The sequence below is a fragment of the Salvelinus namaycush genome, chromosome 24 (genome assembly GCF_016432855.1).
Source record: "Salvelinus namaycush isolate Seneca chromosome 24, SaNama_1.0, whole genome shotgun sequence".
Lineage (NCBI taxonomy): Eukaryota > Metazoa > Chordata > Actinopteri > Salmoniformes > Salmonidae > Salvelinus > Salvelinus namaycush.
Window position 1 is genome coordinate 8,685,478 of NC_052330.1, and position 60,948 is coordinate 8,746,425.

At 41.9% G+C, this 60,948-nt stretch overlaps 3 protein-coding genes across 5 annotated transcripts; 2 read left to right on the forward strand and 1 right to left on the reverse strand.

Moving 5' to 3' along the window:
- Positions 1-16,535: 16,535 nt before the first annotated feature.
- On the forward strand, positions 16,536-17,612 carry LOC120019570 (4-galactosyl-N-acetylglucosaminide 3-alpha-L-fucosyltransferase 9-like). The gene has a single exon (XM_038962875.1). It carries the CDS (start codon positions 16,536-16,538, stop codon positions 17,610-17,612), a length of 1,077 nt encoding a protein of 358 aa, XP_038818803.1.
- A 6,111-nt stretch (positions 17,613-23,723) lies between these two features.
- Positions 23,724-32,483, forward strand: LOC120019660 (E3 UFM1-protein ligase 1-like). 2 transcript variants are annotated; one of them, XM_038963030.1, is made up of 19 exons: positions 23,724-23,977; positions 24,457-24,602; positions 24,797-24,825; positions 24,943-25,040; positions 25,127-25,241; positions 25,415-25,545; positions 25,657-25,715; positions 25,914-26,060; positions 26,171-26,346; positions 26,505-26,684; positions 26,796-26,922; positions 27,101-27,223; positions 28,390-28,510; positions 28,827-28,993; positions 29,107-29,237; positions 29,365-29,445; positions 31,209-31,294; positions 31,424-31,604; positions 31,832-32,483. In XM_038963030.1, exons 1-19 carry the CDS (start codon positions 23,901-23,903, stop codon positions 32,039-32,041), a joined length of 2,385 nt encoding a protein of 794 aa, XP_038818958.1. In that variant the 5' UTR covers positions 23,724-23,900; the 3' UTR covers positions 32,042-32,483. The 2 variants fall into 2 exon arrangements, with proteins under 2 accessions (XP_038818958.1, XP_038818959.1); XM_038963031.1 differs by having other exon boundaries at positions 31,803-31,960.
- A 9,637-nt stretch (positions 32,484-42,120) lies between these two features.
- On the reverse strand, positions 42,121-58,163 carry LOC120019661 (probable G-protein coupled receptor 63). 2 transcript variants are annotated; one of them, XM_038963033.1, is made up of 2 exons: positions 57,665-58,163; positions 42,121-43,867 (listed from the first exon to the last, which is right to left on the reverse strand). In XM_038963033.1, exon 2 carries the CDS (start codon positions 43,736-43,738, stop codon positions 42,476-42,478), a length of 1,263 nt encoding a protein of 420 aa, XP_038818961.1. In that variant the 5' UTR covers positions 43,739-43,867; positions 57,665-58,163; the 3' UTR covers positions 42,121-42,475. The 2 variants fall into 2 exon arrangements, with proteins under 2 accessions (XP_038818961.1, XP_038818962.1); XM_038963034.1 differs by lacking the exon at positions 57,665-58,163 and adding an exon at positions 44,416-44,467.
- Between the last annotated feature and the right edge of the window lie 2,785 nt (positions 58,164-60,948).

A 60,948-nucleotide genomic window follows, 5' to 3' on the forward strand; every position in this document is an offset into this window, starting at 1 on the left:
TCACCCAGGAGAGAAAGAAAGAAAACTGTCTACCCTCCCTCACTGAACGTGTTGGCTTTGCTTAAATAGAGACCGCTGGTGTAGTTGACCATATATCCCCTGAAAGAAGTGCTGGCTGCTGTGTACGTACCCCTCAAACCTCTCCGACTACTGCAGGAGACTTGGACAGCTGAAGAGCTCCCTCTCTCTCAGTATCCATCTCTCTCTCCCCGTCCCCGTTCTGCCCACTGGATAGTCCTCTTACACAATGTTCAGTTGGCTTATGCCTAATTAGTATGATGTGTTTCAATCAAGAGGAATTCACCTTTACAGAGACAAAACTGAAATGTCTGAATTTGAATCATTCCTGAACAAAGCTAAAACTGTGGGACCACCGTGAAAATGAGCTTATTAGGCCTATCATTAGTGGGGCATTTAAATGTTGAGTAAGAGGAATAGCGGATTAAACCCTTCTGCACTGTAATACTTGTTAAGCGAGCTGTTTTTGAAAGTCATATTTAGAGGAGACAGAAATTCATGTTAATCATGTATTCATAACCAGAACATGCAATGATGACCTGCATTCACTCAGACAACAAGGACTTTTGCATTCACTCAGGAAACTCAGACCAAACCTGAAAACATGCAACGAATACCAACATGCATTCAGGCCTGCGTGAATAGCGCCCATATGATGTAACAGCAGTGTTGAATCAAAGAGAGCAACCCAGAGAGACACTACTGTGAAGGTCCTTCTTGTGCTCTCACAGTTGCACCACTCTGCTGTTCTCCTGTCTTTCTCATGTTTAATTTCCCTTCTCTGCTTCACAACGAACAGGCTATTGGATGTTTCTCATCGTTACAAATGGTAGTTTGGACAAGCAGAACTGTTCCTTTCAGCCTTCGTCTATTCTACCTGTTAGAGATCCAAATGTCAAGTGAGCACATTGGCATTGTTCCTTCATCCCTCCGGTTGGGGACAGCATGGAGAGTACACCTGAGACCATTATGCTTAGAGAAGAGTAGTGCTTAATATCTTTACACTCCAGCTAAGAAATACACCGGTATCAATTCAAAAATCCAAAGTGTTGAACTAATAATTGTACAAATGGCCTCATTGCTTTTGCCATATCGGGAAATGAGTGTCAACATCAAGGTAAAACTTTATGGATGACGGTCTTTGACGACAATGACACAATACACATTAAGCACATGTAAATTGTATGCCATGAACTACGAACAGTGACATGTATAATAATCCATGTATAACCTAACTCTTCAGAGACAGCACAAGAAGAGGGATAAACAGTGTACTGAGGCCATTTATAGCAAGCTGTTAAGACTACAATTCTGAACCGCACTGAAAAACATGCCCTATGAACATGCTTCCGGTGTTACACAAGAAAGCACACAAATGAAGACATTTTATAACAACTTTCCCACCGTAACCAAGTGGGGGTGTTAAGTGATCCCAATATCTTTGCATAATTATTTGAGAGCTCCTTCTCTGTGGGAGGTTTTACTGCAATAAATGGTTGCTTGTCCTGAATACCTCATCTTCCTCCTACATTCCACCCCGTACAACAGAGAAGCCATAAGGAAAATGTTCACTCTTTCCCTTTCAAGAAATCGGAAGATCACCAAGAGGGTGTCAACGTCTTTGACAGGTTGTGTGGAATCACCTTTTTCTGCAACTCCTGTCTCAGTCTCAGTCCTAGTGGGTCTGACTGGGCCCTGGTCAACGGACCATAACCCAGTTGACACCTCTGTTGACATGATATGGTATAGCAACAGCTTGGTTGAAACTGCATTGCAGAAGAGTAGAATGTTACTTACTTACTTAGTCTTCTTTGTTCCTTGTGGGACCTAAGGCTGCAATAATCTTCTGCCACTGAAGTCGGTCTTTGGCCACAGCTTGTGCCCTGTCCCATGAGACACTCATCTCCTCCAACTCAGCCATCACTGTCCGTCGCCATGTTTCTTATTTGTGTGTGTATAATGTGGAGTATAATGTGTTACAATTGAATTCCAACCATCGTTACAAGTGTATTACTATTAAAGACAACAAATATTTATCCTAACAAGCGTATTGTGCCTGTGCTGCTGCATCAAAGCTATACACATTTAGAATAATTATTAGTGACAATATCTAAAGTTCAATTGTTTGAAGTAATAGAAGACTGTCTGCAATGTGTTTACTCATGCTGCTAAACGTGATTACATTTCAAAGAGGCAGTCTCCTAATTTCTAAAATTGCTGAGGAAACTTGACCTAATTTGTTGAAAGGGAAGCTAACATAAGAGAAGAGATGGTGCCTTTGAAGTTTAGATTTAGATTGGTGAACTCTTGTCCCTCCTTTGGTGGGGGATGGCTTATCGAACATATGTTTGGTTTATTAAGTATTCAAACTCACAGCTTTAGAAGTGCTCTGATGTATTTTATCATTGACAAACCACTTTGCTGGTCTTGACACACTTGACAGAAGTTTGACACAAAAGATCGCAAAGAAAATTCTTGACAGCATTTTCTGCTCTTTTCTTGTGAAAGTTTGAGCAGCGTGCCGTGTCTTTAAACAGTATCATCTCATTAAGATCAACATACAGCTTCAGGAGTGGTGCAAATGAACAGGTTTATTGTTCCCAGTCTTCCAGACTGTTGGTGGGTCGTTCCACGAAGAGAGTGCATTTTGCGTCTCTCTGATATTTTAAATAGAAATTGTGCACCAATATTGCATTTTATAAGCATGTTATGTTAAAAAGTGCTCTTTAATATATGGAGAATTCAATAAATTAGATTTTTTTATATGAATAAAAACTTGCTGAAATGTATCATTTTGACATTGCCCTCCATCAACCCTGTGTCACTTCTAGGAAGATTTCAACCCACTTAATCCCAAAATGTATCCAAGTTTCACCATCATTGTAAAGCCCTAGTTATTTCACGTGATTAGTGTCTGTCCCTCATTTTAAAAAAGACAACCCTGTTACGTGAACAGAACCGTCATTTTAATACGGTGAAACTACTCCTTCAATTATTTTTCCCCCCCAAAAAGCAGCATAGAACATCTAATAGTCAAATCATAGTGTGACAGTGGGGGGCTGGGTCTACTCTTTTTGGCCCTTTTCTGGTGAAAAACTGAGCAGGTTGAGCAAAACACGTCAACCCTGTTACCCATAGATAGACAGGCTAGAAATGTTTTGGGATTTAACATGTTTTTTATTTTATTTTTTAAAGCTTGCATTCAAATGCCACTGCCTGTTGCACACAACAAGTGTCCATTCCTACTGTCAAGAGGTGAATAATGGCTGAGTTAAGATGAAATCGTCTACACTGTTACGGTCAACTCCGTTACTTTATGTGGCACCTAATAGGCACTTACTATAGTCATGTTTTACCTATTGAGATGGTAAAACGTACACTGACGATCAAAAGTTTGGAGTCACTTAGAAATGTCCTTGTTTTTGAAAGAAAAGCATATTTTTTGTCCATTAAAATAACATCAAATTGATCAGAAACACTGGTAAATTACTATTGTAGCTGGAAACGGCTGATTGTTTATGGAATAACTACATAGGAGTACAGAGGCCCATTATCAGCAACCATCACTCCTGTGTTCCAATGGCACGTTGTGTCAGCTAATCCAAGTTCATCATTTTAAAAGGCTAATTGATCATTAGAAAACCTTTTGCAATTATGTTAGCACAACTGAAAACTGTTCGTCTGATTAAGTTTAATATATATAAACTCGTATTTCAAGACCCATCTTCAAACTCAGTGCCTCTTTGCTTGACATCATGGGAAAATCATATCATACAGCCGTCATACCGCTCAGGAAGGAGACAAGTTCTGTCTCCTAGAGATGAACGTACTTTGGTGTGAAAAGTGCAAATCAATCCCAGAACAGCAGCAAAGGACCTTGTGACGATGCTGGAGGAAACGGGTACAAAAGTATCTATATCCACAGTAAAACGAGTTCTATATCGACACAACCTGAAAGACGGCTCAGCAAGGAAGAAGCCACTGCTCCAAAACCGCCATAAAAAAGACAGACTACGGTTTGCAACTGCACATGGGGACAAAGATCGTACTTTTCAGAGAAATGTTCTCTGGTCTAATGAAACAAAAATCTGACTGTTTGGCCATAATGATCATCGTTACGTTTGGAGGAAAAAGGGGGAGGCTTGCAAGCCGAAGAACACCATCCCAACCGTGAAATACGGGGGTGGCAGTATCATGTTGTGCGGGTGCTTTGCTGCAGGAGGGACTGGTGCACTTCACAAAATAGATAGAGTCATGAGGTAGTAAAATTATATGGATATATTGAAGCAACATCTCAAGACATCAGTCAGGAAGTTAAAGCTTGGTCGCAAATGGGTCTTCCAAATGGACAATGACCCCAAGCATACTTCCAAAGTTGTGGCAAAATGGCTTAAGGACAACAAAGTCAAGGTATTGGAGTGGCCATCACAAAACCCTGACCTCAATCCCATAGAAAATTTGTGGGCAGAACTGAAAAAGTGTGTGCGAGCAAGGAGGCCTACAAACCTGACTCAGTTACACCAGCTCTGTCAGGAAGAATGGGCCAAAATTCACCCAACTTATTGTGGGATATTGTGGAAGGCTACCCTAAGCATTTGACCCAAGTTAAACAATTTGAAGGCAATGCTGCAAAATACTATTTGAGTGTATGTAAACTTCTGACGAACTGGGAATGTGATGAAAGAAATAAAAGCTGAAAGAAATAATTCTCTACTAGTATTCTGACATTTCACATTCTTAAAATGAAGTGGTGATCCCACCAATGTGTCAGAGGCAACACCGTTCAACTGATGACTGGGGTCAGCCTGCAGGCACCTGGCCCGCCACAAGGAGTCGGTAAATTTTTAGTAGGATTAAATGTCAGGAATTGTGAAAAACTGAGTTTAAATGTATTTGGCTCGGGTGTATATAAACTTCCGACTTCAACTGTATTATTTTTTACCCCCTTTTTCGATCTAGTCTCATCTCTGCAACTCCCCAACGTGCTCGGGAGAGGCGAAGGTGGAGTCTTGCATTCTCCGAAACATGACCCGCCTAACCTCTCTACCTAAACAACCACCAGCTTAACCCAGAAGCCAGCCTCACCAATGTGTCGGAGGCAACACCATTCAACTGGTGACTGGGGTCAGCCTGCAGGCACCCGGCCCACCACAAGGAGTCGCTAGAGCACAATGAGCCAATTAAAACCCCACCGGCCAAACCCTCCCCTAACCCGGAAGACGCTGGGACAATTGTGCGCCGTCCTATGAGACTCCCGGCCACGGCTGGTTGTGGCACAGCCCAGGAATGAACCCGGGTCTGTAGTAACGCCTCTAGCACTGCAACACAGTGCCTTAGACCGCTGCGCCACTCGGGAGGCCCTTCACTTCTCAAACGGCACCGAATTGGTGGAACGACCTTGCTATGGTACACTACTGAAGAGCTAGGCTACATTCAGGTGCAGGATGAGCCCAAAAGGAATGTAGTCCAATTCACTACAACCCATAGGTGATCAGTGCCACAAAAGTTCAAACACGTTTGTGAGTCTATTTTTGGAATTCTATTAAATTTGACATTAAAGGCAGAGAAAATGTGATCTCTCACATTTGGTGGAATAGGGTTATACTGTGTGTACTAAATAGAGTATAACGTCCATCTGCTGAATTCCCCAAAACACATCTCCATACATATCACATTGCAGAAGATGGTAGTGTGCCCCCACAAAATAAACAATCCTATTATACTGTGTGAAAGAAAGAAAATGAATTACAAAGACAGAATGGTTTTCCTGTTTTCCTCTAAGGCCAGTCCTATTTTATTCTAAACACACAGTATGAGAGTTTGGTCTTTCACAAAGAAGACATAGCCACCTGCAGCCCCTATCTAAATTGGCCACTTTAGCCTGCACCTTCCACTCGCAATATATACTGACGATTAGATGAAATGCAGGTGAGGTTCACTAGTTGTTTGTGTAATGCACACAGAGCTCCATTCTATGGTGGGAGAAACAACCATGTACTTTGCTTTTGTAAATCTTATACGGTGCCTTCAGAAAGTATTAATACCCCTTGACTTGTTCAACATTTTGTTGGGTTACAGCATGAATTCAAAATGGATTAAAAACATGTTATTAGACATTTCTGCAAATGTATTGAAAATTACATACAGAAATATCTAATTCACATAAGTATTCAAACTTTCCCAGCTGGACAAAAATAACATCTATGTGAGAATGATGTTCATTGACTACAGCTCAGCGTTCAACACCATAGTGGCCAAAAAGCTCATCACTAAACTAAGGACCCTGGGACTAAACACCTCCCTCTGCAACTGGATCCTGGACTTCCTGGCGGGCCACACCCAGGTGGTAAGGGTAGGCAACAAGACATCTGCCACGCTGATCCTCAACACCAGTTCCCCTCAGGGGTGCGTGCTTTGTCCCTCCTGTACTCCCTGTTCACCCATGATTACGTGGCCAAAAACGACTCCAATACCATTATTAGAACTTGTTCTCAACTATCCTACCTGGTTAAATAAAGGTTAAATAAAAAAATAAAGTTTGCTGATGACACAACAGTGGTAGTCCTGATCACCGACAACAATGAGACAGCCTATAGGGAGAAGGTCAAAGACCTGTCAGTGTGGTGCCAGGCCAACAAGCTCTCCCTCAGTGAGCAAGACTAAGGAGACGATCGTGGACTACAGGAAAAGGAGGGCCGAACAGGCCCCCATTTACATCAACGGGGCTGAAGTGTAGCGGGTCGAGAGTTTCAAGTTCCAAGGTGTCCACATCACCAACAAACTATCATGGTCCAAAAACACCAAGACAGTTGTGAAGACAACACCTTTTCCCCCTCAGGAGACTGAAACGATTTGGCAAGGGTCCCCAGATCCTCAAAAAGTTCAAAAGCTGGACCATCAAGAGCATCCTGACTGGTTGCATCACCGCCTGGTATGGCAACTGTTCGGTATCTGACCATAAGGCGCTACAGAGCGTAGTGCGTACAGCCCATCACTGGGGCCAATGCTTCCTGCCATCCAGGACCTATATACCAGGCGGTGTCAGAGGAAGGCTCAAAAAATTGTCAAAAACTCCAGTCACCCAAGTCATAGACTGTTCTCTCTGCTACCGCATGGCAAGCGGTACCAGAGCTCCAAGTCTAGGTCCAAAAGGCTCTTTAACAGCTTCTACCCCCAAGCTGGCACCGATGTATTGTTTCTTACATTGTTAGCCCAGGAAACCTTAAGTGTTATTACATACAGCCGGGAAGAACTATTGGATTTCAGAGAGACGTCAACTTACCAGCACTACGACCAGAAATACGACTTTCCCAAAGTGGATTATTTGTCTGCACCTCCCAGGGCATTTGAACTGATTCCAGAGGCCGGCCCAAAACAACACCATCGGAGGAGAGGGTGCCGTAGCGGTCTTCTAGTGAGACTTCGGATACGCGCACACCACCCACCGCTTCCGAATATATTACTCGCTAATGTCCAGTCCCTAGTTAACAAAGTCGACGAAATTAAGGCAAGAGTTTCTTTCCAAAGAGATATCTGGGATTGTAACATACTCTGTTTCACGGAGACATGGCTAGCTGGGGACATGCTGTCGGAGTCTGTACTGCCAACGGGATTTTCAGTGCATCGTGCCGACAGGAACAAACATCTCTCTGGTAAGAAAAAGGGCGGGGGTGTATGTTTCATGATTAATGACTCATGACTCATGGTGTAATTGTAACAACATACAAGAACTCAAGTCCTTTTGTTCACCTGACCTAGAATACCTCATAATCAAATGCCGACTGGATTATCTCACAAAAGAACTCTTCTCGGTTATCGTCACAGCCGTGTATATCCCCCCACAAGCAGATACCAAAAATGCCATCAGGGAACTTCACTGCGCTATATGCAAACTGGAAACCATATATCCCGAGGCTGCATTTATTGTAGCTGGGGATTTTAACAAAGCTAATCTGAGAACAAAATTCTATCAGCATATTGATTGCAGTACACAAGCGAGTAACACACTCGACCACTGCTATTCTAGCTTCCGCAATGCAAACAACGCCCTCCCCCGCCCTCCTTTTGGCAAATCTGACCATGACTAAAACAGGAAGCACCTGTGCTTAGGTCTATCCAACGCTGGTCTGACCAATCAGATTCCACGCTTCAAGAATGCTTCGATCACGTGGACTGGAATATGTTCCAGGTAGCCTCAGACAATAACATTGACGGATACGCTTACTCGGTGAGCGAGTTTATGAGGAAGTGTATAGGAGATGTACTCACTGTGACTATTAAAACCTTCCCTAACCAGAAACCGTGGATTGATGGCAGCATTCGCGCAAAACTGAAAGCACGTACCATAGCATTTAATCATGCCAAGGTGACTGGAAACACGACCGAATACAAAACAGTGTAGTTATTCCCTCCGTAAGGTAATCAAACAAGCAAAGCGTCAGTATAGAGACAAAGTGGAGTTGCAATTCAACGGCTCAAACACGAGACGTATGTGGCAGGGTCTACAGACAATCACGGATTACAAAAAGAAAACCAGCCCAGGACATCGACGTCTTGCTCCCAGACAAATTAAATAATTTCTTTGCGCGCTTTGAGGACAATTCAGTGCCACCGACATGGCCTGCAACCAAAGACTGTGGGCTCTCCTTCTCCATGGCCAACGTGAGTAAAACATTTAAACGTGTTAACCCTCGCTTGGCTGCTGGCCCAGACGGCATCCCTAGCCGCATCCTCAGAGAATGCGCAGACCAGCTGGCTGGTGTGTTTACGGACATAATCAATCCCTATCCCAGTCTGCTGTCCCCACATACTTCCAGATGGCCACTGTTGTTCCTGTTCCCAAGAAAGCTATGGTAATTGAACTAAATGACTCTCGCCCCGTAGCACTCACTTCTGTCATCATGAAGTGCTTTGAGAGACTAGTCAAGGATCATATAACCTCCACCCTACCTGTTACCCTAGACCCACTCCAATTTGCTTTCCGCCCCAATAGGTCCACAGACAATGCAATCGCCATCACACTGCCCTATCCCATCTGGACAACAGGAATATCTATGTAAGTCTGTTGTTCATTGACTACAGCTCAGCATTCAACACCATAGTACCCTCCAAACTCATCATTAAGCTTGAAAGCCTGGGTCTCAACCCCGCCCTGTGCAACTGGGTCCTGGACTTCCTGACGGGCCGAACTCCAGGTGGTGAAGGTAGGAAACAACATCTCCACTCCGCTGATCCTAAACACTGGGGCCCCACAAGGGTGCACTCTCAGCCCTCTCCTGTACTCCCTGTTCCCCCACGACTGCGTGGCCATGCACGCCTCCAACTCAATCATCAAGTTTGCAGACGACACGACAGTGGTAGGCTTGATTACCAAAAACGACGAGACAGCCTACAGGGAGGAGGTGTCAGGAAAATAACCTCTCACTCAATGTCAGAAAAACAAAAGAGATGATTGTGGACTTCAGGAAACAGCAAAGGGAGCATAATTCCACTTTGACATTATAGGGTATTGTGTGAAGGCCAGTGACCAAAAATCTCAATTTAAGCCATTTTAAATTCAGGTTGTAACAACATGTGGAAAAGGGCACTTTACGTACACTATCAGCACAGTCGGGCCTACATATGAGTACTTAAACGGTAGACTCAAGCCTCATTCACATTACATCTCAGCAGTCTGTTGAGTTGCGCCGGACGTCATTCATTTCAAATGGGGACTGTCCACAACGGAGTGGTATAGCAGCGCTCCTCTTGTGGTTGAAGGCTTTGTTGCGAAACGGATGCCACATACTTTGAATTTTTCCAAACTCTGAATCGTCTTTAGTGCAGTCCAGAGGAGAACAACTGCCCCCTCTCACTGAGGATGTCAAGTCCAAGGCCAACTAGGGTACTGTAGGCAATGTTTTCAGAAAGCAGGATACCCCATTTTAGTCAATGGGAGATTGATGATCTTCTGTTGCCAATACTTGCTTCTATTTAACCAGATGTCCTTGAACCAATTATTTTAAAATCGCACACAGAAGAAGTTATAAAGGAAATGTGCAGCCTGCAGTACCCCGGTTGGCCTTCAACGTGATATACTCAACGAGAGGAGGCAGCACTGAGCTAGCCTGCACATCACTTCCCAGAGCAGCTCAAACTGCACATGCAATGTTCCCAAAAACTCCGCCATGAAGCAAGATCGCAACACGCCAAAACAACAAATCCTGATCTTCAAATGCACCACTGAGACTTCACATAGGAAACAATAGGTTGATGTCATCGGGGGCTTTGTCCATTCTTTTTACAGTCTATGGTGCAGCCAGAGTCCATCAATAGAACAGGAAGTTAGCAAACCACAGAACAATAATAAAATACGTTTTTGGTGATGGCTTTATGGGATAGCTAGTAATTTGTAAACAATTACCCATTCTTATAAGTGAGTACTATTTTAATAGTAATGTTAAATAATACACATTGGCCGTTGGGGCCAATTATATTATGTGACTGTTGCCTGCCGTTTTAGTTTATTGTGATAGTAATGTCGTTTAAAAAAAAAAACATTATTAGGTGGAGGTCACTAGCTTCAGTATCTTCAATCTAGCCTAGCTTTTAGCTAGCTAGCTGCTCTGTAAGCTAGCGTGACTAGCTAGAAAGTTAGAGAAACAAGTTGAGGAAAAAGTAACAAACAAAACATGTTTTATCACCTGAAACAATACGTGTCTCCTGTCTTGAATGAAATGGTTATATTTTGAAATCTCCCAAAATAAATGCAATCTCTGACGAGAGACTAGGCTCTCCTCCAACTTGTCTTGCGTCTGTGAAACCACACACTCTCCGTCCAGTAGCGTGAAGATGACGTACGTCATAATGAAATACGTCACGGTGTACGGGCATCAGCTAAATGTATCACGGTATACAATGGGCTGATCGACATTGCAGCAGTTCGTGCAGGTGACTGCCCACTGACTGATCTACGAAGAACCTTGCATCATAAATAACTACCCATTATTATGTGTAGATCAGTCAGCCAGGCACAATTTGCCCATGATACATTTGGGTTTGATCTTCTCTAAAACGGCCATTGAGATGAGCGAGATGCAATAATTAGCTCCCACATGGTCACACACAGTATCTGCATATGTGCATGATACACTTCAAGCTGTTACAGCGTGGTAGCCAGGGGACCAAAGAGCGGAGAGGTGTAGCCTCGCACTTCAGCACTAAGTTGTTGTGGAAATTGACCCACTATGCTGTTTATGTTCTGCATCTACGGCATATCACTGAGTCAACCTTTAAGAGTTCTTCAAATATTTTTGCAGGCACCAATGGAGTCCATTTTTAAGAGGAAATTTAAAAGAATCCCAGGATGGAGCAGGCTGACACGACACAGCAGGGCCCACAGGTTAATCAGGGAGAGCAGAAAGGCGAGTGAGGGGGGGGGAGAGAGAGGGAGAAGGGGCAAAGAGAGAGAGAGAGAGAGGCTACAAGGACAGGGGCATATTCCTGCGGCTGCTATATAGAGCACTGCATTCCCATTCCACTGAAATCCTCTCAAATGAGAAAGCCATGCTTATCTCTAAGGGGGCTTTTGCAGAAATGAAAACTATCCTTTGGTCCATATCCGTAACCATAACGTAAAATAAGACCACACTACAAAAAGTTAAATCTAAGCACTCCTATTTTATATTGAGTGATAATTCACTTAAAATGTGTGTTTCTTTCTTGTTTTTTTCTTACCAAGCTAAATTATCTAACGTCAGTGGCAGATCTTTTTTAGGTTAAAATAAGCAAAATGACGTAATACGAGTCATTTATCTTATTTCAAGATATTTTTCAAGATATTTTACATTACTATGATGATTAAGGTAAAATATCTTAAAAGATCTTGAAATAAGAAATAGTTTTATTAAGCTTTTTATAGGTTAAAATAAGCAAAATTATTTAAAATTATTTAAATTCATTTAGCTTGGTAAGAAAAAAAAAGAAAATAACTAATTTTAAGTGAATTATCACTTAATATAACATTTAAACTTGCTTAGATTTCACTTTTTGCAGTGCATAATTGGTTCCCAACACAGGGACACTATTACATGGGTAAAACAGATAAGAATGTATGTATGTGAGTCTAAACATACCTGTACTTGCTAGCCCAGACAAATTAGACTTATTATAGTGGCTTCCTGTTCAGATCTTAAACTAACTGCCCTGACAGTGCTGTGATAGTGGTGTGACTGGGTTCATGCTACCTTAAACCAGCTGCAGTCGTCAATGAAAAACCATTAGTTGTCTTTTACTGCCCTCCAGAGTATGTACTTGGAAACTACACATTAATCTAAAATAGGAGTAAAAATACGCTCTTGGTAGAGAGAAGTAATTGTTACACAGAGAGGCTAAGTGCCTGGGGAATGTACTATAAGTCACAGCAATTAATTTCCTTAAGGTCTTTATAGAGGTGGACTTCAAGAGTCTAAAGACTAGGCCACTCAGTGTTTTCTGAACGGTGGATCTGGATACACTAGCAGGATGCACTTGCAGCAAATTCCTTTTGGGTCATATATTCAGACTGGATTGCGTCTACACAAAAAACATTTTCATTCATTTTAACGGGTCTGGAAAAGTAAAAAGGCTTTAAGTGGGTCACAGCTGGGTTTCCCAAACTTAGTCCTGGGACCCCCCCTGGGTGCACATTTTGTATTTTTCCCTAGCACTACACAGCTGATTAAAATAATCAAAGCTTAATAATGAGTGTGTTATTTGAATCATTACTGTAGTGAAACAAAACATGGGGGGGTGGGGCATGACTGAGTTTGGGAAACCCTGGGTCACAGAACTACCTGTTGTCCGCTGATTTCGTCCTTACGCCGTTGAAAATTTGAGACATAACATCCACAGGAAAGCATTATTAAAACGACTACAAAACTAGGGTCTCTGACTATATGTGGCTATCATGATTTGTTTGTTCATCACCAAGGCATGAGCACAAGACAGAAGTACAGAAGTACATACTAACTTTAGTCTTGCATGCATTTACATGGTTTTGCGCATGTGCCAGGTGATAGAAATCTATCTGTTTAATAATTCTTCCCTGTGGATATTTTTTCTCAAATTCCTACCTTCAAAAGGACAGTGGTGTAAAGTACTTAAGTAAAAATACTTTAAAGTACTACTTAAGCAGTTTTTTTGGGGTATCTGTACTTTACTATTTATATTTTTGACTACTTTTACTTCACTACATTCCTAAAGAAAATAATGTACTTTGAACTCCATACATTTTCCCTGACACCCAAAAGTACTCGTTACATTTTGAATGCTTAGCAAGACAGGGTAATGGTCCAATTCCCGCACGTATCAACAGAACATCCCGGGTCATCCCTACTGCCTCTGATCTGGCTGACTCACAAAACACACATGCTTCGTTTGTAAATGATGCCTGGGTGTTGGAGCATGACCCTGGCTATCCTTAAATAAATAAAAAACACAAGAAAATGGTGTGGTCTGGTTTGCTTTATAAGGAATTTGAAATTATTTATATGTTTACTTTTGATACTTAAGTATATTTAAAACCAAATACTTTAAAACTTTTACTCAAGTAGAATTTTACTGGGTGACTTTTACTTGAGTCATTTTCTATTAAGGTATCTTTACTTTTACTCAAGTATGACAATTGGGTACTTTTTACACCACTGCAAAAGGACCAACTACAAAATGACCGGTTGGTTACTTTCTATTAGTTGCCCAATTCATTTTCATAATTATTACAGCTAGCTTGTCATAAATGATTTTGTGTCTATCAAACTGGGAACATCCCACTGGGCACACACTGGTTGAATCAATGCTGTTTCCACATACTTTTTATGAATTTACTTTGAACCAATGTGGAATAGACGTTAAATTGACATATGTGCCCAGTGGGATGTGTTACACAGCAGGTCGTACACAGCTAAACAAAAGAAAAAGGATTGGGCAACTTACCCCATGGATACAGAGGCTCACAAGAAGAGGGGTCCCAGTTGCTGTATGGACCAAGCTGTGCAGGCTGTAGCTTTTCTGTATTCTGAATACAGAATATTCTCTAACAAGAGTTTGAGTTGATTCAAGTCTTGCAGGCATTTGCGGTTTCTCCTGAAGGAACCAGACACCCAAGTTAAAAGTATGCAATGACACACAAGCTGAAATAAATCAACAAGTTTGAATTCACTTCAGTTGAAACATATGAATAGAGCCTCAGAGTAGAGGTGTCATAATACCTTGTGGTCAAACAGGGAAATGGTTCCAATCGTTTTTCCACCATTCATTTTTCCCCATAGGGGATTTTAGAAACACTTAAAATAAGGGCTGTGTTTCCTGTAGGCTTGGAATGCTAATTAACATCAAAGTAGACATTATGCAAGACTACACATCTCTGCAAACTCCTGCACGTCATCTCTAGCATGCACATTTGCTGAAAGAGATTGTTACTTTTGCCTCCATTCGGCAGTCTTGTCCAGATCATGATGGCATTTGTAGTTCTTTATGATAGCCACATTCGCAGCTAATTAGCATTTCATTTGTTGGGGGTAAATACAGGCAACTATATTGATAAAAGTCACCTTGTCCGAGAGAGATTTACACGTCAAAATGTCACACCAGGGAAGCCTACACAAAGCACAGCCCTTATTTTAAGTGGGAAAAATGTATTGTGGAAAAAAACGATTGGAACCATTTCCCTGTTTGACCTCTAGGTTTTATAGGTATTAAGACTTATACTGTGATATTCTATTGGTAAGATTAATTAGGCCTGTGAAGTCATGTCCCTCCATTTCTCCACACTGACTAATTGTTCATTTTAGGCCGGGTGGGTATAATTTGGGGAACGTTCCAACAGGAATCTGTTCCCAAAACGACGTAAATAACAAGGATGTCAACAAACAATGCATACAGCGTAGCATGATCAATTCACCTAGCTAACTAGCTGCCGAATAGGCATCAACTCACCACGTAGCTTATTCTTAATGTTTGACCGTAGGCTACCAGTGTGAGGAGACATTTTTCGGAATAAACGTGGTGACTGAAAAACTCAACAAAATTGGTCACAAAATTGCTCCCTACCTGGTATCTTACTCTGCCGCTATACAACGTTGTATGCGTTGTTTACGACGTTTCTGGAACAGATTCCTGTTGGAACGTTCCACAAATTGTACCCACCCTTTTAGGCCTAGGCTACTCTTGCTAACCTATGACTATGCCATCACTAATCGCTTGAAACATTAAGCCTATGCTTTAGTTAATGTAAGGATCTTGTAATCATATAGTAATTTAGAGAAATGTTCGTCTTTTTATTGTATTTTTGGGGATAACTGCCAACTTTCTATCTACTCACCACCACTGTGGTTTATATAAGGCCTACACGAGCCATGCCAGTCAACATGTTGTTTCTCCTGACCTGGATGAACCAGATAGATACCCAAATTAAAAGCGAATTCACTTCAGTTGATACATTTATTAATGTAAATTAATGAAGAAGGCTAATAATAGGGCTCGGCCTAATTTTCTGCACACAATTGTAGATTACTCATGATGTAGACCAATGACTATGTCATTTCTAATCGCTTCAACATTTTTATGATCAAACGTCAGAGTCCGGTAGCCTAATCAAGTCTTTATTTAGAAATGTTTGTCTGTTTCGACAACCTGGCCCTGTTCTGCTCAACCGCATTGTGATCTGGCTCGTGGGAGTGGCTCAAGTTCACAGCTCACAGGTTTCGCATCTCTGGTTATTTGCTTTCTTCCGTTTCGAGGGTAGGTAGCACCTATTTTCATTGTTTATTATAAACGCTCATGTTTATGCAAGTTGTCTTTATATAGTTTAATGTGTTAATTGTTGGTCATTGATGTTAATTGAGCAATCGCTTTGAAGCCTATTAGCACTGTTCATCGACATTTTGAAAGTATACCTGTTTTAGGTTTGTGCCAGGTGGAGGCAGGTCCTACAGTATGATGTTGATATTGTTATTGGCCATGTTTAGACTATTTTCTAAAGCCAAACTTAACGTCTGCATATAGGTGGAGCTGCATGCCCCCCTCTTTCTACTCACAAGACCACTAGGCTAGGTTACATGGCATTGTTTTATTTTTTCTTTATCTAAAACAGCATTCCCAGCATATACATGTGTACAATAGTGTAAACCTATTAAATGCACCCGTCCTTTCATAGAATGCTGAAGCTACTATATAAATAGAATCTCATTCTATTAGGCTACTGACGGGTGAAACCTTCAGGCTACTTATTTCAGAATCTTAGCCTATGCATTGATTGTGATCTTGCATAAGAAAGCTAAAATATGTAAACCTGTTTCTATGTTGGACATCTGTGATTAAATAGTGTCATGTTTTTTTGTGATCTAAAAGGCTATAAGATAAACAATCCATATCACCTGAGAAAATATATGCACTGAACCAAACCAGTACATTACTCCATTGTTTGTTTCATTATTGAAACAGGTCATCGACGTTGTTTTGAAACAAACTAATTACACTATATATTTTTTTACAGGACAAAAATGGCAGCTGCAACTCTTAACGGCTTACTGCGCCTACTTGTGACTGCAATCATTGCAATAGGCTGTTTTGTGACTGTTTTCCTCATGTATTTTAAACCGTCAAGTAACTGGCTTGCAAAGCCCATTGAATCACCAACACTACCAATTCAGAAGGAAGAAGAAGAAAATAAGGTTCATAATAAGACTATAGTTCTATTATGGATGTGGCCTTTTGGTCAGTCCTATGATCTAGACACATGCAGCACCCTGTTCAATATTGAAGGCTGTTTTTTAACAGCTGACCGAGACCTATACAATAAGTCAAGTGGGGTCATCATTCACCATAGAGACATAAAAAGTGATTTATCAAATCTACCACCATTGCAGCGCCCACCTTTCCAAAAGTGGGTGTGGATGAATCTAGAGTCCCCGTCACATACTTCTAAAAACCCAGGTCTTGGAAATATTTTCAATTTGACTTTGAATTATAGGCAAGATGCAGATATTGAAGTGCCTTATGGGTCAGTTGTATTCAGCCAAGAGGAGGAGGAAGCTTTCGTATTGCCAATTAAAACTAAATTGGTCTGCTGGATTGTGAGTAACTGGAACCCTGACCATGCCAGAGCGAGGTACTTCAATGAATTGCACAAACACATTGAGATACACACCTATGGAAAAGCCTTTGGAGAACACGTCAATGATCAAGACTTCCTGGACACAATATCCAGTTGTAAATTCTATCTTTCGTTTGAGAACTCGATTCACAAAGATTACATCACTGAAAAGCTGTACAACCCACTAGCTGCTGGATCTGTGCCAATTGCTCTTGGGCCACCTAGGCAGAACTATGAGAACTTTGTGCCTGGAGATGCCTTCATTCATGTGGATGATTTCCTCTCTCCCAAAGAGCTGGCTAACCAACTCACACTGTTACATACAAATGAAGAAATGTATCTGCGTTATTTTGACTGGCGCAGACATTTCAATGTCAAGAGGTCACATTTCTGGGCTGAACACACATGTCATGCCTGCGATTACATTAAAAGACACAGGGAATATAAAGTTTGTAATAACCTTGACAGTTGGTTTTGGGGTTGACAGCTCATTTGCTTCTGCAATGTTGTGGTTCAATGTTATGGTATCTCATGAGACATGTACAAAAGCTGAAGAACATACGCACATCCAGGTACTTCCTGCAGGTGCGGAAGTTGTAGGCAAACTCCTGGAAAACAGGAAGGAAAACGCTGTGCACTGTTGCTCATGCTCCTAGGTGATTTTATCACAACGTTTCGACCCTTAGGTCCTCATCAGGCAGGATTCCTTTCTGTATCTCATGAAACATAGCCTGGTCTCTTGTGTGATAAACAGGACACATCCTTTTGTGCACTGCCCTGCTTAACATATTCCAGACGTTTGAGGGGCAGCTGCTCAAAATGACCCCCCCCCCCCCCCCCCCCCGGTGCCCCATTCAACCAGTTAGCAAGTCGTACATTTCAGAGTTTCCTAGTTCCGATTATCACATGAACGCGGCAATAGCCGATATGGTGGTTAGCTAGAGTCGACGACCTCTGTTGCTGCTGCTGACACATGTACAACTCCCGATTTAAAGAAAGGATGAAGTTCGGTCGTAGATGCTTGCCTGGGTACCCAAACTCCTTTCTCCGGCCAAACGCTACGCCACGCCCACGGACATTAGTTTCTTCTCCGCGTTGAGTCTGGATCTGAGTACTTCCCCAACGATTTCTAGAACGCAAATAAATTCTAACTGTTCTGATTGGTCCCAGAAACTGATTGGTTGGGCCAGAACATTTAGAAGCTGCATTTAGAAAATTGGTTATTGGCTTTGTTACTCTGATTGATTAGAAATGATCCAAACGCTGATGACTTTGTTTTGGACAACACCCCATATCACCACAAACGACTTCAATAGAGAGCAATAGTAATGTTGTCTTTTTGTAGGCACTTACTCCGCCATGATTCATTGAACAAAGCCTATGGGAAAATAAGGTCTGTGTTAAACACAGGCTTAGCCTTTTACGGAAGCGGGATAAATCAGAGTCACATAAAAAAAGAAGGCACCTACCATGTCAGATATAGAGTTGAAATATAGTACATTTTGAGTTTGCATCCCAATATTATACTTTATATACATGACAGAAAACTTAAATATAACAAAACCATTTGACATAGAAACACTGAAATCGCTGCGTAAAAAAAAAGTTGATTAATTATGAAAAATATAAATAACATTCCACCCATGAGGACATTACAGGGCCATTTGGTCATTTGACTGCAGGAAAGGTATTCAAGATTATATATGTTTCGTTCTATGAGATAATCACGTGCGTGTCGCCCCCAAGACCACAGCCAATCGCATGCAAGGAATAACGCAGTTAACTTGGCTAGTATTATGAGCAAGCTGGTTAGCTAGGCAATCTTGTTAGCTAGCAAGCTAGCGTGTTATCTAAGCTGCATAACTGATGTGTATAATTATAAGGGACACTTTTGTTTTACCTTTATTTAACTAGGCAAGTCAGTTGATAAAAAATGCTTATTTACAATGACGGCCTACCCCGGCCAAACCCTAACCCGGATGAAGCTGGGCCAGTTATGCGCTGCCCTATGGGACTCCCAATCACAGCCGGTTGTGAAACAGCCTGGATTCGAACCAGGGTGTCTGTAGTGATGCCTCTAGCACTGAGATGCAGTGCCTTAGATCGTTGTGCCTCTCGAGAGCCCCAAAATGTTTTGTGGATAATATTTACATTTGCAGTGGGTGAGCTCCATTCCAGACAGGCTGATCAGATTCAATTTCATCCTCAAACTCATAATAGGGATGCTGCCGTGTATATGCTGTTTCATAGTTAATGCTCCTTGCAGGCAGATTAGTTGTCAACTTTATAGACTGATGCATATAATCCAGAGTGGGTGAGCTCTAGTTTTAGAAGGAAGATCAGATTCAATAGCAGCCTCAGGCTGATGAATCAGGATTCTGCCTTGTGGGCTGTTTCATATGTAAGACTTTTTGTTATGTAGTGATCATGAGATAATTAAATTGTGATATCCCAAATATGTTTTATTTATTCATATGTCCTCTCTGGACTGTCGTATGAAAGCACCAATCGAGCAGCGGAAGAATTCAGTTTATTGTCTCCCTGCTGCTCATCTGTCTTTCTGCCTCTCTCAGCTGCGCGTATCAGCCAACCAAGACAGACCGAATATTGATTATGATCTAAATCAAGTGTTAAAACCTCTTATGGCTGCAAGCCCGAGGTCGGTACACCTATGACAACATCCAGCTCAAAGTGCAGGGCGCGAAATTCAAAAAAATATTTTTTTTAAATATTTAACTTTCACACATTAACAAGTCCAATACAGCATATGAAAGGTACACATCTTGTGAATCAAGCCAACATGTCCGATTTTTAAAATGTTTTACAGGGAAGACAAAATATGTAAATCTATTAGCTAACCACGTTAGCAAAAGACACCACTTTTCTAACTCCATCAGTTTCTTACTCCATCAGGTGCTATCACCAATTCGGCCAAATAAAGATATTGATAGCCACTAACCAAGAAAAAACCTCATCAGATGACAGTCTGATAACATATTTATTGTATAGGATAGGTTTTGTTAGAAAAATGTGCATATTTCAGGTAGAAATCATAGTTTACAATTGCACCCACCATCACAACTCGACTAGAATAAATACACAGAGCAACGTGTATTACCTAATTACTAATCATAAAACATTTCTTAAAAATACACAGCTCACAGCAATGGAAAGACACAGATCTTGTGAATTCAGACAATATTTCAGATGTTCTAAGTGTTTTACAGCGAAAACACAATAAATCGTTATATTAGCATACCACATGTGCAAACGTTACCCGAGCATTGATTCAAGCCAAAGAGAGCGATAACGTAATCATCGCCAAAATATATTAATTTTTTCACTAACCTTCTCAGAATTCTTCCGATGACACTCCTGTAACATCATATTACAACATACATATAGAGTTTGTTCGAAAATGTGCATATTTAGCCACAAAAAACCGTGGTTATACAATGACAATACTAGCAAAACTAGCCTGAAAATGTCGGGCGCCATCTTTAACAGTGATCTTGTCTCATGCATAACTATTCATAAACTTGACTAAAAAAATATAAGTTGGACAGCTATCGAAAGACAAATTAGTTCTTAATGCAATCGCTGAATTACATTTCTAAAATTATCCTTACTGTGCAATACAGGGTTCGCCAAGCGAAGCTATACCAAAAAAAATGGCGTAATATGCGTTTAAAATTTTTCGACAGAACAACGATTTATCATCTTAAATATTTCTTACTATGAGGTGATCTTCCATCAGAATCTTGGGCAATGTATCCTTTCTTGGGTCTAATCTTCTTTTGGTCGAAAGATGTCCACTTGTCCGTCGAAATGCCCACTAACGTTCGACCGGGACCCCGAAACGTGCCCGGCGCTTCAAAGTGCAACACAAAGCAATGCCTCAAAATCGCACTAAACGGATATAAATTGCTATAAAACGGTTTAAATTAACTACCATATGATGTTTTTAACACCTATAACGAGTAAAAACATGACCGGCGATATATTACTGGCTAAACCCAAGCTTGGAAAGAGAGCAGGTCCGACGTCCATCGTGCGTCAGGCGCAGCAGGAAAAGAACGGTACATCCGGTCTTTGGCCTTTTATACAGGCCCTGATTGCGCAATCGACTCCATTCAAATTGTCACCTCTTACTGACATCTAGAGGAAGGCGTGGGCAGTGTTTGTATCCTCATAGCATTTACAGGGACTTTAAAACTGACCTGGGACCAGAGTCCAAGATTTCTGAAATCTCACTCCATATCAGGAAAAGTGCTGTAGAATGAGTTCTGTTCCACTCAGAGACATAATTCAAACGGCTATAGAAACTAGAGAGTGTTTTCTATCCAATAATAACAATAATATGCATATTGTACGAGCAAGAATTGAGTACGAGGCCGTTTGAAATGGGCACCTTAAACAGAGCTACTCAATACTGCCCCTGCAGCCATAAAAAGTTAATCAAATGATAGCTGCAGCTGCTGTAGCAGTACTGTTGATATTTTAAATATGTCGTTTATTCCTACACACACTCACGCATCTCAAGACATGCATGTTTGAATACCGGGCGCGCGCAATCTCCGTGGGCAGTCCGCGGAACAGGCGCAACCTATCGGGCGCGAGCTGCAGGGTAGACCAACATGCGCAACCATAGACTAAAAAGTAGGGTGCAACCAACGGATGGGGTGGGGGTGGCGAACTTGACGACGTGACGTGGTTTCAGAACAACAACGAACAAATATATTATACCACCACCCAAAAAGGCACTTGGCGAGTGGGAGGGCAAAGGGTGCTCAGGCACAGGTAGATCTCTATCTGTGCACGTGCCTGATGTTAAGATAACTGCCAACATGTTTTTCAGCACAATTTCCATCCTTGTAATCTCTTCTGTACACTCTTAGTAAAAATTGTTCCAAAAGGGTTCTTCGGCTGTCCCTGTAGGAGAACCCTTTTTGGTTCCAGGTAGAACCCTTTGTGGAAAGGGTTCCACATGGAACCCAGAAGAGTTATACCTGCAACCAAAAGGGTTCTATCTGGAATCAAAAATAGTTCCTCAAAAGGTTCTCCTATGGGGACAGCTGAAGAACCCTTAAATTGTAGATAGCTTTTTTTCAGTGGTGTAAAGTACTTAAAAGTATTTTTACTTAACTACTACGTAAGTCATTTTTTAAATGTATCTTTACTATTTATATTTTTGACTACTTTTACTTCACTACATTCCTAAAGAAAATGATGTACTTTTTACTCCATACATTTTCCCTGACACCCAAAAGTAATCATAACATTTTAAATGCTTAGCAGGACAGAAAATTGTCCAAATCGCACACTTAACAAGAGAACATCCCTACTGCTTCTGATCTGGCGGACTCACTAAACACATGCTTTGTTTGTAAATTATGTCTGAGAGTTGAAGTGTGACCCTGGCTATCTTTGGAATTTTTAATTATTTTTACTTTTGAAACTTAAGTATATTTTAGCAACTACATTTACTTTTGATACTTAAATATATTTAAAGCCAAATACTATTAGACTTTTACTCAGGTAGTATTTTGCTGGGTGATTTTCACTTTTACTTGAGTCATTTTCTATAAAGGTATCTTTACTTTTACTCAAGTATGAGAATTGAGTACTTTTTCCACCATTTTTTTCTAATAGTGTAGGCTACACCATTGCATAGAAGTAATTCATTTAGTCTTTCAATAAGCCAATTTGTTTCATAGACTGGTTTCCAGTGAGCAATTTACAACAATGGATAATCAAATTTGTAGAAAGCTTTTGTAGAAAGCTTGCATTTGCTGGACTTTCTGACGGGCCGCCCCCAGGTGGTGAAGTTAGGAAACAACATCTCCACCCCGCTGATCCTCATCACTGGGGCCCCACAAGGGTGCGTTCTCAGCCCTCTCCTGTACTCCCTGTTCACCCATGACTGTGTGGCCATTCACGCTTCCAACTCAATCATCAAGTTTGCAGACGACACTACAGTGGTAGGCCTGATTACCAACAACGATGAGACAGCTTACAGGGAGGAGGTGAGGGCCCTCGTAGTGTGGTGTCAGGAAAACAACCTCTCACTCAACGTCAACAAAACAAATAAGATGACCATTTCACATCCGTTACACCGCACGCCATCGCTCATCCATATATTTATATGTACATATTTCTATTCATCCCTTTACATTTGTGTGTATAAGGTAGTTGTGAATTTGTTAGATTACTTGTTAGATATTACTGCATAGTCGGCGCTAGAAGCACAAGCATTTCGCTACACTCGCATTAACATCTGCTAACCATGTGTATGTGACCAATAAAATTTGATTTGATTTCCTGCTCTCAAACAGTTTTTAGGAAATTAGGCTATTTTGATAATAAATGTGTGTGAATCAGTGAAATTCACAAACTAGAATTGTGTTTTTGCGTGACTCTATAATAAGGTGTGTTAGATGTTTTCCCAAAGATGTGTTGTGCAGTTGTCAGATGATGATGACGTTACAGAATTGAATTCCGTGACGTCACGAGCAAGGAAGGAGGAGGTGTGGCGGGAAAAAGGGGTGGAATAAATGGTGGTGTTTTTTGGACTCCCATGCTTTCCGTACTACGTTACCGTTATGTTGACGTGTGGATTTTGTGGCTCACTAGCCTGCTAGCTGTACTTTGTACAACATGGTTTAGCTAGTAGTGGCAATATATCATTAGTCATAGAGCTGAAGTTTACCTCCGTGCAAAGCTGTACTAAAACAGTTATACCTTTGAACAGTTTGAGAAGCCAACAAATACGATGGCAGCTGCCTGGGAAGAAATCAGACGTTTGGCAGCGGATTTTCAGAGAGCACAGTTTGCTGACACAGTGCAGAGGTAATGCCAGCTGGCTAGTGCAAAATAGCTAACTTACCTATAACCACAGTCCTAGCTATTTGGCTAGCTAAATCCATTGTTGACTAGCTAAATCGCTAAGCACAACAATGCGTATTGGTTGCTAACTTATTAACGTGAAGTTAGCAAATTAACTACTTTAGCTAGCTAAGGTAAGGATTAGGAACTAACGTTAGCTATGGTTGGCTGAACCAACTTAGCCAGGACAGCTATACTAGTAGCTAGTTATCTGTGCCCGAAAGGGGGCTTCCTGCAGCAGTTTTTTAGCTGGACTAATCTTATATTACCACAGTTTCCAAACCATAACATAACCTGGGCCTTTGGGAAACTGCTGCTAGAGCAAGCCATTGATACGCTGTATCAGGGGACCCAAATGCCTTTTAAATTGGTAGAATTAGATATAGAACTGATTTATAGGGTCTCTGTGTGTAAATGCCTCTTCTACTGGAAATCCTTCCCAGGTTGTCAGAGAGAAACTGCATTGAAATCGTTGCCAAGCTGGTTGCAGAGAAGAAGTTGGATGTGGTACACACACTTGATGGCAAGGAGTACATCACTCCATCCCAGATCAGTAGGGAGATACGGGATGAACTCTACATCCATGGAGGTCAGTTGGCTCCTAGACCACCTTCTGATTCCAATGCCTCAGTCTTCAAACAAGTGTTGCACTCATTCATCTCAGGTCATGGCTGCATAGATGTTCAAGGTTTATCATACAACTGCATTAATTGACATGGACAAAAATGTATGGAAAATATGGTGATATGTGTTTTTTTAATCTTGTGTTTCTGCTTTCCAAAGGTCGGGTCAACATTGTGGACCTACAAAAGGTGTGCATTACTACTGATTCCTTCTGCTAGTGTGCAGCACTGTAGTTGATGTTTTATTTCACTTACCATATTGTCTAAAGACACTTTTTTTTAATATATATATATTTTTGTATACAGATTATCAATGTTGATTGGGTTCATGTTGAGGCCAGAGCAAATGACATTGCAAGATCTGATAAAAGCGTTCAACTGGTGCTGGGGCAGCTTATCGATGAGTAAGTAATACTTTTTCCACATGATGTATTTTTCATTGTTGTACTGTCAACTACTAGGGTAACAGATTTGTTCTGATTTCTTCTAGAAACTACCTGAATCGTGTGTCTGAGGAGGTGAACGATAAACTACAAGAGGCTGGCTTGGTGAACATCCCAGAACTATGTAAAAACTATGACCTTCCGGGGGATTTCCTGACTGAGGTGAGTAATGAGCCACCTCTATCTTTACCAATACCGTCCTCAAACTATGTGCAATTAATAATGTATCCTTTCAGTAGTGTATCTGTGCTTAGGCTTTCGGCTTGGGCTTTCAGCTTGAGGTGCATTTGTGGACCTGTACATAGCTCTTATCTGTTAACCGCTTTGTATCCTAGGAGCTGTCGAAGCGCCTTGGGAAAGTCATCCAAGGCCAGATGGATGAGTACAACAGGGGAGTCTTATTCACCCCTGCGTTCGTGTCTCGCCACAGAGCTCGCATCCGTGGGCTTTTTAGTGCAGTGACTCGGTAGGTTTCATCCAAATCCTTTCGTCCCTTGCTTTTAAACCAATACTGTCTCCCCCCCCCCCCCCCCTCTCCCTGCTCCTAATAATGAATGAATTGGATCTCCTTGTGTAGGCCAACACCAGTCAGTAACGTGATTGGCGTCTATGGTTTTCAGGAACATCTTCTCTACTGTAAGTAGCTATTCTTTCTGTTGTGTTAAAATTCAAACCAAGCTGTTAGAATATTGTCAGCACTATACGATGTGTATAATGGTTTGTGCTATATATGAACACACAGATCAATCAATGTTTTGAGTAGGCCTAATCAAACATGCACCTATGTCATGCTGTCGTTCAACTAACTTTTCATCTTGGTCCGTTGTTCCCCAGCTGTTTTGGAGGAGCTGGTGAATACTGGCCGTCTGAAAGGCACTGTGGTGGGGGGCCGGCAGGACAAGGCTGTGTACATCCCTGACATCTACTCCAAAACACAGAACACCTGGGTGGACTCCTTCCTCAAGCAGAACGGATACTTAGGTCCTCTAACCTACTAAGATTATTGGTTGCAATATTTCTATTTTGTAATTTCCGTACTGTAGTTTTGCCTAAAATGTGATTTGTACCCTAAAATGTTTCCCGCCACGCAGAGTTTGATGCCTTGATCAGACTTGGCATCCCTGACCCAGTGAGCTACATCAAGAAACGTTTCAAGTCCAGCAAGCTGCTGTTCCTCAGGGCGGCCTGTGTTGGCCAGGCCCTAGTAGAACAGGTGGAGGCCTCCGTGGAGGAGGCTGTCAACTCTGCCACATGGACAGATGTGCAGGTCCATACAAACCTTCCTGTACATCATTTTCTGCCAAAGCACCAATCAATATATTGCAAAATGTCTTACATTTGCTTTAATATCATCTTCACTTTCTTGAGTTACTCAGCCTTTCTCACTTAAAGTATCCGATGTGCTCTCCCATTTTTGACATGTAGCCCATTCTGCCCAGCTGTCTGTCCATGGAGGACGTTGGCATCATAATCAACGAGGCCATGAGAAAGACCAACGTGCAGTCAACTGCCAGGATCCTGGGCGACACTGTGGTGGTCAGCGAGAAGTTCATCAGCAACTGTCTCTCTCTCTTTGATGAGGCCATGCAGCATAAAGCCCTTAAGGTAAAACACACCTGTCATGAAGTTGCCTGATGGGCCAAAACTGGGATTGTCTTTTGATAGGGACATATAGCCGTGTCTCCTCTCCATCAATTCAATGCTGTTCTCTTTCAGGAAGTCAAGAACAACCCTGTTTTCCTGATAACGGAAGACGATATCAAGCAATGCGCTATGATGACAGAAAACACCGCACCTTCCAAAAAGGAAAAAAGGGAGGCGGAGAGGAGGAAAAAGACTACAGGTAGTACAGGCCAGGCCTCTTTGTAATCCCTCTGTAAAATGTCTGTTAGGTTGTCAACTAGACATGGGCTGTAAACTCTTTTCAGCCTAACTATTTCCTGCTGGGTGGTTGAGATTTGATCCCTGTTTAGTCCCCTGTTATTATTTCGTTGGTTGATTGTTCTTGTTTTGCTTCCTAGAGGGTAGTGGCTGTAAAGGAGGTGGTGGAGGATGCAATGCCAGAGAGGTCAGGATACGCAAAACCAAGAAGAAGGGCAGGAGGGACGACGACAGTGACGAGGAGGCGGCAGTCACCCCACAAAGTATTTGTAGTGGCTAAGGTTCCTAGAGTTAAAAAAGGCCACTTCCTTCGATGCCAAATACAGACTTTGTTATTTGCGTTTCCATAGATGATACTTGACGGTTCTTGATTGCAGATATATTTATTATTCACAATGAGAGTGATCAATAGGCAGTGCATTTAATACTTGCCACGAAGCCTCTCTCCACGGTGATCCAAGCTCTGCATTCTGTTGTTCAACAAAGTTCCAATTCGATTCAATGCAGCGCAAACATTTTCAGATTAATGTTCTTGCGTTGTCCATATTTCCACTTCGATACCATCCCTGTATCTAGAAAGTATTTTACTAATGTGATGGCGAAGGTTCCTAGAGTTCAAAAAGCCCACTTAGACGCCAAATACAGACTTGGTTATACTCGTATCCATAGATGATACTAAAGAGTTCTTGATTGCAGTTAAATTATATTTATTATTCACAATGACATTGTCCAGAGTTGCCACACAGATTCCAAGCATGCCTATATTTGTTTCCATTATGGCGTCTGTGACGGCACGGGCAGCGCCTTTTTGAGGCAATCTCCATCTTCGCGATTGGCTGATCCCTCCTGATGGCCCGGTTGGACATGACTCCAATAGGGTCATCAGGAGTCCCACCCAGTTGACTACATGAAAATGGTGGGAGCCCTCAATGGCGCTGCGCATGCTAAAATGGCCTTTTGGCCACTAGTCCTTTATCATTCTCTATGGGGCTGCACACCTGTCCTAATTATTGTTCCTGATGCCTTCTTTCCCCATAACCCATTTTATATGCTTCTCTACAGGTAAGCCCACAATAGGACACTAGGTGTCATAACAATAAGGGAGTTTCCCATGACAAGCATTTCTATTCAATTACAAATCAACCAAATATCTTCTAATACATTTTCTTTCCACATACAAAATGGCTCTAACAGTATGACTACGGTCATTATGTGGCCTCTTCCATACTGAATTCACTATGTAGCACAGTAAAACCTTATTACAATAAATGTACACTATTACGTTGTTTGTTCGGTGAGTCAGTTCTATGTAGCAACACGTTAACGGTTGTGTTTTAAAGAGATGGCTCCCCTGGGTGCCTAAGTCTATTAGCGTAAGACAAAGGTAGCCCCATGAGACCAATTATATTTTATTTTTACTCTTTTGCAGATCGTAACAAACCGACTGAAGTCCCCTTCATGTCCCTGGAGGAAATCGCAGCTGTCCTAGAAGGGCAAGTGTGCGACTGCCCTGAAGAAATCCTCTCCGAGTTGGTAGAACATTTAGTAAGGTAAGGGTTCCAGTCAAAATCACTGTTGAGCACAATGGATTTACCCCCACGCTCAACAGACAAAAGAAACATTGTGCATCAATGGCGGCAGGTAGCCTAGTGGCTAGAGCGTTGGGCCAGTAACCGAAAGGTTGTTAGATCGAATCCCCGAGCTGACAAGGTAAAAATCTGTCCTTCTGCCCCTGAACAAGGCAGTTAACCCACTGTTCCTAGGCCGTCATTGTAAATAAGAATTTGTTCTTAAGTGACATGCCTAGTTAAATAAAAATACATTTTCCAATTGATTTTTAACATGTAAGAGTCTTACTGTCTGCAGGCCTTTGACAAAGACCTACCAGGAGGTTGTTCGGACTGTGTTCATGTCCTCCACTATCTCCACGACCGGGGTGACCAAGAAGAGAAGTGTGAAAGACTTCCAGGAGGAGCTCTCCAACCTGTACAACAACATCAGACTCTTTGAGAAAGGGACCAAGCTCTTCTCTGGTAAACTGCTTTATTTGACCCCCAGAAGTAGAGGTAGTCCTCACCTCCAACACATTAAACATAAAACATATCGTCGCAGAATAAACATCAACTGCGATATTTGACCCCCGCAGAGGAGACTCAGGTCCTCATTGCCAAGCACGTCCTGAAGACAGTGTGCACAGACGTCACCAACATCCTGGTGAATTTCATGGCGGCTGAATTGATGATGTCAGCAGAGAATCCCAGCTCTATCACCAACGAAGTTAGTGCTCTTCTCAGCCTTCTCATTCCGTACCCGTTCATTCCTGTTGGTTTGGGTTGTGTTATTCAGTTAGGCTTTGTGAATGTACTGTACATTCCCATAAATCACTGTGTATCTCTCTGTTTAGGTGAGAGTGAAGATATTAGGAAAATTACCAGAGGAAACCAAAGGACCTCTTATGAAGGTGCACAACAGTCTCAATGGAAAGGTCAGTTACAATTGAAGTCGGAAGTTTATATACACTTAGGTTGGAGTCATTAACTCGTTTTTCAACCACTCCACACATTTCTTGTTAACGAACTATAGTTTTGGCAAGTCGGTTAGGACATCTACTTTGTGCATGACACAAGTCATTTTTCCAACAATTGTTTACAGACATATTATTTCACTTATAATTCACTGTATCACAATTCCAGTGGGTCAGAAGTTTACATACACTAAGTTGACTGTGCCTTTAAACAGCTTGGTAAATTTGAGATAATTATGTCAGGGCTTTAGGAGCTTCTGATGGGCTAATTGGCATCAGTTGAGTCAGTTGGAGGTGTACCTGTGGATGTATTTCAAGGCCTACCTTCAAACTCAGTGTCTCTTTGCTTGACATCATGGGAAAATCAAAAGAAATCAGCCAAGACCTACCTCAGAAAAAAAAATTGTAGACCTCCACAAGTCTGGTTCATCCTTGAGAGCAATTTCCAAACGCCTGAAGGTACCACATTCATCTGTACAAACAATAGTACGCGAGTATAAACACCATGGGACCACGCAGCCGTCATACCACTCAGGAAGGAAACTTGTTCTGTCTCCTAGAGATGAATGTACTTTGGTGCAAAAAGTGCAAATCAATCCCAGAATAACAGCAAAGGACCTTGTGAAGATGCTGGATGAAACGGGTACAAAAGTATCGATATCCACAGTAAAACGAGTCATATATTGACATTACCTGAAAGGCCGCTCAGCAAGGAAGAAGCCACTGCTCCAAAACCGCCATTAAAAAAGCCAGACAATGGTTTGCAACTGCACATGGGGACAAAGATCGTACTTTTTGGAGAAATGTCCTCTGGTCTGATGAAACAAAAATAGAACTGTTTGTCCATAATGACCATTGTTATGTTTGGAGGAGAAAGGGGATGCTTGCAAGCCAAAGAACACCATCCCAACCGTGAAACACGGGGGTGGCAGCATCATGTTGTGGGGGTGCTTTGCTGCAGGAGGGTCTGGTGCACTTCACAAAATAGATATAGAATCATGAGGTTGGAAAATGATGTAGATATATTGAAGCAACATCTCAAGACTTCAGTCAGGAAGTTAAAGCTTGGTCGCAAATGGGTCTTCTAAATGGACAATGACCCCAAGCATACTTCCAAAGTTGTGGCAAAATGGCTTAAGGACAACAAAGTCAAGGTATTGGAGTGGCCATCACAAAGCCCTGACCTCAATCCCATAGAAAATTTGTGGGCAGAACTGAAAAAGTGTGTGTGAGCAAGGAGGCCTACAAACCTGACTCACTTACACCAGCTCTGTCAGGAAGAATGGGCCAAAATTCACCCTACTTATTGTGGGAAGCTTGTGGAAGGCTACCTGAAACGTTTGACCCCAAGTTAAACAATTTGAAGGCAATTCTCCCAAATACTAATTGAGTGAATGTAAACTTCTGACCCACTGGGAATGTGATGAAAGAAATAAAAGCTGAAATAACTCATTCTCTCTGATTTATTGTGACATTTTACATTCTTAAAATGAAGTGGTGATCCTAACTGACCTAAAATTGAATTTTTACTAGGATTAAATGTCAGGAATTGTGAAAAACTGAGTTGAAATGTATTTGGTAAGGTGTACGTAAACTTCTGTATGTTCATTTAATAGTTGGAGGTTTACATTATTATTGCAGATGTTAGTATAAAGCGCTAATGTTTGAGATTGTTCTGATGTATGTCTGGAAATGTTTTCTGACGCTATTGATATTTTCTTCAGACGATTGAAGATTTTTTAACTAATATAGAAACTGCGGTTGAGGTGTGTGGATTCATGCTGAAGAAGGGAGATAAGAAAAGAGAAAGGTAAAACCAGTATCATCCTGCTTTAGACTTTCCTAAAATGAAGTCCAAGCATTTACTCCGTGTCCATTAACATGGACCTGGACTGGAGGTGCCACACATTCTTGGCTGACGTGTGTTCTTGTCCGCTAGACAGGCCCTGTTCCTTCACCGGCAGGCTCTGATAGAGCAGCTGAAGGACACTGAGGACCCAGCCCTGATTCTCCACCTGACCAGCGTGCTGCTCTTCCAGGCCAGCACCCACTGCATGCTGCACGCCCCCGGACGCTGTGTCCCCCAGATCATAGGCACTCTGGTGGGCCGCATCTCTGAGGTACTGCCCCCCTCTCTTCCTTGTTCTCATTTATAATCTAGCTATATTGCTAGTGTTATTACACTAGAAATAGTTAGTGATGTGTCCTTTGCCACCTTATGTTAGGTCTATGAGACACACTTTTATATGGTGGTATTTTGTTCATGCAGCACTCACGTTTGGACCTGTTACAATTGACAGTTTTTCTTCATACTGAAGGTTTTGTATGAGTGTGGTTGTTGTTTCAGGAGCAGCACAGCCTGCTGACAGGCTACCAGGCCCTGGTGGTTAAGCAGTTGGTGAGCCAGAGCCAGGGAAAGAAGCAGGAGCAGGGGAAAGGAGAGAACCCAGAGGCGGGAGATGAGGCAGAGGCCATCCGGAAAGAGCTGGTCTCCCTGACCAGCGAGGTAAAGGATCTGGTTCTCTCTCAGAAGAAGACGTCTGGGACTGAAGAGTGAATAACAACTTTGACTGCTTTGAAGTTGGCAACTGCCGGCTGACTGATTTTTAATAAATCGCCTAGCTACTCAGTATTACACTGACCAAAAAATATAAAACGCAACATGTAAAGTGTTGGTCCCATGTTTCGTGAACTGAAATAAAATATCCCAGAAATGTTCCATAGGCACAAAACACTTATTTAGCTCAAATTTTACTTGTTTGTTTACATCCCTGTTAGTGAGCATTTCTTCTTTGCCAAGATATTCCACCCACCTGAGAAGTGTGGCATATCAAGAAGCTGATTAAACAGCATGATCATTATACATGTGCACTGTGTGTTGGTGACAAAAGGCCACTCAAATATTTTGTCACAAAACACAATGCCACAGATGTCTCAAGTTTAGGGAGCATGCAAGTGGCATGCTGACTGCAGGAATGTCCACCAGAGCTGTTGCCAAAGCATTGAATGTTCATTTCTCTACCATAAGCCACCTCCAACTTAGTTTTAGAGAATATGGTAGTATGTCCAACCGGCCTCAACCGGAGACCACGTGTGGGAGAGCGGTTTGCTGATGTCACCGCTGTGAACAGAGTGCCCCATGGTGGGGTTATGGTATGGGCAGGCATAAGCTATGGACAACGAACACAATTGCATTTTAACGATGGCTATTTGAATGCACAGAGATACCGTGGTGAGATCCTGAGGCCCATTTCCGAGGCACTCATCAGCCGCCATCACCTCATGTTTCAGCATGACAATGCAGAGCCTCATGTCCCAAGGATCTGTACACAATTCCTGGAAGCTGAAAATTTCCAAATTCTTCCATGGCCTGCATACTCACCAGACATGTCACCCATTGAGCATGTTTGGGATGCTCTAGATCAATGTGTATGACCGCATGTTCCAGTTCCTACCAATATCCAGCTACTTCGCACAGCCTTTGGCGAGGAGTGGGACAACATTCCACAGGCCGCAATCAACAGCCTGATCAACTCTATGCGAAGGAGATGTGTCGTACTGTTTTTCTGATCCATGCGCCTAGCTTTTTTGTAAGGTATCTGTATTCCCAGCCTAATGAATTTATTTCAATTGACTGATTTTCTTATGAACTGTAACTCAGTCTTTGAAATTGTTCTATGTTGCGTTTATATTTTTGTTCAGTATATTTGTAGATCAGTCAGTCACAATTTCCCCACAATGCAGATTTGATGTTCTCAGACACGGCCAATGACTGACCAAAAATCTAGGGGGGAAAAATTAATGATGAAATACTGTATGTGGTAGAGTTGTAAATGGTCCTGTTATTGGTGGTAAATTCCATCAGTTTGTTTCTTTTGGGCTTACAGTGCCTTCCAAAAGTATTCAGCCCCTTTGGATTTGTTCACATTTTATTGTCGCAAAGGGGGATTAAAATGGATTTAATGGTAATTTTTTGTCAACAATATACACACAATATTCTGTAATGTCATGTTTTATAGATAATTTAAAATAAAAAATACAAAAAAGTGTATATATCTATATAGTCGTTGCATATGTATTCAGCCCCTTTTTGTTTAGGCAAGCCTAAATTAGTTCAGGAGTAAAATTTGCCTTAACAAATCACATAAGTTACAAAGGGATTGACATAATTTATCCTTCCTCTGTCCCACATAAATACATCTGTAAGGTCCCTCAGTCAGGTATTGAATTTCAAGCACAGATTAAATTACAAAGACCAGGGAGCTTTTCGAAAGCCTCAGAAAAAATGTGATTGGTAGATGGGTGACAATAACAAATCAGACATTGAATATATCTTTAAGCAAGTTAATAATTATGCTGTTGGTGACTTATTTAACCACCCAGGCACAAAGATAGCCATTGGTAATTTTAAAACAGCTACAGAGTTTAATGGCTGTGATGGGAGAGAACTGAGGATGGATCAACAACATTGTAGTGACTCCACAATAATGTACTAAATGACAGAGGGAAAAGCAATCTCCAAAACAATCTTGTATGCAACAAGGCACGAAAGTAATACTGCAAAGCCCTATGTGTGGGGCAAATACAATACACCACTGACTAACTGCCTCATTTTCAAGCATGGTGGTGGCTGTATCAAGTTATGGGTATGCTTGACATCGGCCAATACTGGGGAGTTTTTCAGGATAAAAAGAAATGGGATAGGGCTAAGCACAGGCAAAATCCTGAAACCTTTTTCCGTCTGCTTTACACCAGACACTGGGAGGGGAATTACCGACAACACAAGGCCAAATATATACTGGAGTTGCTTACCAATAAGACGGTGACTGTTTTTAAGTGGCCACAGTTTTGACTTAAATTTGCTTGAAATACTATGGCAAGACTTGAAAATGGCTGTCTAGCCATGATCCCCAACATCTTGACAGAGCTAGAAGAATTGTTTAAGGAGTAATAGGCAAATATTGCACAATCCAGGTGTGCAAAGCGCATGAGAGACTTACCCCAAAAAAGACTCACAGATGTAATTGCTGCCAAAGGTGTTTCTATCATGTATGGTGGACACAGGAAGCTGAATACTTGTGCAACGACTATATTTTATTTGTATTAATCCTTTTAAAATACATATAATTTGGCTTCCACTTTGACAGAGTATTTTGTGTAGATTGTTGACAAAAAAATGACAAATCAATTTCAATCCCACTTTGTAACACAATATGTGAGGGCTCTGAATACTTTTGCAAGGTAATTCTGAGGTGGCAACTATCTTTGTATATTTCACTTAAAAATTCACAGTAGCTAGATATTTATCCTTGGTAGTCTTAAATCACTGTTTCATCCAAGCAACTGCTGTATCTTCAGTATTTTTTCCCTTGGAACAAAAGATGCCTAGAACACTGGCGCCCTCCATTGGCAACACTGGGAACAACTAAACATGAAACTTGTATTATGCTTTTTCCTCATGACATTCTAAAGCACAATATCATAATCATAACCACCGCGAGAGGTGAGTATTGAACTGCGAAATAGACTGGAATTATATAAAGGATTTTCTCTTTAGATTATGACAGAAGTAAATTGGAGGGGGAAAAAATTGCGTCCAATGTCCCATGTCAAGAGTGATAAACTGCTCAGATGAGTGGCTTGGCTAATATTATATTGTCTGGATTGCATGTCAGATGGAGAACAAAATTGCTGCTTTCAAAGGGAATGCTAAAGAGGATATGTAACTGGAAGATAGTAATCAACATTCTGTAGCTTACTGAATGATACATTTAATATAGACTGCTTTAATAGAACAATTTTATTATAAAATGCTTGTTGTGGTTTTAGGAAGGTCCGTGTCTAGACGTAGAGCTGTGATGGTCATGTAATTTTGGATGACGGTTATTGGTCAGCTAAATGACCACGGGCACGTTATAGAAACAAATGCTCCAGACTGCATGTTTTGCAGAAAGGGGGGTGTTGCTTAGGCAACCAAAGACTTGTTTGCTACAACACCTTGTGTCAGCAATGAGCAGGAGTTTCATCACTTTGTAAATAGTCCAATGCTCAGGAGTTCCGTCTTCAGTCAGCTGTTCATTCCACACACAAAAAAAAACGGTTATTTTATTTTCATGACTGTCTTCATCCGTAATCGTCGTTTACGCGATTATGCAGTAATTGTGCCAGGCCGACTAGACGCGTTTCAGTTTCTATCATGCAGTAGTTGTCTGCCCAGTAGTTATTTTAGATGTGTGGAATCAGATCTTCTGTTTTGCAGTGCGTCTGTCTAACACCTGACTGCTACACGTGTGCTTGACTGACTATGGGAACACAGAGAGATGGGGAAAGAGTCTGTCTCTTGGGTGGTTTTCACATACTGTAGACTCGCATCCGCCCGCTAACGATCAGGAGGGACACATGCAACACACACAAGCCTATCCACAGGCACATGTCTTCGATTGCCATGGAAACAACAAGAGCAGAAACCGGAGGAGTTATGTGCATGAAAATAATAAGAGACTGTGAACTGTCTTATTTTTGTTCCAAGGTTTCAGTGGATTTTGTATCTTTAGCCTCTAATGTATTAGTCAAGTCAGTGGGCCACACATCATCTCTCCTCAGAGGCCGTCCATCTCTTTTCAGAGGCTGTCCATCTCCTGTCTACCTCCATCTCTTTTCGGAGGCAAGAACAGGATATTTGATCAAACTGTGATGATTGCTTGTTAACGTCACCTGAATGTTTTCACATGTACACTACCGTTCAAAAGTTTGGGGTCACTTAGAAATGTCCTTGTCTTTGAAAGAAAAGCATATTTTTTGTCCATTGAAATAACATCAAATTGATCAGAAATACAGTGTAGACATTGTTAATGTTGTAAATGACTATTGTAGCTGGAAATGGCAGATTTTTTATGGAATATCTATATAGGCGTACAGAGGCCCATTATCAGCAACTCTCACTCCTGTGTTCCAATGGCACGTTGTGTTAGCTAATCCAAGTTGATCATTTTAAAAGGCTAATTGATCATTAGAAAAGCCTTTTTTGCAATTATGTTAGCACATCTGAAAACGGTTGTGCTGATTAAAGAAGAAATAAAACTGTCCTTCTTTAGACTAGTTGAGTATCTGGAGCATCAGCATTTGTGAGTTCGATTACAGGCTCAAAATGGCCAGAAACAAAGAACTTTCTTCTGAAACTCGTCAGTCTATTCTTGTTCTGAGAAATTAAGGCTATTCCAGGCGAGAAATTGCCAAGAAACTGAAGATCTCGTACTACTCCCTTCACAGAGCAAACTGGCGCTAACCAGAATAGAAAGAGGAGTGGGAGTCCCCGGTGCACAACTGAGCAAGTGAACAAGTACATTAGAGTGTCTAGTTTGAGAAACAGACGCCTCACAAGTCCTCAACTGGCAGCTTCATTAAATAGTACCCGCAAACACCAGTCTCAACATCAACAGTGAAGAGGCGACTCTGGGATGCTGGCCTTCTAGGCAGAGTTCCTCTGTACAGTGTTTGTGTTCTTTTTCCCATCTTAATCTTTTATTTTTATTGGCCAGTCTGAGATATTACTTTTTCTTTGCAACTCTGCCTAAAAGGCCAACATCCCGGAGTCACCTCTTCACTGTTGACGTTGAGACTGGTGTTTTGCGGGTACTATTTAATGAAGCTGCTAGTTGAGGACTTGTGAGGCGTCTCTATCTAACAACTAAAAAAAGACATCACTATGGTATTAGTCCATGGTCATTATGTGAGTACTTTTCAGTATGTGCTGTGGAAATGCCCAGGGGTGTTTGAATTCTGGGGGAAAGTCAACTATGTCATCTCTGTACTTATAGAAAAAGTACTGCCATTAGATACAATAGTTATGTTGCTTTGTGATGACTGATTTGCACTTGTCAGAAAGCCAAAGGAGAGTGTGGTTGGCAGGAACCACAGCTGCTAAGAAAATAATTGTACAAAAGTGTATTCCACCTCATCAGTTACCATTGCAACAATGGCTGCTTACATTTAAGGAAATTGTATTTATGGAGCTCTCCACGGCCAGAATCCACAGGGCCAAGGTGTCCACTCTGGACACATGAAAAAAACGCAGCAGCAGACATTTCTGAACTCTTAGCCAACTCTTAACCTTTACATCCATGAATGTGTATCAATCATTTGTCACTATTTCTGAGGCTATATGATGTATTGTACAACAGATTTACTATGTAATATTAATTTATTTGTTTTTATCTCATGATTTATTTTACTTTATAATCAGATTGCCGGTGGGGATTTATTATATGAATCCTATGAATTGAAATAATAAAAATACTTATTACCTCAGAGCTGACAGGATGACTCAAGGGGTGCATGGGCAATGGGTTGTCTGCTGCTGCTGCTGGCCTGACAACACTGATGCACTTTTCAAGCAAAACCCATTTCCGATAAATATTTTTGATGTATTTGGCTAGTAGAAAGTCTACATAAGCAACTGCAACATCGTAGAATAATCAGGTCATGGCACAGGTCATATACCATTTATTGGACATTTAATTGAATATCATGAGTGCTGTGTACAACAAATGCTATACACAAAAAAATATATATAAATACAACATGGAACAATTTCAATGATTTTACTTAGTTACAGTTTATATAAGGAAATCAGTCAATTGAAGTAAATTCATTAGGCCCTAATCTATGGATTTCACAACTGGGAATACAGATATGCACCTGTTGGTCAAAGATAACTTAAAAAACCTTAGTGTTTGTGACACACACACAAATGCCCCCATTAGGTACTTCCAAGAACCCTATGGGAGGCGGGGTTCATCGAGGAACCTCCTTAGTTCTTGGGGGGTTCTTGCAAGAACTAACTGCCCAACTGAAACGTTTGAATTTGAGAAAACAGCAGGTGCAGGCACTTAACTGAACATTTTAAAGATCTCAGTTTAAGGTATGACCTAAATTCATATTGTTTTGTGATGATGCCATCTATATTTTCATATTTGTGCAAATGGCTTTGTTGTTTTGCACTTTCCCCCTTTTTTAAATTCTTTCTAAAACAAAACATTGACACAATTCAATGGATGTCAAAAGGTTATTCGACGGACCATTAAAGGGTTATAGAGGTTCCCCCACAGTTTCAATTTGAAGAACCCCTGAAAGATCTTCCAGGAACCTTTTTCTTTATAGGCTCTTAACTGTCTTTTTTGCCACTTATGAATGTGTTATTCAATGTGTTTCTATGGGCTATAGTAGTAAAGGCCAAGATTTATATTTTATCAACATTGATATTTATTTGTATTTTTTGGGATACCTAAAGGGCTCCTAAATGTATTTAATCAAATAGCTTAAATATCCATAGTATGACCATCTTAAAACAATTCCATATGTAAGCACATGACTGGGAATACAGATATGGATCAGAAAACCAGTCAGTATCTAGTGACCATCATTTGCCTCATGCAGCGTGACACATCTCCTTCGCATAGAATTGATCAGGCTGTTGATTGTGGCCTGTGAAATGTTGTCCCACTCTTCAAAGGCTGTGCAAAGTTTCTTTTTTTTCAGCTTCCAAGAATTGTGTACAGATCCTTGCGTCATGGATTGCATTATCATGCTGACACATGAGACGATGGTGGCGGATGAATGGTACGACAATGGGCCTCAGGATCTTGTCACCGTATTTCTGTGCATTCAAATAGCCATTGATAAAATGCAATTGTGTTTGTTGTCCATAGCTTATAACTGCCCATACAATAATCCCACTGCCACCATGGGGCACTCTGTTCACAACATTGAGATCAGCAAACCGTTCGCCCACACTATGCCATACATGCTGTCTGCCATCTGCCCGGTACAGTTGAAACCGGGATTCATCTGTGAAGAGCGCACTTCTCCAGCGTGCCAGTGGCCATCAAAGGTGAGCATTTGCCCACTGAAGTCGGTTACGATGATGAACTGCAGTCAAGTCAAGACCCTGGTGAGGACGACGAGCACACAGATGTGCTTCCCTGAGACGGTTTCTGACAGTTTGTGCAGAAATTCTTCGGTTGTGGAAACCCACAGTTTCATCAGTTGTCCGGGTGGCTGGTTTCAGACGATCCCGCAGGTGAAGAAGCCAGATGTGGAGGTCCTTGGTTGGCATAGTTACATTTGGTCTCCGGTTGTGAGGCTCGTTGGATGTACTGCCAAATTCTCTAAAACGACGTTGGAGGTAGCTTATGGTAAATTGAATTCTCTGGCATCAGCTCTGGTGGACAATCCTGCAGTCAGCATGCCAATTGCACACTCCCTCAAAACTCGAGACATCTTTGCCATTGTGTTGTGTGACAAAACTGCACATTTTAGAGTGGCCTTTTATTGTCCCCAGCACCCGGTGCACCTGTGTAATGATCATGCTGTTTAATCAGCTTCTTGATATGCCACACCTGTCAGATGGATGGATTATCTTGGCAAAGAAGAAATGCTCACTAACAGGGATGTATACAAATTTCTGCACAAAATTTGAGAGAAATAAGCTTTTTGTGCATATTAAACATTTTTTGGGATCATTTATTTCAGCTCATGAAACATGGGACCAACACTTTACATGCGTTTATATTTTTGTTCAGTATATAATGCATGTTATATAAACACATGACTTCTCAAGAGGAAGAAGACACCTTTTCCTGAACAATACCAGATCCACCTTCTCTTGAGACACCCCCAAGTTGCTGTTGCTTAGTAATAGTGCTCGGAGCTATGATTAAAGTGAGCTTCAAAGCCCCAAGCACACTCATTAGTCACTGCTGGCAGAATAATGAATTCCAAGGAGGAAGCCGATTAAGAAAACCATCCTTTATATTCTTCAAGCTGAGAAGAATCGCCTTGGTCCAACTGTGTTCTTTTGAATTTATCTTTATCTAAATGGACCTGGCCTGGCTGCAAAAGGCCACAGAGGCAGAAGTCTCTTTGAGGCTAAATGTCCACATTGGAAATCAACCTTTTGACCTTTCAGTCGAGCATCTGTTTTAGATGATGTTGCCTGGGACCTGTCTGCTCACTCTGCCACCTCATTCTCTCGTTCTCTCTCTCTCTCTCTCCAAAATGTTTCTTTAGAGATTACCTTTGATTGTATGTCTTTTAAGTTCACATTAAAATAAATGGCTTTGAAATTCATTTTATCAGGTTAGCTGTTTAGCTATTACTATCCATTCCAGATAAATACATCAGGAGAATTCCACTAAAACCTATCAAACAGAACCATATGCATAAACACTTTCAAACAGTCCAGGCATCAGACATGACTGGCAATAGGCCATGAACATTTCCATATTCAACACTGTTTTATAAGCAGTGTGACAAATGCAACATTGAAGTGTGTGTAGCTAATATCAACAGCCAAGATGGAGGCAGACTTATGGAAATAAGCGTATGGTGAGATCATGTGTTAATACACAGTGGAAATGTTTCACACGAGTGTAGCCACTCAGTGGAGGGGCTGACAGGAAGTCCGGTCCCTGATGAAGGACGCCACTGGGAGATGCAGAGATGTGCTTCATTAACCCTAACCTTTAGAAAAACATTAACTGGTAAACACAGAAAATAGTCTTGCTGCATGTGAAACACACTGAGTGTACAACATATTAAGAACACCTGCTATTTCCATGACAAACTGACCAGGTGAATCCAGGTGAAAGCTATGAACCCTTATTGATGTCACTTGTTAAATCCACTTCAATCAGTGTAGGTGAAGGGGAGGAGACAAGTTAAAGAAGGATTTTTAAGCCTTGAGACATTGTGTATGGTGGGCCATTGAGAGGGTGAATGGGGAAGACAAAAGATGTAAGTGCCTTTGAACCAAGGCATTGGTAATGGCTGGTTTCCATGTGTTTGATGCCATTCAATTCGCTCCGTTCCAGCCATTATTATGAGCCGTCCTCCCCTCAGCAGCCTCCACTGCTTTGAACGGAGTATTGCAGTTTTATTTTATTTTTAATTTAACCTTTTTTTAACTAGTCAAGTCAGTTAAGAACAAATTCTTATTTACAATGACGGCCTAACCCAGACGACGCTAGGCCAATTGTGCGCCGCACTATGCAACTCCCAATCACGGCCGGTTGTAATACAGCCTGGAATCGAACCTGGGTCTGTAGTGACGCCTCTAGCACTGAGATGCAGAGCCTTATATGGTAGAATGGTAGTAGGTGCCAGGCTCAACAGTTTCCCGTGTGTATCAAGAATGGTCCACCATCCGAGGACATCCAGCCAACTTGACACAACTGTGGGAAGCATTGGAGTCAACATGGGCCAGCATCCCTGTGGAATGCTTTCGGCACCTTGTAGAGTCACTGCCCCAACGAAATGAAGCTGTTCTGAGGGCAGATGGGGGTGCAACTCAATGTTTGGTATACTGAGTGTATCCTCACTCATCCACAGTGTAGTACGTCTCTAAAGTGTATGGTACACAAATAGGATTCAAGGCCACGTTGAGACGAACATCTAAACAAATAGATTGCTGCAATTTACATTTGTTTAACCATTTTTCTATAAAGCTCTGAGTGGGTTGCTGAGTCAAACATTTTAGACATTTCTCTGCCTTTATGACATTTGTATAATTGCAGAAAACTTCCATGAAATCTAACATAAGACAAAAAAGTAAACCAGAAGTAAAAAACAAAGACTGTATTAACAAGGTAAGAAATGTCAAAAATGTTTATTAGATTCAAGTACAGTACACTGAAATTGCAAATTTTCACCAGATGTAGCAGCATTATGACTGGTATAGACTAACTAATAGGCACAAAACAATTACATAGAAATATCAATGACAAAATGTAATCTTGGTGGCCTTATGACCATATTCAAAACCACTGAAGCAGTTAATTGACATGCTTTGTAAACAGATTCTACTCAGCTAAAATATACTGTCGAAACCGCAATCACAACTCATTCATTTGACTGGCGAGAACAAATTGGATAAATGGTCAAACAAAACCTACATGGCAGTGAAGTCAGTGTCCTCCAAGTCAGTCCAGTGTTATTAAACCACAGAGCGATGCTCCCCACACACATACACAGCGCTGGGTCGGATACGTCGCTTTGTGTGGCCGGGCAGCTGAGGAAGAAACTTGAAATACTTGGGCATCAGGTCAAGGCAGGCGTCGCGGAACTTCTTGATCCGCCAGTAGTAAATGAGAGGGTTGAGTGCAGACTTGAGATAGCACAACAAAAGGAACCAGGTGCTGACTTCAAAGAAATTGGCCTTGTGGTAGAAGGGGCTGCTGAAGGTGGAAACCAGGCTGTAGGCGGTGAAGGGCGCCCAGCACACGGTGAACACCGAGAAGAGAATGAGGATGGTGGTGAAGGCACGGGTCTTGAAGCTCATGTCTATGTTCATCTCAAAGGGCCTCTGCAGGCTCATGAGCCCCAGCTTGCTGGCCTGACTCAGACAGATGCTGTCCGGGTGGCTGTGGATGCGCACGGCGTTGTGCCGGATGGTGTTCAGGATCCCCATGAAGGTGTACAGCATGACCATGAAGGGGATGAAGAAGAAGACCAGCATGAGGAGCAACACGTAGGCATGGTAACCCGGCTCGCTGGTGTAGCCGAACACACACTGTGGAGCTCTAGAGGGGATCTGGAGAGATGGGTGGCCTATGGCTAGTGGGAAAGATAAACATAAGGAGACAGTCCAAGCGATGACTATGAGCACTTTGGCTCTGTGGGGACTCAATTTGTCCTGTTTCTGGACTATGATCAGGAACCGATCTATGCTTATTATGAGCAGGATGACCATGCCCTCTATGACAAAGAGCCAGAAGAACATGGCCGACACTCGGCAGAAGACATCCCCGAAGATCCAGTGTGTGGTCACCACAGTAACCAGGGCAAAGGGCATGTTCAGGACGGCCAGCATCATGTCTGCGAAGGCCAGGCTGGCCAACAGGATGTTGATGGCGGATCGCATGGCGGCGCGCTGGTAGACCATCAGGACCACCACCACGTTCCCCAGGAAGGCCACCAACAGGATGGAGACCATGGCCGTGCAGAAGAACACCTGGAGGGGCAGGTTGACGCCCTGAACACTCTCCTGGGCCTCAGCTGTTCGCGTAACTGTGTCCAGCTCCAGAGGTGAAAAGGAGGAGCCATATGAGCTGTTTTCCATGGACATGTCTTCTGTGTCAGGCTGGCCGTGGAGGAGGTGGTCAGAGAGGTTCAGCAGCCCTGCCGTGACGAGACAGCAGAGGCTGGCTTTATTGGTCTCCCCTGCCTCCACAGGGGGAACGACAGTGGAGTAAACCATTCTTCCACGGGGGGTGCAGGCTCGGGTTTAGGCATCGTTACTGGAGCTCTTCTCTTGCCAAACATGATGCCTTGGATGCTGTTCTTAGTTCAACTGAAGAAGCCAGCATCTTAGCATGGAGGAGAGATCCTGGGGATACAGAAAGGGAAATGGAGGCAAAACAGAAAGCGGGGACATTAGCAAGAAAACATAAACGTCAAATGCTATGTCTGTTTTTCCTTGATGATAATACCTTAAAATGGGTATTCTTTGTTTTAAAATGTTGCCTTTCTCAAAAGACAATATTGTGTATCAAATGAAATTTTGTCAAACTGAAACGTTTATATACACATTGATCTGCATGTACAATGCCTTCGGAAAGTATTCAGAACCCTTGACTTTTTCCACATTTTGTTACGTTAGCCTTGTTCTAAAATGGATGAAATATAAAATCAATCTCAGCAATCTACACGCAATAAACCATAAGGACCAAGCAAAAACAGTTTTTTTGATTTTTTTCAAATTTATTAAAAATAAAAAACAGATATACCTTATTTACATAAGTATTCAGACCCTTTGCTATGAGACTCAAAATTGAGCTCAGGTGCATCCTGTTTCCATTCCATGTTTCTACAACTTCATTGGAGTCCCCCTGTGGTAAATTCAATTAATTTGACAATATTTGGAAAGGCACACACCTGTCTATATAAGGTCCCACAGTTGACAGTGCACGTCAGAGCAAAAACCAAACCACGAGGTCGAAGGAATTGTCCGTAGAGCTCCGAGACAGGATTGTGTCGAGGCACAGATCTAGGGAAGGGTAAAACAATTCTGCAGCATTAAATGTCCCCGAGAACACAATGGCCACCATCATTCTTAAATAGAAGAAGTTTGGAACCACCAAGACTCTTCCTAGAGCTGGCTGCCCGGCCAAACAGAGCAATCGGGGGAGAAGGGCCTGGGTCAGGGAGGTGACCAAGAACCCGATGGCCACTCTGACAGAGCTCTAGAGTCCCTCTGAGGAGATGAGAGAACCTTACAGAAGTACTACTATCGCTCAGAAGCCAGTAAAAGGCACATGACAGCGCGCTTGGAGTTTGCCAAAAGGCACCTGAGACTCTCAGACCATGAGAAACAAGATTCTCTGGTCTGATGAAACCAAGATTGAACTCTTTGGCGTGAATGCCAAGCGTCACGTCTGGAGGAAACCTGGCACCATCCCTACGGTGAAGCATGGTGGTGGCAGCATCATGCTGTGGGAATGTTTTTCAGCGGCAGGGACTGGGAGACCAGTCAGGATCGAGGCAAAGATGAACGGAGCAAAGTACAGAGAGATCCTTGATGAAAACCTGCTCCCGAGCGCTCAGGACCTCAGACTGGGGTGAAGGTTCACCTTCCAATTGGACAACGACCCTAAGCACACAGCCAAGCCAACGCATGAGTGGCTTCGGGACAAGTCTCTGAACGTCATCATACACAAGAAGACTGAAGGTAGTATGCAGTTGCAGTCTGGCTATGTACGTGTAAGCCCGGTTACTGCACTATTAAAAGCATGCCAACACAACCAGGCTGTATCACATCCGGCCGTGATTGGGAGTCCCATAGGGCGGTGCACCATTGGCCCAGCATCGTCCGGGTTTGTCCGGGGTAGGCGGTCATTGTAAATAAGAATTTGTTCTTAATGGACTTGCCTAGTTAAATAAAGGTTAAATAAAATTTTATTTAAAAAACTGGCTTACCAATGCTCTCTATCGCCAAAATGTCCTAGCAATTTCCTGAATTATTTGATCCGTGCCAGGGAGAGATTTTTAGTCCAAGTCAATGTTTTTCTGGGGACAACTCAAGACTTCAATAAAAAAGGCTTATCACTAATATAAACATTGGATACTGTTATTTTAGACTGACTGGTATCATTTACAATGGCTCCATGGCAAACGTCAAACAGAAAATGTTGGACCCGCTTTTCCTATGTTAGATTAGGACTGGCGGTGTTAAAAGCGGCAGACTATAAGCAGTCTTATCCATGAACGTGATTTTGTCTTAGACTTCCGCAGCACTTTCCAATATGCTCTCTTCTCTCATTTCTAGCTTTAGTCATTCCATGTGGGTTGAACAGACAAAGCGATTACAGGGGATTCAAAGCTTATTAAATAACTGTCAGTAAAAATATAAATTTGTTCTAATTTTTCTGTTCACTGCCGGGAGGATATGATTGTGTGACGGCTGTTGCTAGTCCGAAACCTTGAGGCAAATTCTATCCATTTACCATGCTGCAGAACTATAATTATGTCAAAGTTACCCCATCAGAGCAAAGGAGAGGGTAAAATGTTGTATTAATTAGATAAACAGGCTACCATAATAGAACAGGAACAAGTGTATTATTAGGCAATAATACACTGACTGGGGCATTGTGTGTTCCTCCTCTTACCTTGACAACAGGGTTAGAATACGCACGGCTAGATTATGAATAAAACCAAAAGGATACGTGTGGATGTGTGCAAACAAGCCTGACTGAAATCTATGTCTGCCTCCTGACTTCTCACTGACACGGACTGATCTTAACGCTCTGCCCTCTCCTCTCATTAGGATGCTATGACAGACACTGTTGATAGACAAAGTCGCACCAATTCTGCACTGTGTAGCAGTCTTGTGTTCTAATTTGTACATAATTCCCGAAAATGAAGTATATGGTCAATTTCCTCATTACAGGGTTTTCAGTTATCCAAAAGACAATCCTTCGTGCTAAATGAAAGGCCTACAGTATCTGTTCCCTTTTCATACAGAATGACTCAAAAGTAAATTGGCGGCGATACACAAAGAAGCAGCATTTTAACCTATCACTTTTAAACATGAATTGGGAACATGAACAGTATTCGTACAAGCAGAGTCCCTATTCAGATATTCAGCATAATACAGTCATTTAAAAAATGTGATGGAAGAGAAAGAAAGATATTAGAGGAACATGTTTTCTATTTCAAGTACATATATCCACAGAAACCATAGTAACTGCTAAAAAGGATCTGCCTGGTACCTTGCAAGTCAATGATAACACTGCATGTTGAGTAGTTGTGGAACCTAGCAACAGGGACCTGCATCCAGCTCGAATTTCTATCTGGTCGCTTTTTATCTCTTTCAAAAAGCTTTTGAGCCTTTTAACAACCACTACAAAAATAAACTAGGTATGTGTCCTACTATTTTGAATGTTTTAGTTGATGTATCATATAGTCCGTTTAGCCTTAGATGATCATTTGCCCCGGTAACTAGCCTGCGACTATGGGAGAAAGTTGAAAAAGCAGTCAACAAAGGAAATTGTGTTTCTCTTTTTGAGTGTAGGAACTGTAATTACACATTTGTTACTGAGCTGGATAATATTGTTCAGTTATCAAAAGGTGAAATAAAACATAATAAAGCTGAGTAATTCTCAGAGTAGCAAAGTTACAAATAATAGTAGCAGGGCTACTGACTATTGAAGAAAGCTTGGAGTACAATTTTGCCTAGATGGGGTCTGGGGGTCCTCCCCTAGGAAAATTGTACTGTTTTAAAAGCTAATTTCCTGCAAGTTTACGTTTTTGACATGGCTTAAGACTATGACCAGGGTGAAAAAACACAGGTCAGGTGTATTCAGAATGCTTTGAACATTAATTTAACCCTCAAAATTGAGATTTCTTTTTTTGGTGGGGGTGAAATCTTAGGTGGTTTGACACTTTATTCAGACACTAATGAAATTAGATGGGGAGATAGGCAAATGGGAGAAGCAGTGTGGAGGTTGGAAGCAGGGATCCCTGTTGTCAGGTAGAAAGTGTTGGGGAGTGTTACCACTACACCAATACTCTGCACAGGAAATACTAATATTAATGGTTGATGTCAGTGGGTAACCAAATCATAGACTGCAGTCTCCTTGTCCATAGATTGCTTTCAAGGTAAGGACAAAAACATATAATATTTTGTCATTTGGGTGAACCATCTCTTTAAAATAGGTCCGGAAGAAAATCTTGATTGCTCTCCAGGAGGGTTGACCACCCCTGATCTATGTTTCCCATGTGGCGGTGTTTGAAAATGTTATTTTTTATAACAATTAATTTCTCAAAATCACCCAATCTTCAAGAAAAATCCCAAATGCGTGAGAGTTGGCAGCTCTGCAGTAGTCCTGTTTAACATGGTAAGAGGTGTCGAAATCAGTTACTAGTGATTAAACTAAAACTATAGCCTACAGTCAGCCATTACAGCTGTCAATTTCAAATATTATGTGCCGGCCTATTTAAAGAATATCTCATCACTGGAAATGATTGATTGTGAGGGTATATTATTTCAAAGCCTACACACTACTGGGTTGCAGGCATTGGATCACTTAGTTGGGTTGTTTTCTTTAAAAATAGCATGCTTGGGTTGTTAATACTGGGTTATTGATGTTGGGTTATTGAGATATGACCCAGTGGGTCGGTTAATTCTCCCACCAAATCCAGATGATCTGGCAAGCTCGTGAATGAGAATTGTCGCAGCTGTTTAGCAAGTCTACCAGGCAATCAGGGTTGCCATGTCTGCAATTTTCATGCTAAATTGGGCTACTTTGAAAACAATGTCGCGGTGAAAATGTATTGGTCGCGGGTTGCGGGTTTTTGGGCTACTTCCATGGCAATTTCTTAAAAATATACAGTACCAGTCAACAGTTTGGACACACCTACTCATTCCAGGGGTTTTCTTTATTTTACTATTTTCTACATAGTACAATAATAGTGAAGACATCAAAATGATGAAATAACACATATGGAATCATGTTAGAAACCAAAAAAGTGTTAAACACCCTTTGCCTTGATGACAGCTTTGCACAGTTTTATACAAAAAATATGTTGAAACGATATCACAGGAGTAATTGCAAATCAATTCGTGCCGCTTGTGTAGCCTACCTGTACCTGGCAAACGGATTTAATAAAAAGCCTATAATTTCAGATTATTGTTGTTGTAGCCTTGTGTTATTAAGCAATTATTAATGGCCTTGTTTAGTTAATCAAGTTGGAAGTTATCAATTGTGATCATGGTCACAATCCTATCGCAACTGCCGATCAGCTGTTGTTAGAGTGCATTAGATTGATGGTAACAATCATTCAGATTAGGCTGCAGGTAAAAAAAACACTTGCTGTTGTTGACAAGCATTGGCCTATTCAGTTCATATCCATATTATTCATATTTGATTCAGTGATTGAAATGATGACCCCATCCTCAGTAGCCTATTCCAGCAGGCTATTGGGCAACTCAAGCACTTCCTACCTAGAAATTGCCTCTCTGTTCATGTTGAATAAATTAGTCTGTGTATTTGAACTAAGCAAGCTGCTAAATCGTTCATTTTACATCTTGCCTAGGCTACTGTACGCTATCTGAAATTAGATGTAGACCTATCAGGGGCTAGCCTATAGGTTACCTGCATCTAGCTAACCAAACCATGGCAAAGTTGAATTACAATCATAAAACCATATTTTAGTCAGTAGGCCCAGCCAATGCCTATTGAAATTACAAGTCAATCTTACAAATTTATAACGGTTTGTTGTCTTAACATCTGGCACATAATAACGGCACAATTGCCAGAAAATTGCCTAATATTTGTTTTTTTTTGTTTATATTTGAAATTATATTTACTCTTGCAACATATTCCAATTCCTTTATTAGTCACCTTACCTCGCAATAATGATTATTTAGATGGAAAACCAAATTTTGCTTCTTAAGTCGTTAGAAGTCCAATTGAGATTCCTTCACACGATAACGTAATGGAAAAAGGGTTTATTGGCTAAATGTGGCAACTCCTCTCTTGCTGCGAAAAAACACATTTTGGGCTAGTTTTCAGGCCTTGTGGGCAGGTTTTGAGTAGTCATTGGCTACAAATTTAGCTTGACCTGGCAACCCTGGACAAATGGGAAAGGCGTTGTGCTTGACCAAAAACAGTGAGTAAAAAGCTAGCTAGCAAACATTACTAATTTTCATTCAAGAATAAATTACCTAGCTATACTGACTTGCCTAGTTAAATAAAGGTAAACATTTTTTATTTATTTTTTAACTCCCTTCCTTGACAACAGTTCTGCACTGATCCACGAAGTGCAAAAAGTATGAATTCCCTGACCTCTGTTGAGGCCATATCACCATAAATGCTGCATGGCCAATGCAGAAGTCGGCTTGACCATGCGCCCAGATGCACAATGCACTCCTCTCCAGAATGGGCTCTCTCCTGCCAATTTTTGCACATTCATTGTTTCATAATTTCATTGTGTGAATTGTTTGCATTTGATTGTTAGTGTATATCAATTCCCCATTACATATCACCAGTAGTACATTTACCATTCATTCCTATAATTTCTCATCTACAATGTTTGTTACTTTGATTATGGTAATTTATTTTCATGCATTCAACCTATGCTAGACTTGTGAGAAACACGTTTTGGTATATTTCATTCCATTTACGAGTTTTGTCAATTTAGTCATTGTCTTTTGTTTGGAGAGCTCCTGTCAATGTTGAGTAAGGACACGCACGGATAGAAGTAGGCCTAGAGGCTACCTGGCCTGCGAACAAATGTAGGCATATAAATGTGCCCATTTGGGGATCTGATTAGTATTTCTAAATGATTTAACGCACCAACACTAATGACCTGTGGAGCTTCTCAAAGTAATGTTTTCTTCACCTCAAACAACAAGCAAACAAAGTCTGTTTTTACCTCCATTGAGAATTACGAAAGTTCCTCAATGTATTTGGAAAATATTTCCAGATCTCTCCCTTTCGATTTCCACTCAGCGTTAAAAGGGAAAAATGTAATGCTCTGATCCAGTGGAAACGTCATAAAATAGGCCTACCTGATAACTTATTATCAGTGCTTGACTTGGACTGAAATAGGTTCCGGTAGACATTTTGGGTGCTGGTACTGTTTATATTTAGGTGCAGGAGATACACAATACTTTTGAGCTAATATTATATGAGAGGAACAGGAGCTCAAGCAGTAGAACATTTGAGGTGCCGATACTCAGCTCCGTTGAGCTCCTGCGCAAGTTAAGCACTGCTTCTTATCCCTTGCGCAAATAGCATACAGCTGTGTCTGTCCCGAGCTCACTCGTGAGGGAAACTCTGAGGGCCCAGAATATTTTATACAATGTTGCAAGTTCGCTAGCGAATGCTTCGGGCCTGGACCCAGCATTTTGATTAACCACATGACAATGATGTTGAGATATGAAGATGTTATTATAAATGAATCGAAACTGTTTCAGATTTTTTTTATATGAAAACCATAACTGGCATGCAGATCGGTAGAAATGGTAAGATAAATTGGGATTCAACATGAGAAAGGTTGCCGACTCCTCGTGTAGCCTATTACCGGCAACTTCAGGAGAGTAATGGAAGGATCTATGAAAGCCAGCAGGAGCAAGAGGAGAATAATCTTTAGTTTTTTTTAAAGTCAGGTTAAGTTTTTATATTCTGGTTATCTAGATCTCTGACGCCCTCTTGAGGCATTTGTCTTATTTTATCAAACCGTAAACTTAAAAGCATCAGACAAGCTGTAACATTAGTCGTTAAGGGTAGACCAAGGCGTAGCGTGATTTGGGTTCATCACTTTATCACTTCACTTTATTTAAATGTGAACCAGCGAAAAAAAACAATAAACAATACAACGGACGAAAAGCTTCGTCGTGCAAAATACATGCAACCAAACAAAGACAAGATCCCACAACTGAAGGTGGGAAAAAGGGCTGCCTAAGTATGATCCCCAATCAGAGACAATGATAGACAGCTGCCTCTGATTGGGAACCATACTAGGCCAACAAAGAAAAAGAAAACATAGATATACAAAAACTAGAGTAACCACCCTAGTCACACCCTGACCTAACCAAAATATAGAGAATAAACAGGGATCTCTAAGGTCAGGGCGTGACAGTACACCCCCCCCTTCAGCTCGCCGCTGAAGACTCTGGACTGCAGATCGTCGCTGGAGGCTCTGGGCCATGGATCATCACTGGAGGCTTCGTGCCATGGATTACCACTACAGGCTCCGGGCCATGGATCATCACTGGAGGCTTCGTGCCATGGATCATCACTGGAGGCTCCGGGCCATGGATCATCACTGGAGGCTTCGTGCCATGGATCATCACTGGAGGCTCCGGGCCATGGATCATCACTGGAGGCTTCGTGCCATGGATTATCACTAGAGGCTCCGGGCCATGGATTATCACTGGAGGCTTCGTGCCATGGATCATCACTACAGGCTCCGGGCCATGGATCATCACTGGAGGCTTCGTGCCATGGATCATCACTGGAGGCTTCGTACGTGGAGCCGGAACAGGTCTCACCGGACTGAGGAGACGTACTGGAAGCCTGGTGCAGGGAGTTGCCACAACACGTCCTGGCTGGATACCCACTTTAGCTCGTGAGTGTGGAGAGCTGGCACGGGATGCACTGGGCTATGAAGGCGCACTGGAGGCATAGTGCGTAGAGCCGGCGCAGGATATGCTGGGCCGTGGAGGCACACTGGAGGTCTGGAGCGTAGAGCTGGCACAACGCGTCCTGGCTGAATCCCCCCTGTAGCACGGCAAGTGCGGGGAGCTGGCACAGGCCGCACTGGGTTGTGCTGGCGAACTGGGGACACCGTGCGTAGTGCTGGCGCAGGATATCCTGGACCGAAGAGATGCACCGGAAGCCAGGAGCGCTGAGCCGGCACAATCCGTCCTGGCTGAATGCCCATTCTAGCACGGCAACTGCGGGGAGCTTGCACAGAGCGCACCGGGCTGTGGATGCGCACTGAAGACATGGTGCGCAGAACCGGATAACACGGTGCTTGACCAGTCACTCGCTCCCCACGTTAGACACGGGGAGTTGGCTCAGGTCTGAACCCTGACTACACCAATCCCCCCCCCAAAAAATGTTTGGGGGCTGCCTCTCGTGCTTGCTTTGTTGATTTAACTCCTTGTATCGTCACCGTTCCGCTTTTGCTGCCTCCATCTGATCCTTTGGACGGCAATACTCACCGGCGCTTGTCCAGGGTCCTTCTCCCTCCAGGATTTCCTCTCAGGTCCAGTCCTCCTGACCATGCTGCTTGGTCCGTTGGTGGTGGGATCTTCTGTAACGTTCGTCGTTAAGGGTAGACCAAGGCGCAGCGTGATTTGGGTTCATCATACTTTATTTAAATGTGAACCAGCGAAAAAAACAAAAAACAAAAAACAAGACAACGAACGAAAAGCTTCGTCGTGCAAAATACATGCAACCAAACAAAGACAAGATCCCACAACTGAAGGTGGGAAAAAGAGCTGCCTAAGTATGATCCACAATCAGAGACAACGATAGACAGCTGCCTCTGATTGGGAACCATACGAGGCCAACAAAGAAAAAGAAAACATAGCTATACAAAAACTAGAGTACCCACACTAGTCACACCCTGACCTAACCAAAATATAGAGAATAAACAGGGATCTCTAAGGTCAGGGCGTAACACAAGCTCAATGAATATAAACTCAGGAGAAAAAAACTTTCCTTTTTCAGGACCCTGTCTTTCAAAGATATTTCGTAAAAATCCAAATAACTTCACAGATCTTCATTGTAAAGAGTTTAAACACTGTTTCCCATGCTTGTTCAATGAATCATAAACAATTAATGAACAAGCACCTGTGGAACGGTCGTTAAGACACTAACAGCTTACAGACAGTAGGCAATTAAGGTCACAGTTATGAAAACTTAGGACACTAAAGAGCCCTTTCTACTGACTCTGAAAAACAGCAAAAGAAAGATGCCCAGGGTCCCTGCTCATCTGCGTGAACGTGCCTTAGGCATGCTGCAAGGAGGCATGAGGACTGCAGATGTGGCCAGGGAAATAAATTGCAATGTCCGTACTGTGAGACGCCTAACACAGCGCTACAGGGAGACAGGACGGACAGCTGATTGTCCTCGCAGTGGCAGACCACATGTAACAACACCTGCACAGGATCGGTACATCCGAACATCACACCTGCGGGACAGGTACAGGATGGCAACAACAACTGCCCGAGTTACACCAGGAACGCACAATCCCTCCATCAGTGCTCAGACTGTCCGCAATAGGCTGAGAGAGGCTGGAGGGCTTGTAGGCCTGTTGTAAGGCAGGTCCTCACCAGACATCACCGGCAACAACGTTGCCAATGGGCACAAACCCACCGTCGCTGGACCAGACAGGACTGGCAAAATGTGCTCTTCACTGACGAGTCGCGCTTTTGTCTCACAAGGGTTGATGGTCGGATTCGCGTTCATCGTCGAAGGAACGAGCGTTACACCGAGGCCTGTACTCTGGAGCGGGATCGATTTGGAGGTGGAGGATCCGTCATGGTCTGGGGTGGTGTGTCACAGCATCATCGGACTGAGCTTGTTGTCATTACAGGCAATCTCAACGCTGTGCGTTACAGGGAAGACATCCTCTTCACTCATGTGGTACCCTTCCTGCAGGCTCATCCTGACATGACCCTCCAGCATGACAATGCCACCAGCCATACTGCTCATTCTGTGCATGATTTCCCGCAAGACAGGAATGTCAGTGTTCTGCCATGGCGAAGAGCCCGGATCTCAATCCCATTGAGCACATCTGGGACCTGTTGAATCGGACGGTGAGGGCTAGGGCCATTCCCCCCAGAAATGTCTGGGAACTTGCAGGTGCCTTGGTGGAAGAGTGGGGTAACATCTCACAGCAAGAACTGGCAAATCTGGTGCAGTCCATGAGGAGGAGATGCACTGCAGTACTTAATGCAGCTGGTGGCCACACCAGATACTGACTGTTACTTTTGATTTTGACCCCCCACCCCCCCTTTGTTCAGGGACACATTATTTCATTTCTGTTAGTGACATGTCTGTGGAACTTGTTCAGTTTATGTCCCAGTTGTTGATTCTTGTTATGTTCATACAAATATTTACACATGTTAATTTTGCTGAAAATAAACGCAGTTGACAGTGAGAGGACATTTCTTTTTTGCTGAGTTTAGTTGATTTTAAAAAATGTTGTGAGTGTATACAGTGCATTCGGAAAGTATTCAGACCCCTTCATTTTTTCAACATTTTGTTACGTTACAACCTTATTCCCCCCACATCATTCTACATACAATACACCATAATGACAAAGCAAAATCAGGTTTTTAGACATTTTTTTTTAATGTATAAAAATATATATATAAACATATATATCAAATTTACATAAGCATTCAGCCCCTTTACTCAGTACTTTGTTGAAGCACCTTTGACAGTGATTACAGCCTTGAGTCTTCTTGGGTATGACCCTACAAGCTTGGCACACCTGTATTTGGGGAGTTTCTCCCATTCTTCTCTGCAGATCCTCTCAAGCTCTGTCAGGTTGGGAGGAGAGTGTCGCTGCACAGCTATTTTCAGGTCTCTCCAGAGATGTTCGATCGGGTTCAAGTCCGGGCTCTGGCTGGGCCACTCAATAACATTCAGAGACTTGTCCCAAAGCAATTCCTGCGTTGTCTTGGCTGTGTGCTTAGGATTGTTGTCCTGTTGGAAGGTGAACCTTTGCCCCAGTCTGAGGTCCGGAAGATCCTTCTGTACTTTGCTCCGTTCATCTCTACCTTGATCCTGACTAGTCTCCCAGTCCCTGCTGCTGAAAAACATACCCACAGCATGCTGCTGCCACCACCATGCTTTACCATAGGGATGGTATTGGACAGGTGATGAGTGTTGCGTGGTTTCCTCCAGATGTGACGCTTGGCATTCAGGCCAAAGAGTTCAATCTTGGTTTCATCAGACCAGAGAATCTTGTTTCTCATGGTCTGAGAGTCCTTTAGGTACCTTTTGGCAAACTCCAAGTGGGCTGTCATGTGCCTTTTACTGAGGAGTGGATTCCGTCTGGCCATCTGATTGGTGGAGTGTTGCAGAGATGGTTGTCCTTTTGGAAGGTTATCCCATCTCCACAGAAGAACTATGGAGCTCTGTCAGAGTGACCATCGTGTTCTTGGTCACCTCCCTGACCAAGGCCCTTCTCCCCCGATTTCTCAGTTTAGCCGGGCGGCCAGCTCTAGAAAGAGTTTTGGTGGTTCTAAACTTCTTCCCTTTAAGAATGATGGAGGCCATTGTGTTCTCGGGGACCTTCAATGCTGCAGACATGTTTTGGTACCCTTCCCCAGATCTGTGCCTCGGAGCTCTACGGACAATTCCTTCGACCTCATGGCTTGGTTTTTGCTGACATGCACTGCAATTGTGGGACCTTATATAGACAGGTGTGTGCCTTTCCAAATAATGTCCAATCAATTGAATTTACCACAGGTGGACTCCAATCAAGTTGTAGAAACATCTCAGGGATGATTAATGGAAACAAGATGCACATGAGCTCAATTTCGAGTCTTATAGGATATGGTCTGAATACTTATGTAAATAAGGTATTCATGCTTTTATTTTTGATACATTTACAAAAAATTCAAAAAAACGGTTTTCACTTTGTCATTTTGGGGTATTGTGTGTAAACTCACGAGGAAAAAATTATTGCATACATTTTAGAATAAGGCTGCATTGTAACAAAATGTGGAAAAAGTAAAGTGGTCTGAATACTTTCCGAATGAACTGCACACACTAAAAAAATAATGGGTTAAAAATAACCCAATTTCGGTTATCTGGTAACTCAGCACTGGGTAAATATTGGACAAAACACACACTGGGATACTTTGACCCAGCCAGCTGGGTTGCGTGAATAACCCATGTTGGGATGTTTTATTTACCCCAAAAACGTGGTTATTTTGACACAGCAGAGGGTCGCTTTTTACTCTTTTGCTGGGTTATTGTTATATCTGTATTTTTGACCCAGCAATGCATTATTTCTTACTTTATTGCTGGGATATTTTTTTTCCCCCTTCTCTATTCAAGAATCTGTTTTTCCATTCCACAATTGTCTAGTGTTTGTGATCGCATGCCCACTGGAACCGATTCTTCTTGTTTTTAGCTGATAGGAGTGGAACATGGTGTGGTCGTCTGCTGCAATCACCCATCTGGGAAAAGGACCGTTATTTGCCAGTTTGTGGCCCGCCTGTTAGCTTGCACGATTCTTGCCATTCTCCTTCGACCTTTCATCAAAGAGCTGTTTTCGCCCACAGGACTGCCATTGACTGGATGTCTTATGTTTGTCGCACCATTCTCTGTAAACCCTAGACACCGTTGTACGTGGAAAGCCCAAGAGGCCGGCAGTTTCTGAAATACTGGAACGGGCGCACTTGCCACAGACAATCACACCACGCTCAAAGTTGCTTACATCACCACCCAATAACATCTTCAAAATGGGCAAACCATTTTTTTGAACAGGTTAGTGTACTTAATAAACTGTCCGCTGAGTTCATATCCCAACATTGGGATAGTTACCACTGTTATAATATGTACATAATAATGTTATTAATTTTATATTTGAATATCTAAATGTGGAAAAATAATCAAGGAAAGTTTAAATGTGCAGTGTACAAACTTAACATGATCAACAGGAATGACATTTACTCTCACATGTGGCCAAAAATAAGTATCTGGATTACATAAAAAAATACCCAGCATGAAAGTGAATAAAAACCCAACTGATGGTTAAATTAAGCCTTGGGCTATCCCTACAAGCCCCAAGTCTCTTTACTTACAAATTAACCCATATTTGTGTAATTCCAAAAACCCAACTGTCTGGATCAAAATAACCCAACTGGCAGGATCAAAATAACCCAGCGCTGGGTTACCAAATAACCCAAATTGAGTTGTTTTTAACTCAGCATTCTTTTGAGTGTAGGCCTATTTATTTGGATATTTTTGATAACATTATTATTATACTGTGGAATTAAATGTAAGATCAAATGCTTGTTTGATGAGAACCTAAGATTAGTTTAATCAAACAAGCAGAATTGTTTGAAAACATGTTTACATTGTATTAATTAAACCACTTTTTAGGGAGTAGTATTGTTTGTTACAGCAGAATCCTCAAGTGAAATTACCGTTTTCCTTCCAAAGTCAGGTTGACATCGTTGGGTTTCAGTAGACAGACAATTCCTCGCTGCTCATTTCATTCTTTCAGTTGATCCAATTCGCTGTCCAGATGCTTTTTGTAATTCCTCGAAGTCACAACTAGATATACTGTATTAATCTCTCATTGCACGCGAATTAATAAATCTAATCAAATAACATTATTTACAGTGCGAAAAACGGGCAATGCCACCTACACAATTCAACAAAAGCGGTAAGTAAAATGTAGTTCCGCGTATCATTCAGTCTTTGTTTTGCAGGGAATGGGTTCTCCGACAAAAGAAAACACCGCTAGATTTGTTTACAAGACAAAATCATGACTCAAAGAGGCATTAAACAATTTGAATGTCAGTCATTTCATTTTCTTTACAACCCTCATCTTTCTGTTATCCTGAGCATGATAATTTCGTCTTTCACTATTCGGGGTTGACGGTATAATATTCCATCTCTGTTACGAACTACGATCACTGTCCGTATACTGGTTAACTGACAGTCCCATCATCCAATAGTATGGACAGCTCGGGTAGGGTCCTTTGTTAGGACACACCCATTATCCAGAGCTCCAATTGAAATGGACAAATGGCCATAAAGAGGCGTAACGTTGTGGTTCAAGACCTAGTCCAACAGGGCACGTGCATATAAGCGTTGTATTGGTACATTGTATACAATCAAACACAGAGATAAATACAATATTACAAGGTTCCATAAAGTATAGGGTTTGGTCATTAGATGTTCTTAATATTACACGTTTTGTGCATGTAATAGATAGCCTGCATCCCCTTCTTTCCATTTTCCATTTATACAGCAAGAAAAAGTATGTGAACCCTTTAGAATAACCTGGATTTCTGCAAAAATATCTGATCTTCATCTGCAATAAGATCTGATCTTCATCTAAGTCACAACAATAGACAAGCACAGTCTGCTTAAACTACTAACACACTAACAATTATAGGTTTTCATGTCTTTATTGAATATACAGTGTAAACATTCACAGTGCATGGTGGAAAAAGTATGTGAACCCCTGTTCACCCTCCTTTGGCAGCAATATCCTCAACCAAACATTTTCCGTAGTTGCCGATCAGACCTGCACAACAGTCATGAGGAATTTTGGACCATTCCTCTTTACAAAACAGTTTCAGTTCAACAATATTCTTGGGATGTCTGGTGTGAACTGCTCTCTTGAGGTCATGCCACAGCATCTCAATCGGGTTGAGGTCAGGACTCTGACTGGACCACTCCAGAAGGCATATTTCCTCTGTTGTTGATTTACTTCTGTGTTTTGGGTCGTTGTCCTGTTGCATCACCCAACTTCTGTTGAGCTTCAATTGGCGGATAGATAGCTTTACATTCTCCTGCAAAATGTCTTGATAAACTTGGGAATTCATTTTTCTGTCGATGATAGCAAGTTGTCCAGGCCCTGAGGCAGCAAAGCAGCCCCAAACCATGATGCTCCCTCCACCATACTTTATAGTTGGGATGAGGTTTTGCTGATGGTGTGCTGTGCATTTTTTTCTCCACACATAGTGTTGTGTGTTCCTTCCAAACAACTCAACTTTAGTTTAATCTGTCCACAGTATATTTTGCCAGTAGCGCTGTGGAACATCCAGGTGCTCTTTTGCTTCAGACGTGCAGCAATGTTTTTTGGACAGCAGTGGCTTCTTCCGTGGTGTCCTCCCATGAACACCATTCTTGTTTAGTGTTTAACGTATCGTAGACTCGTCAACAGAGATGTTAGCATGTTCCAGAGATTTATGTAAGTGTTTAGCTGACACTCTAGGATTCTTCTTAACCTCATTGAGCATTCTGCGCTGTGCTCTTGCAGTCATCTTTGCAGGACGGCCACTCCTAGGGAGAGTAGCAACCGTGCTGAACTTGGTCTTACCGTGGACTGATGAACATCAAGGTTTTTAGAGATACTTTTGTAACCCTTTCCAGCTTTACGCAGGTCAGCAATTGGCAATCTTAGGGCTTCTGAGATCTCATTTGTTCAAGACATGGTTCACATCAGGCAATGCTTCTTGTGAATAGCAAAATCAAATTTTGTGAGTGTTTTTTTAGAGCAGGGCAGCTCCAACCAACATCTCCAATCTCATCTCATTTATTGGACTCCAGGTTAGCTGACTCCTGTCTCCAATTAGCTTTTGGAGAAGTCATTAGCCTAGGGGTTCACAAACTTTTCCCAACCTACATTGTGAATGTTTAAATTATGTATTCAATATAGACAAGAAAAGTACAATAATTGGTGTGTTATTAGTTTAAGCACACTGTGTTTGTCTATTATTGTGACTAACTTAGATGAAGATCAGATCAAATTTTATGACCAATTTATGCAGAAATCCAGGTAATTCCAAAGGGTTCACATACTTTTTCTTGCCACTGTATACCCATTGATTCTTGAAGAATATAACTTATAAATGCCTCATGAGCTTGGTTCAAGTCATACCCCATCATAACCAAAAATACAAGCTTGTTTTACTCCAATGTTTGTAAACAATCTCCATGTAAACACTGTATAACATGGTTAAAACTATACATTTCAATATCATGGATGGTTAGTCCTTGCATCCATAGCTTTGGGCTGGGAAATTGAGTTTTGGCGCCGGTACAGCCGACAAGCGCTGTATACAAATTGATACTTGGAGCCAAATATCGATATATCCTCACAAAATAACATTGTGATAAGTAACTGTATAGATTTTTTCCCCCATAACTAATAGCTCTGTGTACTGTTAGGGACCACTGTAGCAAGTGTTGACTTTAGTGTCAGTCTGTTCCAGGTGCCCTGAGCTGTTGAGGGTAACCACTAGAGCAAGCAATATTTTATGGGTGGCAGGTAGCCTAGCGGTTAAGAGCGTTGGGCCAGTAACTGAAAGGTTGCTGGTTTGAATCCCCGAGCCAACTAGGTGAAAAATGTGCTCTTGAGCAAGGCACTTAACCCTAATTGCTTGTAAGTCACTCCGGATAAAGAGCGTCTGCTAAAATATAAATGTATGAACTTGAGAGTGGTTACATTTCTCCAAGACCATCCCTCAGCCATCTACCAAAACACAGGAGGCGTGTTCGCTTTGTTGTTCTTTTTAAAACAATGTCCACTATTTTGCTAAAATAATGTGTTTGATTTATTAAATGAAACATCACAATAATCCACATCATAAACGTTCACAGAAAGTAAACAGCATCATCATGATTCTACTCTTTTATGAAATAAATGGCCCTGCAAAGTACACTGAGTGTACAAAACATTAGGAACACCTTC

Excerpts from the sequence above, each read along its gene's own strand:
- LOC120019660 (XM_038963030.1), top strand. The coding sequence starts at position 23,901 with ATGGCAGCTGCCTGGGAAGAAATCAGACGTTTGGCAGCGGATTTTCAG. Across the intron at positions 24,603-24,796 it reads TGAACTCTACATCCATGGAG|GTCGGGTCAACATTGTGGAC; the intron begins GTCAGTTGGCTC and ends TGCTTTCCAAAG. Across the intron at positions 26,061-26,170 it reads CAAGCAGAACGGATACTTAG|AGTTTGATGCCTTGATCAGA; the intron begins GTCCTCTAACCT and ends CCCGCCACGCAG.
- LOC120019661 (XM_038963033.1), bottom strand. The coding sequence starts at position 43,738 with ATGGTTTACTCCACTGTCGTTCCCCCTGTGGAGGCAGGGGAGACCAAT.
- LOC120019570 (XM_038962875.1), top strand. The coding sequence starts at position 16,536 with ATGGCAGCTGCAACTCTTAACGGCTTACTGCGCCTACTTGTGACTGCA.